Source organism: Talpa europaea, assembly GCF_964194135.1.
Source record: "Talpa europaea genome assembly, chromosome: 3".
NCBI lineage: Eukaryota > Metazoa > Chordata > Mammalia > Eulipotyphla > Talpidae > Talpa > Talpa europaea.
In genome coordinates this window covers 748,371-799,793 of record NC_140069.1, presented here as the reverse complement: position 1 = coordinate 799,793, position 51,423 = coordinate 748,371, and the positions used below count along the sequence as shown (strand labels likewise).

Here is a 51,423-nt window from a genome sequence, read left to right as displayed (position 1 = left end):
GCCGCGACTGGCCCCGCGGTGCCCCTGAGGCCCGTTGCCACCCGCCCCCGGCGCGCCCCGGGGGATCCCGGGCGCGGGGATCCCGGGACGGGACTTTGTGTCTCAAAAGCCGAGGCCAGGACAGCGCTGGCCGCCGGCGGGGGCCTGGGCCTGGGCCGGAGGCGGCGCCCGGAGGGGTGCGCGTGGGGCGGGGGAGGGCGGGGTCCCGGGGCGGCGTGGGCGGGGCTCTGGGGAAGGCGCGGCCTGTCGGGGGGGCAGAGCCGGGAGCCTCTGAGGCCCGCGCCGGACGCCTGGGGGTGCGCGGCCCGCGGCCCCACCAAGCGGCGAAGGTCCAGGCCGCCGGCCGCGCCCGCCCCGGCCCCAGGCTCAGGCTTCTGGAAGCTTCCAGGCCCCGGGCAGAACAGGGGCCCCTGGCCCGGCGCCCCTCGCGCGAGCGCGTCCCTCGACCGGCGGTTTCCCAGCGGGCTGCGCGCGCTTCTGGAAGGTTCGGCCCTCCCTGTGCCCGCAGGCTGCCCGCGAGCGAGGCGCCACCCCGGAAGGTCCGAGAAGGTCGGTCCTCCAGGGCGCTGAGGCGGGCGGGCGGCGCCCCCGGCCCTGCGGGGCAGGTGCCCGTGGGGGCAGGTGCGAGGCCGGCGGGGCGTCTCGGTGGAGGCGCGGCCCTGCCTGCTGGGGCGGGGGGGCGGGGCGTCCTGGCGGGGCGGGGCGCGGGGGGAGCCTGCAGGGCACACGCCCGGCCCCCCTGGCCCTGCTGGAAAGCACCGCAGAGGGGCCGCTCGCCCGCGCGCGCTCTTGTCCAGGCGCGTGGACGCCCACGCGGAGCGCAGCCGGCGAGTCCCCCCATCTCGTGTGGCCCCGAGACCGTGCGCGCGGCCGTGGGTGGTCGCCGGGCGCGGGCCGGGAGCCGGCGTCGGCAAGCTGGGTGTCGGGGTCGGGAAGGGTGGACGGCGTGGGTGCGCGGAGCAAGGAGGCGGACCCGCGGGGCCTGGTGTCAGCCTCTCCTGCCCAGGGCCTCGGCGGGGCTTTGTTCCCGCACCAAGGCAAGCGCTGCGGTGACATCGTCGTGCGCGTGGAAGCAGAGAAGCAATCAGTGTGTTTTTTTTCCCAGAGACTTTTGGCTGCTACGTGCTCTCAGCAAGAGGGCGACCTTCCAGGTTAATAGATAAAAAACTACGCCTGGGCCTCCCCGGTGGCGCAGCGGTTGAGCGCTGGGCTGCGAAGCTGCCCGCAGCCTCTGCGGCGCCGGTTCGATCCCCGGCTGCTCCCCGGCCACCGGAGGAGGGTCCCACACGGCGCGCAGACCCCTCCTGCCGCCCGCTGCTCCCCGCAGCAGTGTCCTTCGGTCCTTCTGCCTGCTCTGCTCCCCGCTCTGGCTCTGGTGAATCCTCTCACCCTCCCGCGCTTCTGACTGCACCCAGTGCTTGTGTAAACAAAACAAACAAATAAATAAATAAAACATGCCTCTATTACAAAAAAAAAAAAAAGATTTTAAAAAACTGCGCCTCACACTAAACCTCATTATTGCAGCCAGGCAGTTACCCAGGACAGCCGGTGGCCGTGGGGACACTCCTGTCAGCCAAAGCCTAAGCATCAAATGATTCTTCTTGTCCGCGTGGCCTTCAGCCGGAGACCCGCTGCTTTCTGGTTGTGAGCTAACAGGGTTTCTACCTAGAAACTTCTTAACACCATTAACTTCATGTAAAAACTTTCCTAAGAAACTTCTAAAGAAAGCAAAAGAAGGCCCTGCTATGATCGTCCTGGGTGGCTTGTCACGAAGCTCGTGTGTAACAAATTCTTTCCCATTGTCGGGCAGCCACATTTAGTGTTAAATTTTTCAGCAGCTATTTCTGTGTGCCAGTTACTTGCAGTATTCTCACACGAATAATTTATTGCCCAATGTACTTTCTGAGAAGATTTTTGTTATATGCCGCAGAACAAAAAACAAGGGGATGTTTGTAGGTTGCAGGTTAATCTTCAGTCCTGCGGTGTGGGGTGCAGGGAATCTTCAGCCCCACCGTGGGAGGCTCTTTGGAAGTCTTAGGCCTCATGGTCTTAGGCCCTTTCTTTCGTTTACCAGTCTTAGCTGTTGCTGTTTGTTTACCAGTCTTAGCTGGCCGGGGCAGCAAGGCCCCCAGCAGCTGGGTCAGGGTGGCCGGCGGGCCGCGGGGAGGGGTGGCCTCTAGGGGCGATTCGCCGAGGACGCGCGGCCCCTGTGGCGCAGTCCTGTCTGATCCTGTCCTGCACCAGAGAAAGCGTCTCTGTGTCGCGTGCGCGTGGAGCCATGGAACGGGTTTGGGGGCCTGGTTGGGTTGCCAGCTTAGGGGGCTTGGGTGAGGGTGCCGTGGCAATGTGGGGGGCCGGGGTCACAGACGGAGGGGTGGGCCGAGGCCGCACACACCACGGGAAGAGTGAGCAGCGCAGATGGCCCTGAGGTGAGGTGGAGCTCCCGGCTCTGGAAGGCTCCCTGGACGCGCAGGAGCCCCGTCGGGGGTCCTACACGGAGCCTGGAGGGCCCGTCTACCCAGCCAGCCTTTGCAAATTTCTGTGACCCTTTGCTGGCTTAGGCTCGGCTGGAAGCGGGGCGGGGAGGACCCTCTGCCGGGGGCCGGTACGGGGAAGGCCCTGGACTGAGAGCCGCCTTCCGCCGGGCCGTGGCCCCATGCAGCACACGCCCGCGGGCAGCACACTGGCCCTGACAGCCCTGCTTGGGAAAACGATGCCTTGTGGCCATGGCCCACCATTCTCTTGGCGCCGTGACCTGCGCCGGGACAGTCTTCGGGGATAAGGGCCTGATGGAGAGGTCAGCTCTAGACTGGGGCACGCCCCTGCCCCCTGCCCCCTGCCCAGGCCCCCTGTGGAGTGACCACAAGTGGCAAGGCCTGTTTTCGCTGCTGGACCCGGCACACTGGAGCGCTGGAAGCCACCCACTGCCGCCAGGCCATCTGTGGCCCCGCACCGGCCAAGGGAGGCGTGCACGCAGCCACCTGTGCCCCTGCCCTGCCCCGAGGCCTTTGCAAACACCCAAGGCCATCCCCATCCTTGTCCCCACACCCGGGGAGCCCTGCAGCACAGCCCAGCACTGCCTGGATGGGAATGACGAGGAGGGAACCCTCGCTGCTTAGTTGGGGGTCACGGTCTCCCTGGACACAGGCTGGTCCCGACCACGGAGCTGTGCAGGGGAAGGACGCCCTGGCTCGTCCCCACTCTGCAGAACGCTGGCCTGCGAACAGGGGTGGCACCGCCCGGGCGCCTGGGTGTCCCGACAGGCGCCCCACGTGGCGGTGCAGCAAGGGTGTGTGGGGGGGGCAGGGGCGCGAGGCAGGAGGGGAGGGCCGGGGGTGGGTGCGGGCCCTGGGCTGGACACGCGGGGACCTCTAGCAGGTGCGGGCCACACGCTCCAGGGCCCCCTCGGTGCCCCTTACTGGGGACGGTGCTGGGGGCCTGGCGGGAAGGGCCGGGCCGGCCGCGGGGGGCAGGTGGCGCGGCTGGCGACGCTGCTGTGGCGAGACTAGCGGACGGCCCTGAAGGTCAGGAGGGGGAAGGCGGCCGGCATCAGCACGAAGCAGTAGCGCATCCTGGGGTCCTCTCGCGTCAGCGTCTCCACCAGGAAGCCTTTCAGCACCTGGGACAGAGCCGCAGGTCGGGAGGGGGGCGCCGGGCCGGGGTGCCCAGCCGCACGGAGCCCCAGGCGGACCCTGGGCCCCCCCCGCCCCCCCGCCCCCCGCCCGCGCCCGCGCTCACGTGGTGCAGCAGCAGCACCATCTCCACCTCGGCCAGCCGCCGCCCCAGGCACTGGCGCACCCCGAAGCCGAAGGCCAGGTGCTGGAACGAGGTGCTGGGGTCCCGCTTGTCCAGCCAGCGCTGCGGGTGGTAGCGCTCGGGCCTGGCGAACACGGAGGGGTTTCGCCCCAGGGAGTAGAGCGACACCCTCACCGGGGTCTGCGGGCGGGCGGGCGGGCGGGGCGGTGAGCGCGCGGGGGCGGCCCGGGCGGGGGCGCGCGGGGGCGGGCTGGGGGCGGGCAGGGGCGGGCAGGGGCGGGGGCGGGCTGGGGGCGGGCAGGGGCGGGGGCGCGCGGGGGCGGGCTGGGGGCGGGCAGGGGCGGGCAGGGGCGGGGGCGGGCTGGGGGCGGGCAGGGGCGGGGGCGCGCGGGGACGGGCTGGGGGCGGGCAGGGGCGGGGGCGGGCTGGGGGCGGGCTGGGGGCGGGCAGGGGCGGGGGCGGGCAGGGGGCGGGCTGGGGGCGGGCAGGGGCGGGGGCGGGCAGGGGGCGGGCTGGGGGCGGGCAGGGGCGGGGGCGGGGCGGGCTGGGGGCGGGCAGGGGGCGGGCTGGGGGCGGGCAGGGGCGGGGCGCAGCAGGGGCAGCCGTGGCCCGGGCGCCGCTCACCCCCGCAGGGATGTGGTAGTCCCTCAGCACCAGGTCAGAGGTCACTTCGCGCTCCAGAAAGACACCCACGGGGTACAGCCTGCGGACGGGGCAGCCACGGGGTGCTGGTGGTGACGGGCCTCCCCCTGGAGGCCCTGAACCTGCTGCCGGGAGCCCCGACAGCGAGCCTGAGCCTGCCCCATGCTCAAGGGGGAGGCTGCCGCGACAAGCGGGCCCCCAGGGAGGGTCGTGCGGGGTGCGGCCTCCCTGCAGGAGCTGGCCCTCCAGTGCAGCCCCCCGAGGGCGGGCCAGGGCGGCTCCTTTACCTCAAGGTCTCTTTGATGGCGGCCCGCAGCAGGGGCAGCTCCGCCATGGCCCTCTGGGGGTGCTCTGACACCCGGGCCTCCACCCCCAGGCTCTCCTCGCGCAGGGCCTGCTGCACTTGGGGGTTCCGAGCCAGCTCGAAGAGCGTCATCAGCAAGGGGTAGGATGTCTGCCGGGGGCATGGAGGGGGCTCAGCGCCTGCACCCTCCCACGACAGAGAGCTTCCCAGCCCTCTCCCACCCCCAGAGCTCTTCGTGTCCAGAGAAGGCAGGCCTGAGACCTCAGACCCCAAACCCACCACCTCTGCTTCCCCGAATCCCTCAGGGAAGGGGCCCCCAGCCTTCCTGGGATCCTGGGACCAGGGCGCCTCCAGCCACTTCAGGGCCTGGTTCTCGCCTTCCTCTTGGGAGTGCCCCCCCCCCCCTGCTGCCTGCTGGGTGGGGAGGCCGGAGCCCCAGCTCCCTCTGTTCCAGGGCAGCTCATCAGGGGCCCCCATAGGAACCAGCCGCCCCGATCCAAGCAGTCCTGCTGGGTCGTTTCCATGTACAGCCGGAGGGGTCCCTGGTCAACCTGGGGTCTCGGGGCCCTGAGCCCCAGCCCAGCTGGCCCCGCTGGCTTCTGCCCTCACAGGCCTGTGCCCAGGCCCTTCCCAACTAGGGCGTGGCCCCTCTGTCCTCACCTGCCCACCCGCCCTGTGCCTCCCACAGTGCCTCCCTGCCCTCCCCCTGCCCTCCCCTCCCCTGCTCCTGGCCTCCCCCCCCCCACCTCCCTGTCCAAGCTGTGTGGTTCTTCCATCCGCTGACAGTCCCTCCGGGCGACCTTCCGGAGCGTCCCCTTCCCAGCGCATGCCCCGGCCCCGGCTCTGCCACTCAGCGCTGCTTCTAACACTTCTCCGCTCTGCTCAGGGGGGCTCCCCACCAAGGGGGTGTCTCCACAGAGCCCTAAGGCTGTCCGGGACACTGGGCCAGAGGCAGGAGGTGTCAGCCACACTCCTCGCCTGCCCGCCCTGCCCGCATCTGCCCCTCCTCATGGCTGGAGCCCTGAGCTGCCCAGCCTGCCCCCAGCCTGCCCCATCTGCCATGCTGGGAAGGGCCCCCCCCATGTCCCAGACCCAGACAGGCCGTAGCATCGGAACCGGGGCAGCCCCCCAGGCCACATCCGCTCGGTGCTGGGCCTGGAGCCCGTCGGCCCTGCGATGCCTTCTCATTTCAGGGCCAGCCCCTGCTCCCTCCCAGCACAGGCCAAGGCTGGACTCTCTGACCAAGATGGGCCGGGAGGGTGTGGAGCCGGGGCTCTGCTCTGAGGGCCGGGCTGGCTGCTGGCCTGACCGTGTCCACGCTCCCGGCCGTGAGGTCAATGGAGTTGGCCCTGATGGTGTCCAGGGACAGCTCTGCTTGAGTCATCAGCTCAGCCATGATGCCGCTGTAGTGCTGCGGGCGGCCGAGGGCCAGCTCCTGGTAGATCTTCTGCATGCACCTGTCGACTGGCAGAGACAGAAGCTGCGTCCAGTGCCGGGGGGCCTCCTCGAGTCCCCCGCCTGCCGGCCGCTACTCCCAACCTCCCTGCTCAGCCTGGGGGTGCTACCCGCCCCACCCTCCCCGCCAGTTCTGGGGACCAGCCTCCCCCCCTGGGGACCAGCCTCCCCTCCTGAGGCCCCGCCCCCTACGCTGTGGGGCCGGTCGCCGGGCCTCTGCCTCCAGGCCGCCCAACGCCCTCACCATACGCGTAGATATCATCCCAGGCCTCGAAGTGTGCCTTCCACATCGCCGGGCTGGCCCAGCGGGACAGCCTCGGGGGCAGGGACATGAGGGGCACAGTGGACGAGAACATGTTCTTCAGAGCCAGCGCGAAGTCCAGGCTGCCCACGCCCGGCCTCTGCGCGAGGAGGCCCAGCCGCTCTCCAAAAATAACCAAGTTGCTGGCTGCGGGAGAGGGCGCTGCTGAGCCCGGGTGCCCGCCCGGTCCCCCCTCGGCCTCCCTGAGCCCCGTGGGTGCCCGCCCAGTCCCCAGCCCCCCCAGCGGGCCCCGCCCACACCTTCCATGGTGTAGTGGAAGATGCTGGGCTGCACGTCCAGGGTCAGGCTGCCCCGGGCATTCTGCAGCGCCTTGGCCCGCAGGGCCTGGCAGAAGTCCCGCGCCACCGTGTCCACCAGCGGGGCGAACTTGTGCGTGGCCTGCGGGGACAGCACTTCGGGGTTCAGCCCCATCCTCTGGGAGCGCCACTCGGGCCCGTTCCTGTGGGCGGAGGCAGCGCTTCGGGCAGCCGGTCACCTCCTCGCCGGAGGCCGGGCGGCTGCCCTCCCCGGGCCAGCGCGGGCTGCGGGGCCGGCGTGCTCGGGTGGACTTTGCGTCTGGGGGAGCCGCTGCCTGGATGCGCCCACGGTGTCTGCACACTGTCCCCACAGTCGTGCCGGGGCGTGGAGGCCTCTCCTGCAAGGGCGGAGGCCGCGCGCCAGCCCCCTGCTCACAGCCCACGCGCCAGGGCCTCGGCCTCTCCGGCTCACCCGCCCAGCCCGGGGCCAGGCCGCCAATGCCCTCTGGGCACGAGGGGCAGGCGGCGCCTCTGCCAGGTCCCCGGGAAAGGCTGCTCTCCCGCAGCCGCCTGCACCTGCCGGGCGCCCGCGGGCAGACGCGGCACCAGGACAGCAGCGCACGCGGACACCGGCCGGGCGCCCCGCACGACCACAGCACACAGGGCACTCCCGCCGGCCACACCCCGCCCCAGCCGGGCGGCTGCCGGAGGCACTGCCCGCGGCGACCCTCCCCCCGCAGGCCGCCCCCCCCAGACGTCTGCCCCCATCTCTGCCGCGGCACCCGGATCCGCGGCCTGCCCTGAGGCTGACCCGGATGGCTGGGCGGGGGCGTGCTGACCTCGGGCGGGCAGTGCCCCTGCGGGCGAAGCCCCGGCCGTGCAGAGGGCTGGTGCCAGCGGTCCCCCTCCTCCTGACACCTCCCACCCCCCCCAGCGTGGGCACCCCATGGGACGGGTGCTCATCCCCGCCCACCAGAGGGGTCCCGGGCCGTGGGTCGGGGTCCCCCACTTAAGTCTGCACCAGGCTGCCACCGCCACCCCAACCCCCACCCCTCCACCCCACCCCCGCCCCTGACGGGCCTCACATCAAGAACACCCCACACTTGCGCCCACGGTGCTGCCGGTACATCAGCCAGGGCAGGATGAGCATGCGCTGGGGGTACTGGCCGTCGTTCAGGTGCAGCCTCTCCACGTCCTCCGGCAGCATCAGAAGCACCATCTGCTTCCCCCCTGTGCTGAACCTGCGGGGTGGATCCGAGCCTGGTGGCCGCCCTCCCGGTCCGCTCTGCCCCGTGGCTGGCCGAAGTCCCCCCCAGCGCCGGAGGCCCGTCCCCGTGGCCATGAGCCCTGGGCATCCACCTCCGAGGGCCCCTGCGCAGACAGAGCCCGGGCACCCTGCACCCCCGTGGCCGGGAGGGTGCTACCTGAAAATGGGCCCCAGCTCCTGGAAGGCGCGGTGGATCTCCAGGTGGAGGTCCTCCGAGCCCCGCTCTCTCCACACCTGCAGCATCCTCGTCCACTTGCTGCCCGGGTGCCGAGGGATGGCTTGGAAGGGCAGCACCGCCCTGGGAGCGGCCTGGCTGCCAAGCACGCGTGTAACGCCCAGGGGCCACCGGGGCCGCGCCAGCCCCGCCAGCCCCGCCAGCCGCACCGGCGCCTTTGCCCTGAGCGCCATCCCGCTGCCCCCGCCCTGCTCGCCGCCCTTTTATCACCCCCGGCGGCTCCGTCACGTCAGGAGAAACTAGGCCAGGAAGCCCGCCGGGTCAGGGCCAGAGCCCCCGGCGGAGGGGACAGCGGAGACGCGTGGCCCAAGTTCCGCCCGCTCGCCCGCCTGCCGGTGGGTGCCAAGGCCAGCGGGAGGGTCCGGCCAGGACCCCGGGGCGGGCCGGGAGGCCTCTCCCTCTTGCCAGTGGGCAAAAAGAGCAGGACAGATGTGTCCTGTGTCTTATCAGAGATCAGAGGGGCCTTGGAGCTTAAGAAATCGATGTTAAGATTAAGAAATAGATGTTATTTATTGAGTATGACGCAGGAAGTGTCCCGGGACGGGACGGGACGGGACTCAAGGACAAAAGTTCTGTAAGAATTTTGCTGTCCCCACGGGCTGGTGAGCAGAGGTCAGAGCCCTGGGGGCAGGCCTGGCTGCGCTGCTGTCAGCCGCCTCCGCGGGTTGTCTCGGGCCCCTTCGGCGCTGCCCGCGGCCTTCCAAGCTGGCTGCTGCGGGAAGGGGAGTCGAAAGACCCAGGGAGAGAGGGAGACCGGGCCGGGCCCCTGGGTCTGCGGGCGCACAGCCCCTGAGCCGCTCCCTGCCAGGCCCCGGCCCGCCCGGCCTCTGGGCGCCGCCCCGGGCAGCACGAAGGGCCCCTCTCGCGGGGTGAGGCTGTCCCTCTCCTTCCCGACCCCACTGCTGGCCTCAGCTCTCCCCCGCCCCTCCCGCCCTCCCGGGCCTGAGCCGCCTCGCAATCCCGAACACCGGCCTGGAGCGCCTGGGCCGGCCCCGGCTCCTGGAGACCCCGACCGACCGGCAGGGCTGCCGGCACCTCTGCCTGTTTTGTGGGGGAGGCCGGGGTCGGCCCTGGGGCCCCGCCCCGCCCGGCTCTGGGCCCCGCGCCTGTTCACGGCAGAATCGAGCCAAGGTTCAGCGTCCCGGTGTCCCGCGGCCGCAGCTCCGCCCCACGGTCAGCACCGCAGACGCGTGGGCTCGCCCGGCACCTCGTCTGGGCGCCCCGGCGTCTCCCCTGGCCTCGGCTCTGCCCCCGGAGCGTGACCTACTCAGAGGCCTCCCCGGGAGGGGCGCCTGGACCGGCGGCCCCAGGGCCGCCCCCTCGGCCAGGGGCGCCGCGCACACCCGTCCGCACGCGAGGCCCCCCTGGCGCTCCCCCGCCCACGGAAGGACATCTTGGTTGCCCCGCAATTAGGGGCGCAGCGCTGGGAGCACACGGGGTTCCAGCTCCTTGGGGGACAGCGAGGGTGGGGTGGCAGAGCCTGCCAAGTGGTGTCAGGGACGACCAGGCTGGCCCCCACGCGCCTGTGGCCGGTCCCGCAGCGCCGCGCCCCCCTGCCTGGTGGGCGACACCCCACCTGGCCCATCTTTGATGGCCTCAGAACTTGGCCCGTTTTAAAACGGATTTTCACATTTTCTTAATGGTCGGGTTTTTTTTTATTATTTAATTTTATATATATTTTACATAGTTCTTCCTTTCTGTACAGAGCGTGCTGTCTCCTCTCAGGGTAGTGCACCCCCAATTCCCCGGCACCGGCACCCTAGTTCCCTGTGTAAGAACACACCCCTCCCCTGTTTGGTTCCCTCTCCCCGCCACCCCTGCAGAGTGTCTCTGATTAATAGTTGCCTGTTAATTTTGTTTTTTAATTTATTGTAATTCTTTTTTTCCTGGCCCCTTATCTGCTTCTCCTGCATTCCTCCTGTGAGTGAGACCATCCAGGATTTCCCTTTTTCCTTGGGGCTTATGTCACTGAGCATGATCCCTTCCAGCTGCATCCACGCTTCTGAACGGCATGAGTTTGTCTTTCTGGCGGCTGAGTCGCATGCCCTTGGGCATGGAAGCCACTTCGTCTCTGCCCACTCATCTCTTTTGTGCACTTGGGCCGTCTCCACCTCTTCCCTGTTGTGGACAGTGCTGCTGCAGCAAACGCAGGGCACAGGTGTCTTTTGAATCTGTTTTTGTGTCTCTGGGTAGACCCCTAGGAGCGGAATTGCTGGATCGTAGGGAAGCTCTATTTTTAGCAGTCTGAGGAGCCCCACACAGCCCTCCTCAGAGGCTGGGCCAGCTTGCACCCCCAGCAGTGGAGGCCCCTTGTCTCTACATCCTTGCCAGCTTCTCCAGTGCAGGGCCCAGCCTGCCTCCTCACCCAGCATGAGTGGCCATCTTTGCTGCCTCAGGGCCCCACGCTCTGGGAAACCCAGCTGCTGGCCTTCCCGCCAGGACTATTGAGCACCTGCCCTGCTGCTCAACAGGAGCGGCGGAAGCCCAGCCAGGTCCCTCACAGTGTGTAAGGGTCTCCACGAGCAGCCTCAGGCCCCAGGGGCCTCTGCCCTGCACCTGCCCACCTGCCCTCAGGGTGTCCTCACCTGTGCAGGAGCGTCATCTGACACCTGTGCACGCCCCAGGAATTCTTTTTTTTTTTTTTTGAAGATTTGATAGGGTTTTTAAAATTTTTTATTTATTTGTGCATACAAGAGCTGAGGTACAGGCCAGAAATGCGGGGGTGCAGGGAGAGGACTCACCAGAGACAGAGTGGGGAGCAGAACAGGCAGACTGACTGAAACCCACTGCTGAGGGGAGCAGCAGGCACGACAGGAGAGGTCTGCCTCACCATGTGGGTTTCTCCCTGGCCAGCTGGGGATCGAACTTGTGCTGCAGAGGCTGCGGATGGGTTCATAGTGTGGTGCTTAACCCCTTGCGCTGCCAGGGAGGACCCCCAGGAATTCTTCAGAGGGTAGAAGCAGCTGGGGGTCCCCGCACCCCAGGCCCAGCCCCCTCCCCACGGGGCACCTAGACCATCCAGCCAGGCTGGGCCAGGCTGGTCAGCAGGGGCTCTGCCTCCCTGGCTTGGACCTTTGACCGCACCCAGGGCTGCTGGGAGGAAGGCCCCACGGGGAGGAGAGGGGGAAAGGGTGGCTGGCCTGCCTGTGACCGGGCTCTGCCTGGACCCTGCTCTGTTGCTCCCAGACTTCCTGGCTGGCGGCCTCCCGTGCCGGCTCTAGGACACCCCAGACCGTGGCTAGTGGGCACCCCCGCCTCAGCCCCGCCAGCCTGGCCAGGCGTCTGCCCGGAGGAGACGTGGACTTGGGGTTGGCCCTGGGGCCCCCACGGGCCCTGACTGCAGCGAGGCCCACCCCAGGCAGAAGGCATGGAATGGCTCCTTCCTCTCACTGGGGGGCAGGGGCGGGGTGGAGCGGGCTCTGTGGTCCAGGGGCACCGGGTCTCGCCTGCAGCAGCCGGGTGAGGCACCCCCAGGCTCTGACGGGCCTTGTGGGAGGCAGTAGGTGCTCCTCCAGCGGGGCTGCCGCGGCTTCACCCCAGGGCACCTGCCCTGCTCAGGTCAAGGCTGTGACTTTGTGGGGCTGCGGTGCTCGGCGCCCCAGCTCGTCCCGTGTCAGCGGTTTGCTGTCCTTGAGGTCACGTGGCCAAGGCAAAGGGCGCAGCCGGGTGACCCCCGCACCAGCATCCCAGTTTGACTTTTCTCCTTTGTCCCCCGGCTGGGGTGGGGCTTCTCGCCCTCGGCAGTGACTGCCCCGTTTGCTGGGCCCCGAGCCCCCAACGCTCAGCCGCCCACGGGTGCAAGGGGTGGCGGCTCGGCCTCCTGACCCGGGGCCCTGCGGCCAGCACAGCCGCGGCCTCCGGCAGAGCAGGCTCGGGAGACTCAGGGGCGGGGACCGGGTGCCGGGGGGCCTTTGCGGAGGGGGGAACCCACGGACCCAGGCTGCCCTGGAGCCCCTCCCTGCCTGCCTCCCTGGGCTCCCTAGGGCGCCCTTGGGCCTGGCTGAGACAGGCCGTGGGGTCTGCGGCGTCCTGGCCAGGAGGGGGCCGAGGGGACCATTGCGGGGGCAGGAGCGGGGGCGCGGGCAGGTGGGGTGGGGCCGGGAAACGGGGGGGGGGGGCGGGGGGGCCGGGGGGGGCCAGACAGCCGGCCTCTGCCTCCGTCCACCGGCAGGGGGCGCTGGCGGTCAAGGTCCCCGAAGGAAACCCGCGGGCTGCGGGCAGGTGAGGTGGGGTCCGCGCTGGGCGTCGCGCAGCTTCCCTGGACCTTCCCTGTAAGGGCCTCTTCCCGCTTCCTCGTGCGCAGGCAGGGCGGTGGGGGGCATCTGCCCAGTGCCCAGCACCCCGCCCCGGCCCAGCAGGGGGCACAGGAGGGAGCCCCAGGCCCAGCCCTGCCACCAAAAGCTGCTGGACCCCGCAAGTCAGGGAGCTGCCAGGAGCCCCACTGCAGTCAGGGCCCAGCGGGGGGGGACAGCCCCTGAGCAAGCGGTGCCCCAGGCGGGCTGGCACCCCCAGGCGGCACTCTGGCCGCCCCGCTTCCCGTTCCATCCCGGAGCCGCGGTCTGGAGCTGGGAACAAGGAAGGGACTGAGGCTGCAGATTCTTCTAGAAGGTGGTGGGCGGGGGTGCACAAGGCTGTCGACCCTGCCCAACCCGCCCGGGGTCCCAGGCCACAGCGCGCCAGCCGTGCGGTCCACCCAGGAGAAGTGGGGGCACCAGTGGCCACAGGCGGGGGTCGAGGACCCTGCAGGGAAGGGTACGCCGGACGAGGCCACTATACCAGGCCCACCTGACATGTGTTCCCCAGTCACATTCACACAGGACACCACGCAGGGGGACCAGTGACACTTTAATAACGGGGTCCCCCGGGGTGGACCCTGCCCCCAACCCATGCTGCATCCCCCTAACAATTTGAGGTGTGGCGAGCGGAGCACCTGGCCATGCTTCACGCCAGCAACCAGCAGCGCTGGCCCTGTCAGCCACAAAGCCCTGCCCTGCCTGTGGGTGTGCACGGGCCGGGTCAGGAACCCTCTGTCCTGGCACAGCTCCCCTTCTGGTGTCCTCTGGGGCTGGTCTCGATGGCCGGGGCGGCCAGGTCCTGCAGGCGGCCCCCAGGAGACCTTTGTCTGCCAGGACCAGCCTGTGCCCTGCAGGGGCGCCTGGGCTGCTGCTTCGGGCCCCGGGGCAGTGCGGACCACAGGCTCTGACAGGGCCGGCGGTCCAGTGTCGCTTTAATAGGATGGTGTGCAGGACAGGGGCAGCGGCCTCTGGGGAGACAGACCAGCAGCCACCAGGGGCTCAGCCTGCGAGGCCCCCTGGGGCAGTCAGGGCCATCACCCTGGACAGAGGCGAGGGCTGAGCCGCCGTGTCCTGGAATCCATCCCCTGGAGGTGGGGCAGAGGCGGTGTCCACAGGCGGCCCGGGCCTACCCTACCGGTTGAGGTAGGCGGCGCCTAGGCTGAGCAGCAGCGGCAGCGCGTGGCCGGGCCCCCGGGTCCCCGCGCGGTTGCAGAGGTCGGCATTGCAGCAGGAGGCCCAGGAGAAGGGCAGGCTCTCCTGGATTCCTGGGCATCTGTAAGCACAGGACTTGATGACCTTCGTTCCCTGACCGGGGGGGGCTGGAAAACACAAGGTGGGAGCTGAGAGCCGCCCCGCCCGGTGAGCAGCATGTCCAGCCGTCCCGCGGCACCCGCCCAGCAACGGGGCGCACAGCGGGAGGTAAGTGGGGCCGGGTCTCAGGGCACCCGGGGTCAGCACCTGTGGCCAGGTCCAGCCTCACGGCCCTGCCCTGAGCTTCTCCTCCCCCTCCCCCTCAGCCGTGTCCAGTAACCACAACGCAGCAGGCGCAATGTGTGCCTGGGGAGGCCCATCCGCTCGGCCACCTGCTCGCCACTCCACGGGCCTTCGGTGGAGGCCACAGCCTCATTCTCGCTTGGAGGGAGGACACTGCCCAGTCCCTTAGAGCTGCTAGGCCCAGTCTCGCCCCCGCCCCCCAGCCCGCACTCACTGTCCCATGTGGTCAGGCAGCAGCCCACGGCCCCCCAGACCCCCCAGACCTCCCCCCCCAGGCCCCTCCGGCTCCCAAGGCCCCCCCACCCCCCAGCCCACACTCACTGTTCCACGTGGTCAGGCAATAGCGGGCACCGGTGTCACAAGATGTGGGCCGGAGGCAGGTCCCCCGGGCAGAGGTGCACTGGTGGCAACTCAGTGCCTGGGCTGGGGGCACAGTGGGGGTCAGAGGCCAAGCCGGGGTGCTGTCTCCCGAACCGTGGGTGCATGGTGTGGCGGGGCTGCTGGGGGCCTCCCTGTCAGCTCTTTAAGAAGCAGGAGCTGCCCCGACCTCCACCCCGGAGCCCTGAGACCTCCCTGCTCCTACCTGCCCGCACCAGCCCAGACCAGCCCTGGTGACAGCTCAGCCACAGCAGCCCAGCCCCGAGGGTGCTCCGCCAGGGCTGCCCAGAGCAGCTCAGGGCCGGGGCAGACGTGTGTGGGACCCTCTGTGACCCAGCCCCCAGGCAGCGGGACCTGGGCCGCCCTCGGGGAGGCAGGCAGGGTGTGGGCGGGGGACGCCAGGCTCACCCGGCCGAGGCGGCAGCAGCAGCAGCAGCAGCAGCAGCAGCAGCAGTCGGGTCCCCATGGGTGGCGGGCCGAGGAGGGTACCTGCTGGCCAGAGGGCCGCGGGCCTTATAGCACGGCGGGCGGGGCCAGACAGCCGCTTACTCACCTCAGCGGGCGCGGTGAGTCGGCGGCGAGCACCTGTGGGTCCGCTAGCTGTGGCAGCGGCCAGCAGGGAGTCTGCGTCACGGGTGTGGAGGGCTGTCCCCGCAGGCAGCCCCAGAAAGGAAGGCCCAGAGCCCCAAGTCGCGGCCTTCCTTTTATGGAAGCGGTGCCGCCTCCTAAGATCAGGGGGCCTGGGGCCAGCATCAGCCGCACCCGAGCCGCTCTGCGGTGCGTCTTACCTGTGCGCCGCGTCTCCCCTCGGTCGCCCCCGAGGACAGCCTCGGCCTCGGAGACAGCCCCGGGCGTGGGGCGGCCCAGGTCCCCGGACCCACTCGCCGGCACCAGGCAGTAACCCCAGGCAGGAGTAAGCAGACGGGAGCCCCGGTCCCCAGAGAGCAGGCGGGGGGGCAGTGGCTGGGAGAGGGAGTAGCCCAGCCCAGCCCAGAGGGCTGGAGGGGGCCTGGACACCAGAGACGGGGTCCACCTCCCACCGCTGGCCAGGATGAAGGCCGCCCAGGGCTGCCCCTGGACCTGCCTTGAGCCCCACCACCCGGGCTGGGGCCCAGAGCCCAGGGCCCCTCCTGAGTGCCACGGCCTGGCCCAAAGCAGAGGCCGGAGGTCGCGTCCCTGCCCAGGTCACAAGCAGGGGACACACGACTTCTCCAGAGCCCGCCTGGCCCTCTGCTCCTCCAACAGGGCTGAGGAGCCCAGCACGGCTCTCCCTGAGGCCGTGGACGTGGCAGAGCTGGGGCCCTGGCTCGTGCCTCCACCCCCAGAGGCCCGAGAGCGCAATGCGGGGTCACGGGCCCGGCGGGAGGGGCTGGGGGGCTGTGCTGGCTGCCTCCGGGTGTGAGCCTGACCTGACCCGTGGGCAGGGGAGCCAAAGCCAGGGGAGGCCATGGGCAGGTCACGGAGTCCCAGCTGCCCCCAGAGTCCCACTGTCCCTGAGGGGCTTTGCCTCCCAACTTGAGGCCCCAGGTCGGGACAGGCCCAGCCCCCCACTGGCAGCGCCCCCAGCAGGCTCCTCCAAGCCCATTCTCGACCCCCAGGCAGGTCCAGTGGACAGGAAAGCAGGCCGGCTGTGCTGGACTCCCCACAGCCACGGCCGCCCGCCCCGTGAGTCACAGCCACCGTCCGCCCCGCGACGGGCAGAGCGCGGTCAGTGACCTGGAGCCGCACGCCCGCGGCAGAGTGAGGAAGCTGCCCGCGGCGGCCGGCAAGCGAGTTCTCACCAGACTCTTGTCTGGGGGACAAGCCGAGGGGCGGGCAGCGACAGGCGTGGGCAGCAGCATGAGGGCCGGCCGGCGAGCAGCGGCAGGAGCCAGGCGCAGCCTGGTCAGAGGAGGGAGGAGGGCCGGGGCGGGGGGACGCTGTGTGACGTCACACCCCACAGAAGCCTCTGGAAGGCAAAGGGTCAGGAAGCAAGCTCTCCTGGGCCCCGGCCCTATGGACACTGGGCAGCAGCCAGAGACCGCGCGGGCTCGGGACGAGGGCAGCGCCTGTGCTGGGGCCCCGTGGCAGCAGCCGGGACCAGACGTGGCCCCTTATCTGCCAAGCGCGCCCAGCGGGACACAGGCGGCCCCGGGTTCCGCGCAGGGGACCCTAAGTGCAGTGGCTACAGGCTGGGGCTGGGACAGGAGGGCAATGGGGAGCCCCATGGAGTGGGCAGCGCCTGCCCTGCCGCCCGGCTGGCTCAGTGCAGACCCTGGCCACCCGCAAGCCCCTCGCAGCAGGCCTTGGGGAGGGCGGACCCCATCCGCCGTCATGGAGTGGTGAGTGGCGGTGGCCCTGCGGCTGCTGACCCCAAGTGCCCACCGTACTCACTGCCCAGGCTGGCGCTGCCCCTCAGCAGTGCCTGCGGGGCTGGACCCGTCGGGCCTGGGGTTCTGGGCCTCGAGCACTGGGGAGCCTCATGGAGGAACAGGGTTTTAAGCCTGAAAGGACCGTGGAATTTAGGGTGTGGGGAGGAGTAGGGGAGGACGATGAACCCCACGTAAGGGAAATCTGTTCGTCCTGGAGGCACGCTGGCCAGGGCTCCTGTTCCTGGGGCGGCAGCGCTAGGGGCATGACGGTGGGGGTGACATTGTGGCGATGGGGGGGGAGGGACGCGGTGCAGACGTGTGGAGTGATGGTGGCCCTGCCTTCAGGCCCCGGCACCTGGCCTGGGAGGTCAGCGGGCCTTACGCGCCACCTCAGCCACATTAGTCACTCCGGGGCCCGCACTCTGCATGGAGAGTCACAGCCCCGGCGACATCACGTGGGTGGGATGAGCCAGCAGCCAGGGTAGACACCCTCGGGAATCGCCCTGCGGGCCCGGCTCTGCCCTCCCAGGCCCCACGCGGGCCCCGCCAGGAGGGCGTCTGCGAGCGCGGCCTCCCTAAGCTGCCCGTCCGCTCTGCCCTGGGAGGGCCTTGGGCTCCACACCCTGGGCCAGGCTCGCAGCAGGTGGGGTGGAGACTGTGATAAGGTGGTGACAGGGGCCAGGCCCCTGAGTAAGCCTCTCCTCAAGTCCCCGCCCTCCACTCCCAGGTGAGCCTGCACCCCGAGGACTCTGGACCCCGGAAGGACACTGGCCAGACTGCCGGGATGGGGCTAGAGCGCCCGGGGCCACATGACAGGCCTCTGGACACAGGCAGGAGCCCAGCGGGTGAGAGCAGTGGGCCGGGGGCAGGGCAACAGGCCTGAGCAGGAGCCCCCTGTCCACCCCCCACCCTCACTCTGGCCCCTCTGGCCCGGCCACGGCTGCTCCTCCCAGCCCTGGCTGCCCGCCCGCCCACAGCCCTGCACGCCCAGGGGCCGGCTCCCGGGGTAGAGGACACCAGAGCCCAGAGGCCGGCTCTGGGGCCTATAGTGCCGAATCCTGGGGCAGGGCTGCATTCCCAGGCGCCCGCGTGCAGGCCGGGCCACTCCAGTCCCCTTGCCTGTCCCCTGCCTGCTCTGCAGGACAGGTCCCCTGTCACCTGACCCTCATCCTGGGCTGTGGCCCATCTGAGCACCCTCGGCTCCAACCTGCCCTGGAGGCCCCTCTGGAGCATCCCTGGGGTTCTCCCAGCCCACGCCTGCTGTCCTGACACTGCCCGGCGCTGGCTGTGGCTGCTGGTCTCCCTTTCTCCCCACGGACTCAAGGTTGCACCGGCAGCCACGAGGTGCAAGACACGCTGCCTCTGCAGGCTCGTCCCTCAGTGGGCGGGTGCGTGGGGCCACCCTGGGCCACCCCTGCCCTCGCTGCCCTGTGCCCTCACGAGAGCCCGGGCTCTCCAGCACTGTGGCCTGGGCACCCTCAGAAGCTCTGGGTCCACATGTTCCCCCGCCCTGCGTGGGGCCGGGGATCTGGACACAGGGAGGCTGCTGAGCACTGGGGGTTCAGCCAACCACCACACGCACGCATAGAAGGGGAACAGAATGTGAACCCCAAATAGGCCTTTGGCCTAAGGATTATCTTAAGCTGGTTATTTTTGAGACTGCAGACGCAGGGAGCTTGAGTGCCTGTCAGAAGTGGCCCTTGGGCAGGAGACAGCGTCTGAGGCTGCTGGGCTGGCAGGCGGCTGGGGAGTGAGACCCGGCGGGCAGCCCACCCAGGAGAGGCTGCGGCTCCCTCCGGGTCTGGTCCCGGTGGGGGTGGGACTGGCCTTAGGACAGGAGCCCCTGGAGGCGTCAGGAGGAGTCATGCAGGTGACTAGGGTCTCTGGCAGCCGCCCGGCCTGTAAGCCCAGGGCTCGGGCAGAAAGGGTTTGTCATAAGGCACCTTCATGGGCGCGGGCAGTGGCAGGCCTGGGGGCCCTTACAGTGGCCTGGCTGCTGCCCGCTTCCTGCCCCCACGTCCTTTGCATTTTCTTTCCTCTCAGAGGGAATCTCAGCTCCTCAGGGTGTCCCCCACCACCACCGGGGAGCCAAGGAAGCGCAACCTCTAGAAACTGGTCAGCAGGGGCAGCGCTTCGCGTAACCCACGGTCCCCCCAAGAGCTGCCTCCCCCCTTCCTCTGTCGGGGCTGAGGATGAGGGTCCCCCTCCTCTCCCCGCCCCTCTGCCATCCCTCGTGCCTGCCCCCTGCCTCCTCCTGGGCCTGCACTCCATCCCCCGGTCGCATTTCTCTGCCATGGTGAGAAGTGACTTAAGAAGCGCCTGTGCCCGGCTTAGTGGCCGACGCAGGGGCCGGCTTTGGAGCCAGAGTCCGGGTCACAGTGAGGAGGAAGCTGCGGTTTCAAGTGTCATTTGTTAACTTAAAATTAGATTTTAAAATGAAAGCTTTTCTTTGGAGAAGGGGGCGTTTGAGCACAGGCACGAGCCAGGGTGGGAGAGCAGAGGGCGGCCCTGAGCCCCCGGGAGGGAGCTGCGCTCCGACTGGCACTGGCCGCGAGAGCAGAGCAGGCAGGATGTCCCGTCGACAGAAAACTCGCCAACTCCAGAGGAGGCGCGTCTGCCGCCACTGGTCACCGGTCTCCGGGGAGGCTCTTCCACCGACGCCCTGGCTTTCGTGTCCTTTTGTGACTGGCTCTTCCTCCCCGGGGCCGACCCCTCCGGCAGATGCACCCCAGCTCCCCTGGCCGAGGGCTCCCAAGATCCACTGTCCCCATTAGCCTCACATTCCAGCCTCAAAACTTACTGCCTCGCAGAGCCCCCCAGCCCTCACCTGGGGGCCTGCCCGGCTCCCCGAGACCCCTGCTGCGCTGCCCTGCGGCTGCCCCTCAGCCCTGACTGCCCTGGACGCGCCCCAGCCTGTTCTGCTTCTGCACCCCTCACGTAGCTTTCCTCTGCGGTCCTTGGGGCTCCACAGCCCCTCCCTGGAGAGCGAGCGGCTAGGTGGGGTGACCGAGTGACCGTCAGGAAAAAGAGGGGACAGAGCAGGACAGCCTGTGGAGCCGGTGTCTGCCCAAGGCCCACATGGAGGGAGTGCCTCGGGGAGGACCCGGCCAGGACAGAGGGGCCAGGAGGGGGCCTGCGCTGTGACAGGGCCTCAAGGGAGGACGGCCAGGACTGGGGGGTTGGGGTGTGCTGTGTCCTAGAGCCTGCCAGGCTTCCGGGCCCAGCGGGGTGCCCCCCCCCCAGCACTTGCTGTGTCACTGTGTATCTGGCCACGCCTTGGGGTGCAGGCCTCCAGCTGCTTGTGGTTTGCTGCGACCTAGCAGCCCAGCCGAAAGCTTTTGACAACTTTTGCTTAACAAAACTTATGGTTGGGGCGTGAGATTGGGCAGATTTGCGTAACAAAGCCACCAGGCCCTAATCTCCCTTAGCCAGATAAGGCAGGGAGGCTCGTGGTAAATGAGGTCAGAATCAAGCCAGGGCACCTCAGAGTGCGGGCAGGGCGTGGGCAAGCTGCAGCCCCAGAAGGCCCCTCAGCACCCCCCTCCACCATGGCCACACAGGGCTTCGCACGGGGACCCAGGGCAGCTGGAGGCCCAGGGGCTGCGAGGGGACGTCCCCTTGGAGGTGTCAGGTCCAGAGAGAGAGAGCGGGTCCTTGGATTCCTCCGGGAAGTGTCCCCAGAGCCCCCTCAGCGCCACCCACCAGGTCCAGGCGAGTTTCTTCAGGACACAGTGAAAGGTCGACGGGGGAGAGAAGGAGGGGCCGCCTGGGGGCGAGAACGGGCCTGCTGCCACCTCAGAGAACAGCTCTGGTCCTCACAGCAGCTCCCCCACCGGTTTCCTCTCCCCACCCTGTAAAAAGCTGCCTTCCCCTGACAGCCAGCGGCTTCACCAACCCCCACCCTGGGTCTGTGAATCCCGGGGGGGGGGGGGCGGGGGGCGGGAGGGGGGGCGATAAATTCCCCCCCCCTTTGAGAATTTAGCCGGGCTCGCCTCTCCTTTACCACGCAGACCCTTTCACCGACCGGCCGTGGCCGAAGGGGCAGGTTTGTCCTGCCGGGGAGGGAAGAACAAGGGACGCTGGTGGACACCTGCGAGGCCACAGGGGGCAGCCCGGGGGAGCTCCCCGGAGGGGGTCGGTGAGAAGCCCTGTGTGGCCGCAGGCCGCAGGGATTGCAACTGCGGGGAGATGGATCCTCTCCAGGGCTGGCCCGAGCGCCTCTCTGCTGGGGAGGACGGAGATGCTTCTCCACCCGCCCTCAGGCTCCGTGCCCCACCCCCCCCCCGCCTGCGCCTGGCCTTCCTTGGTCAGTCCTGGGTCGCTCATTGAACGGCTGCGTTGGTTCCTCTGGCCCAGTCTCCAGCTCTGGCCGGTGACCCCTCCTTCCCGGCCTCTCACCCCAGTCCTGCCCAGTTCCTCCCCCATCAGAGACACCCCTGGCGGCCGCACACGCACACGGCTGCTCCCCGCAGCTGCTAGAGAGACCGGGACCAAGGGCAGCCCTCCCGGGCAGCAGCGGGGTGGGCTCGGAGGCCCATCCCGGGACGGCAGAGCGGGGCTGCTCTCCAGCGGGCGGCGCTGTCGGCCAGCCGGCCCCTGCGCGGCGCCCTGGCGGGAGCGCTTCCTCCACCTGCCCGAGTCCGGGGGCTGGTGTTGCGGCCTGCGTGGTCCTCCTCGGCCTAGAACCTGAGGCTGGAACCCCGGGGCCGGGGCAGAGCCGTGCTTGTGTGGAGGGAAGAGCTGGTTTGGCTCCACGGAGAGCGGGTCCTCCTGGAAAGGGCACTGGGCAGGCAGAGACCTGGCGGGGGGAGGCTCGCGGCCGGCCGGGGAGCAGAGCATCCCTCAGACTGGGCGAGACTGGGGCCGGCTCGAGGCCGGCCAGGCAGCGTGTGCACCTGGCGCCGGAGCGCAGGGGCCGGCCCTGCTGAGTGGACGATGCCTCCGCCAGCGCTCGTCTTCCTTCGTGACCAGCGGCCAGTTGCCTAGTGACCCTCCCGGAGGACAGACCCTCCTGCCCTGGCGGCTGCCTCCGCCGGCCTCTGGCGGGACCCCGGCCTCGCCGGTACCGAGAGCCAAGTCTGCTTGGAACGCGGGAAGTTCCCACGGCGCATCCGAAGCCCCTGCCCGGGTCAGGTGGGTGACGAGGTCGCCTCCTGACACTGACCCTGTTCTGCAAGTGCCTTCCCGCGCCTCCACGCCCTGGACGGAACTTCCCCGAAGCAAATGCCGAGGCCCTTGGCTCAGGCACCACGCGGCAGCGGCGGCTCCTGCTCTGGGGGCGACCAGAGGACATGTGGCCGCCGCACCAGCGCCCTCAGCCCACGGCGCCGGCCCGGGGCAGGAGAGCTGGCCCAGCCTCAACCCCGGCGGCAGAGGCCTTTCTGGAGCAGCCCCCCAGGGGGGCTAAGCAAGGGGGCTCTGTCTGGGGCGGGGGCTCTGTCTGGGGTGGGGGCTCTGGGCTCGAGGAGGGGCTCCTGGCGAAGGATCCCGGCAGCTGCGAGCTGTGGGCTTGCACTGGGGACACTGGGCAGAGCGGCGGGGAGACTGGGGAGGCCGAGACCCCAGGAGGTGCTGGGACTCGCCCTCCGGTGCTGCTTCGCCCCCGCTTGGCCCCTTCTCCCTTCCCATGGCTCACCCCAGAAGGCGCCTGGGGGGTAGACTTCCAGGCACGCCCCCTCACGTCCCCCAGGGGTGGGTGCCTGAGGGTGGCCATGGGGAAACGGTCATGCTTCTGCCTCCGGCGCGCTGACCCGTCACAGCCCCTCCACACTCGGCGTGCGAGGCCCAACCCTTTAGAGTGTGCGAGTTTGGGGGTCCCGGGGTGCCCCTCACTAGCAATTCTGGTTATTATCTTTAAAATACCATATGACTGGGCCTCCCTGGGAGCCCGGGGTTAGTCTCAGGCGGTCACCTTTGCGGCCTGAGCCCATCCCCGGCCAGGGAGCTTGCCCACAGGGCACAGCAGGCCTCTCCTGTCTCGCCCGCTGCTCCCCTCAGCAGTGGATTTCAGTCAGTCTGCCTGTTTTGTTCCCCGCTCTGTCTCTGGGGAGTTCTCTCACCGCCTGCACCCCAGGTCTTGTATGCATAAACGAATGCATCTTTAAAAAATAATAATAATAAAATTAACAATGAATAAAACAACACCCAGGAGCACAGTAGGGGGTGACTTAGAAACCAATGCCGCGGGGGTGCCTGCACAATGCACCCCAGGAAGGGAGCCCAGTGGCCCCTGCCCCCCTTTAAGCCAGGAGTCCCTGCCTCTCCTCGCAGGTGTTCTCCGGACTCTGCCCGGGCTCCTCCCGGATGCACCATCTCTAGACGCTCTGCTTTGCCAGGGTGTGGTTTACAGTCTCATGGCCACCGTCAGGAGCTGAGGAACCCCGAAACCAGAGGTTAAGAGTCACGCAGAAATGAGACCGTGATGGGTGGAGGCAGGAAACACCAAAGCATCCAGTACACAAATGCATCAGAGCTGATAAATGAGTTCAGCTGGAAAAAATGCAGCAGCCCATGTTGTGGGGAGCAATCTCGGGGTGCGGTGGCGTGTGGGGACAGAGAATTCACCAGACTCAGAGCTGAAAAGAAAAAGGCGGGTGTGCTGAGACCCTTCACAGAGCCGGCCTCGCGGGGGTCTGTGCTGAGGCAGACTTGGGCTTGTCTGCACTCTGCCTGGGGTCTTCTGACGGGGCGCCATGGGCCCTGGCTGGCTGTGGGGAGGTCCGCACTGAGGGGCCACGCCCCGGTCACGTGGCCTGGCCGGGACCCTGGGCCTTGACCTTCCTTGTCCACTCAAGGCCCCCAAACTGCCTGGGGCCAGGAGCGGGGCTCTGCTCCACCCCCGCCAGCCAGCACCTGGCAGCCGTGGTTTACCAGCCAGCACCTGGCAGCCGTGGTTTACCAGCCAGCACCTGGCAGCCGTGGTTTACCAGCCAGCACCTGGCAGCCGTGGTTTACCAGCCAGCACCTGGCAGCCGTGGTTTACCAGCGACACCTCTCACAAAGGACTGCGGTCAAAGGAGGGAGGAGAATCCCGACCCAAGAGGAAACCAGAGAAGCTGAATGGAAGGTCTCACTTGCCGCGCCGGGGCATAGACTCTGGGCCTCGACAGCCCCGAGGCCTGTTTGTGGAAGTGACTGAGGAGCAGAGAACTGAAACCTAGCCCCGGCGCGGCCACAGCCAGCAGCCCACGTCCAGGCCCCCCTTTTCCAGGCCTGTACGGGCTTCTGCAGGGCATGACCCTGGGGTTTCTGGGCAGGCACTGGCCTCGAGCTCCAGCCCCACCCCACCCGGAACACAGCCAGCACCCTGGGCCTTCTCCACACTGGACCTTGGGTAACACCGACCATCACGGATAACCACACCGGAGGGGCCTCCCCAGTGGCCTCGGGGGACGGTCTCAGGCTGTCCCAGCCACTGCAGCCTGAGCTCAATCCCCGGCCAGGGACCTCTTCTGTTTCGCCCGCGGTTCCCCTCAGCAGTGGGTTTCAGTGGATCCGCCTGTTCTGCTCCCCGCTCTGTCTCTGGGGAGGCCTCTCACCTCCCGCACCTCTGGCCAGCATCCCGGTTCGTCTATACAAAGTTTAAAAAAAAGAAAAAGAACACCACCACCTGACCCAGCCCAGCTCCGCGGCCTGCAGCTTTCTCTGCGCAGGCCCGAGGCAGAGGTTGCCCCGGCCGACCAGGAGACACAGGGCCTCGGGCGCCGCGAGCGGGAACTGCGATGACGGCAGATAACGGAGACGTGCCCCGGTCCCGAGGGCCCAGGGCCCACAGCTGCGCACAGACGGCGCTGAGGCCGCGCAGAAGGGGCACCCCGAGAACAGGACAGCATCGCTGGAGGAAGCTGGGGAGACTCGGAGAGGGGGGCACGCCCCACCCCCACAGGTCTGCTCTCAGAGCCGGGCAGCCTGCAGGGTGCAGTAGCAGCCGCACACAGGCCTGTCTGTCCTGAGCGAATGTTCCAGCAGCGCGGAAGGGGGGGCGGGGAGGGGTCCCCTGCAGACCAGCTTCAGCGCCTGGCCATGAGGGCAGAGGAGGGCGACAGGGGTGGGGGACTGGACCTCCCCGCCCCGGCAGGGGGACGGCCGGCTGACCACTGAGCTGGCCCTTCCCTCCTCCCTGTGGAGAGCCAGCTGGACGCGAAGTGGGTAGGCGGTGGCATCAGGGTGTTGGCCGCCGCCTCCGGACTGCGCCCTCTGACGGCAGCGCACGTCAGAGGCCTCCATTCCTGCCTCCTTTGTCGGCGCTCTTGGGATCCGGAGGGGGGGTGGGGGGGTGGCGGCCGGCGCCCGCCTTCATCCCACTGTCCGCTGCCGCCCACCTCCTCTCAGGGACGCCGCCCACCGGATCCTTGCTCAGAGGTGACCTTGAACTCCATCTTTCCTTTGATCCTAGAGAACAGGAGGGAGGCAGGAGACAGGGGACCCCGGCCCCCCCTCATTGGGGCCCACAGAACGGCCCACACTTGTGGCTCCCACCTGCTCCCTGCTTCTTGCCTTGGGGGTGCGTCCAGGGCAGTCAGGGCTGAGGGGCAGCTGCAGGGCAGCGCAGCAGGGGCCTCGGGGAGCCGGGCAGGCCCCCAGGTGAGAGCTGGGGAGCTCGGGAGGGCCGGCGAGGCAGTAAGTTTGAGGCTGGCATGTGAGGCTAACGGCGACAGTGCATCTCGGCCAGGGGAGGTGAAGAGAGAAACTCTGAGCTAAGAGCGGGGCACGGGCCGTGTGCGAGGACTGTGGGCGCGGGAGGAAGAGCAGCCGCGCGAGGGCTGATGAGGCGTCGGAGTGGAGGAAAAGGGCTCAGCTCCCCGGACCCAGGCGGGACGGGGCGCGGCGTCCCTGGGGTCCCTGCTTCCTGCCTTCCCGTAACTGGTTCTTCACTTTCTTCTTTTTCTAAAAGATTCGTTTATTTATGCACACAAGACCTGGGGTGCAGCAGAGGTGTGGGGCGCGGTGAGAGGATTCACTTTCTCACAGTCTGCTTCCCCTGCTCACTCAGCTACACCCCGCGAATTCCTTGCCCGGCTTGGGCTTCGGGGGACAGGAGGCTGCGGGGGCCTGAGACCCGGGGCTGCCCATTGAGCCCTGAGCCTCCCGGGATGTGCCCCCCGGGGCCCGGAAGGGGAATTGGCAGACTTTGCAGGTGGGCGAGCAGAGAGGGGCAGACTTTATTCAAGAACGTGAGCAAAGGGTCACTCAGGGGAAAAAGAACCAAAGCAAAGACTCCAGCGCTGCCAGGAGGGCCGAGGGGCGCCGGCGCGGGCCGCGTCCAGGGGTCCTTGAGCACGTCCTTCTCTCCTCCGCGCCTCCCGCCCCGGCCTGACCGGCTCTTCCGCCCGTGGCCTCGGGCCTCCTGCCCACGGGCCGTCCCCAGCTCTTCTCCCAGAGTTTCCCTTTGTCGCTCCCCCGGCCCAGGGCTCCTGAGACCCACTGTCCTCGGCAGGGAGAGGCTGTCCTGAGCTAATCCCACGCAGGCTTGGTGGACGCCACCCCCACGCCAGACCAAAGCCGTCAGGACGTGGGGAGAGACCCACCCGTCACCGCCAGAGGGGAGGTGGCTGGGACCTGAGGGGGGCTCAGCAGCCAGGCGGGGCTGAACACAGACACGTGGGCCTTGGGGGCCCCTCCTCTCTCCTCGCCTCCCGGCTGCCCGGCTCCGGCTCGCGGCCCCTCCCAGAGCGCCACTGGGGACTCCAGATCGCCGGGTCGGGTCGGACGCACTGAAAACCTTGTCTCGGCTCTTCCCCCTGAGCCGGGCCTTCCCTCCTTTCCCCGCCGCTGAATAAACCTCTCAGGAAGCTTCCGCGCGCGCCTGCAGAGGAGCGTGGATAAGTCCTTTCAAGCGCGCGGGTGAGGACCCACGGTCAGGCACCCCGTTTGGTACCGGGGCTGCCCTGTAACATCCTCAGCGGCCCCCCGAAGGCCTCTGCCCTCGCCCGGCCTCCCTGCCCCTCCCCAGCCGCTGCCCGCGCGGTCCCCGGAGCTGCCTGCTCACCCCGGGCTCGCCCCAGACTCGGGGGAAGGACCCGCAGGGCGGGGCGGACGCTGGGGTCCACCCCCTAGCACGGGCCGTCACGCTCACCCGGGGCGCAGACTCGGCTCCCCAAAAAGCCGCGAGCGCCCGCGCAGACCCTGGCCTCCTTCGGGGCGCTTCTCCTTGTGCTCCTGCCCCGAGGGACCGACTCTGTGAAATCATTCGGTCAACACACAGGCCAGGTTTTGCCTTCTCGCCAGCATCCCGCCCGAACAGCCTGCCCTCGGCCCGTCTCTGAAGTGGCTGCTGCCCGGCGCAACAGGCCTTGTTGTAGAGCAGCCCCGATACCAAACGGGGGGCCTGACCGTGGGTCCTCACCCGCGCGCTTGAAAGGACTTATCAGTGCTCCACTGCAGGCGCAGGTGAAAGGTTCATAAAAGGTTTATTTACAAGATAAGGGGAATGAGGACATGCACAGCTCTGGGAGAAAAGTGGGGACAAAGTTTTCAATGAGTCCTACCCGATCCGCCGATCAGGAATCCCAAAACGGCTCTCTGAGAGCTGCCGCAGCCAGGAGCGGTGAAGCCGGGAGGCGAGCGATCGCCAGCCAGAGCGAGCCCAAGGCCCACGTGTTTGGTGTTTTACATCCAACCTGGCTGCCCAACGCCACCCTCAGGTCCCGGCCACCCTCCCTTGGTGGTGATGGGATTTGTCTTTCCCAGAGTCTTGATGGCTTTAGTCTGGAGTGGGGTGGGGTCCACAAAGCCTGTATGGGATTAACTCAGGACATCATTTCCCCCTAACAATTCCCCCCTTTCACTTTTTGCCACCATTTCCATGGTGATGAAGATCAAACATATGGATGCTGGGATACAGTCTCAGATGAAAGTTTTCCAGGGTTCCAGTCTGAAAGAAAACGAATCCCTCCAGGTAGTGTCCATTGTGGAAAGCGAAAGTCCTCCCTTCCTGGGAAAACAGTTCATCAGTCCCAGCCGAAAGAAAACATCTGGAGGCATTAGCCAGAACAGGACAGCAGATATGTCAAAAATCACAGGAAAAAAAATCTTAAAATGGTTCAACTTATGTAAAAACAAATTCTCTCAACCTTGATCCCAAATTTTTTTAAACAGCATAGCAAAAGTTTGCAAACCAAATCTACTTTTAAACCATATTGCCTATTTTTGCATAAAATCACAGGGCAGAATAACTAAGCAGCAATTTTTAGCTGGCTTCGTTGGAATACTCCATATAGGATTCAGAGCGAACTGTTGACATCCGGTCCATGTGGGCTTCTGGAACAAGTTGGTCTCCTCAGACTCCACCTGGGCTTCCTCTTCTCGAGGGTACCAGGGACTTTTCGTTGGCCGGGTTGTCCAGTCCTGCCATGGAGGCAGCTTCCTCACCTTCTTTGGAGGTCTCTGGAACCCTACAAACAAGGCAAACAGGTTCTCCTCTTCTTGGTTCAGCTCTGTTTCAACTTTCTGGAGGAGCTCCACACAAAGCCACACAATGAAACTTATGTCCAATTTTTTTCAGTTTAAACAAAATTCCTATGGAAGTTATGCAAAAACAGACTCTGAGATAAGTAGTAAAAGATTACTACCACTATTTTTATGCTGTGTTGGTATCAAGGGGAGAGAAAATGCAAACACAAGTTAGCTTTGTTGGAAAAAAAATTACAACCTTGCTGCAGATCCTGGTCACCAAAACAAGAAAACTTTGTGGATTTAGAGCAAAATGCAAAAAAATCATCAGTATTATGTCAAGGAAAACTTAGTAAATATGAGGTGTATTTCCAAGTCTATTCAGTCCTTAGTAGAAAAGTTTTACTCTCAACAGTTCCATCAATAGGAATCTGTTGAGACCTTTTCTCCCTATATTTTCAGAAACAATTCCTGTAGATATTAAACAATTGAATTATGCAATATTACAAGGTGACAATCATCATTGACAATTTACATCCATATCAGGTCAAGGTGTTATTACCCGATTTCCCAAGTGACAATGCTTCCCTTCTAGTTTTACTCTACTAGGTGAGCCAAATAGAACAAATTCATCTAATGCCTTTCCCAGGAGGAAAGGGAGAAACTTTGTGGAGTGTCTCAGGAGCTCTACTGAGGTTCCACAAAATTTCCTTGCATCAGTCAAATGACAGGCCACCAAATTTGTACTTGAATTTAGATTTCTGGGAAGCTTTGCCATAAATATCAGAAAAATAACAGAAACAACAATGTTCAATCTCTATGAAGGCACCGGCTTAGTTCAGTAGCACAATGTTGACAATGAAACCATAACCTTTAGTTTTTCTCATAACTGGAGACTCTTTTTTTTTTTCACGTCTATGGGCACCATGTATACCCATTTGTCAATCACTGGAGGTCAAGACAAGGACACAAGGAAAAGACATACAGACATACAACATATAGACACAAAGAGCTCTTTAGTTACCATTTATCACGCGTGGGATATCCCATACAACTGCAGTTTCACTCATTGGCCAAAGTAACAAAAAGAAAGCAGAGAAAAAAATCTCAAAGGTAAAAAAAGCAAAAAGTTAAAAAAAAATAACAAAATCAAAATCAAGATTGAAAACCTTTCTGTGTAAAAAAAAATACTGGCAGCATATGCATGATCCTAGATGTTATTTCACGTCTCCTAAACTTTGAAAGGAAGAAGATTGGTTAGAGCATGTTAGTTTTCTCAGGGTTTCTTCAGGAAAAAAAATGAGTCCTTGGGTATCCTGTAACAATAACTGGAAAAGAAGTCAGTAATATTCAAGTTTTTGTCTGTTTCTTAAACAAATACCTCAAGTCCTCAATGGGTTCACAAGACCAGTGGGACTTCGTCTCTGGGTCAGTTCCTCCTGGGGCTTCTCTAGATCTAGTGGAGCCCCCGGGCACCCCTATTCTGCATCTGAACTTTCTCCATGAACTATCATCTGTCTCCTCTCCTCTGCACTTGGTTCTAGATTCCTTCTACTCTGTCTGTATTCCCTCCTTTCTTCACCTGAGGCTCTACCCTGTGCTGTCATTTGTCCCCTGTCCTCTGTGCTGGGCTCTCGATTCCTTCTCTGTCTGTATTCCCTGTCATCATCTGAGCCTCCACTCTGTGCTAACATCTGTCTTCTTTCCTCTCTCCTTGGTTCCTGGTTCTGTGTGCTCCTCCTGTATCCCCTCCTGTAACCCCTGCGTGAATCATCATGTCTTGGGGTTCTCTGTCTTCTATCCTGCCTTCTATAATTATTGCGTCTGCCGCTTCCCTGTAACCTGGGACAACTGTACTTCCCATGTCCCTCTTCCCTACAGAACGCACACTGGTCTCTTCCTAGGGGTTCACGTCTCTGTCCATTATTGTTTCCCTGAAACCCTGTCCTGTGCTCTCTTTGTAAAAAAACGGTCGCAGGTTTCGGTCTCCTGTGCTCTCTATTATTATAAACCCTGAATGCCAGGTCCGCTACCTGGGACGGACTCATCTCAGTGACGCCGTCCACCTTAGCTAACTTTTTCTTTATGTCTGGGGCACTGTGGGTAATGAACGCCATAGTGATCAGACGAGCATTTTCTGGGGCATCTGGGTTTATGTCCGTGTGGTTAGTGTAAGTTTGAATAATCCTCTCAAGGAACTCTGACGGATCCTCATTAGCTCCTTGCTCGAGTTGCAGTATTTTGTTAAAGTTTTTTTGTTTGGGGATCCCCTGCTGCAGTCCTACCAATAAACATTTTTTATACAGCTCCCACATCGCCGTTCCTCCGTTGTTAGGGTCCCATCCAGGATCTCCCTCTGGGACAACCACCTCCGGCTCTGGGGACTGCCTATCCTGTTGGTGGAGACGGTCAGCCTCCTCCCTGGCTTTCCTGAACACCATCCTCTGCTCACCCAGAGTTAATAAAGTATGCAGCATGGACTGTATATCTGCCCAGCTAGGGCGGTGGGAGACGAAGATAGAGGCAAACAAGTTCGCCATCCTCTTGGGAGCCTGCCGGTACGAGGGAACAGAGCTCCTCCAATTTAGGAGGTCCGCAGCACTGAACGGATGGTGCGACCGAAAGTACCCAGCAGGTCTCCCATGTTCATTCAAGGCACCCATCGGCATCTGGCGAAGAGGAAACTGCCCTGCCTCAGGGTGATCCTTCCTGCCAAAATGGGTGCCGAGTCTAGTGTGGGGAGGAGACGCCATTTTAGTGTCCTCCCCAGAGGGCAGTGGAGGCTGTGCAGCCTCAGGGGTCTGCACGGGAGGGGCCTTGTCACGTGGAAGAGGATTTTGTCCTGGTGTATTTAAAGAATTTAAAATATGATGCTCCTCCTCTTCTAACTCTGCCCGCTGGCTGTCCTCATGGAAAGGGGAAGGTCTATCCTTTCTCTGCACCATTAGCCTAGCCTTCGCCTCCGCCATATCTAATTTATGGAGGGCGGCCTGCATCTGGTCCTGCATACCTTTAAAAGCTGACTCAAAAGTCCGATTTTGTTGTTGCACTTGAGACAGCATGCTTTGATAAGCTGACTCAAAAACGTTACGATTTTCATCCCTTATACTCTTAATCGTTAAATCAAAAGCCTGATTTTGTTGTTGTATGGCCACGTTAAAAGCCTGAATTTGTTGTTGCATGGCTATGTTAAGAGCCTGAATGTGTTGTTGCACATTCTCAGTATGTGAAGTAGAACTTCTACCTCTCACAGAAACAAGAATGTAGCAAATTGCGCTTACACATATTACCAAAAAACCACCCAGAAGCACAGTCTGTAAAGGGATGGCTTGTAACCCCCCCATGTATGTACACAATAGTAAAATCACGTGCCATCCACCAGGCTTCATCAAATTATTTATATTAATGAAACTGGTGGTGATATTTAATGGAAGAAGGCTGCTCAAATTCAAGGCCGGAAGGAAACTGAAAGAACTCAGGCTAGGGATGAAACTGTATAGGCTCATGGTTGCGGCCATATTTGAGTCAAAACGCACCCACAAGGGCTGTACGCACAGGGAAAAAACAGACTTTTCAGGACTAGAGACAAATATTATGCTGCTAGTCCTGCAGAGCTAGTGCGCTTATGGTGACCAACGCAAGGAATGTTACTTTGGGCTGGTCCACCGCGGGTGTAACTTGGAAACCACGCTGGGCGCCAAAATGTTGTAGAGCAACCCCGATACAAAACGGGGGGCCTGACTGTGGGTCCTCACCCGCGCGCTTAAAAGGACTTATCAATGCTCTACTGCAGGCGCACGCGGAAGGTTCATAAAAGGTTTATTGACAAGGGAAGGGGAAATGAGGAAATGTACAGCTCTGGGAGAAAAGTGGGAGACAAAGTTTTAAATGCGTCCTCCCCGATCCGCCGATCAGGAATCCCAAAATGGCGCTCTGAGAGCTGCCGCCAGCCAGGAGCCGTGAAGCCAGGATGCGAGCCAACTCCACCCTCAGGTCCCAGCCACCCTCCCTTGGTGGTGATGGGATTTGTCTTTCCCAGAGTCTTGATGGCTTTAGTCTGGAGTGGGGTGGGGTCCACAAAGCCTGTATGGGATTAACTCAGGACATCACTTCCCCCTAACAGCCTCTGTCAGAAAGGCCCGGTCTGGGGCCTCCCGGGTGGCCTAGGGGTCGAGTTTCGGGCGGTCACCGTGTTATAGGACAGGAAGAGGGGCAGCCCAAGCCCCGCAAACCTGCCTATTCTACATGGGTTCTGCCATCCGCCGCATCCACACAAAACACATGAGACTTTAATGGGAAGGAACTTTAATAAAACTAGGAAACAATACAGGTTAGGCAAAGAGTCTAGTTTCTAACTGAAGCACCCAAAGTGACCCGTCCCCTCGTGGGTAAAAGTCCATCCAAATGGGATTGGCCCAGAGCAAGGCCCCAAAGCCTGCCCCGAGTCTAAAGCATCTTCCAGTGGGGACCCACAGAAAAGGGCCAGAAACAACCAGACAAGCCCCGAAGGAAAAGAGCAAAATTAGCATCAAGATAAAAGCTGCCATGGTCACCTCCCCACGGGTCTCACCCACATCTGTGTCACCCCGTCCACGACCAAAAGACAAGTGCAGTTTCTTCACGTGTCTCTAGGATCCACGCGCCTCCTCCAGGTCTCCTTCTGGCTCCATCCAGCTTCCTTCCTCAGTCTTTTCTCCAGCTTCCCCTCTTCCTGCTCAGCTCCACCCTCCCTTGGGTGGGGCAGGGAACCTCCCCCTTTCCTGGGGACCACCCTGTTGCAACCGCGGTGGCCTGAGTGGGATCCCCGGCCAGGGAGCCGACCCCCCGGGCGCAGCAGGCCTCTCCCGTCTCCCTGTGGCCCCTCAGCAGTGTGTTTCAGTGGATCCGCTGTCTCTGGTGAATCCTCTCACCCTGCCCCCTGCACCCCTGGCCTGTACCCCAATTCCATGCACAAATAAATTTTAAAATCTTAGAAAGAAAAAGGCCTGGTCTAGCCCCTCATAGCGTGTCCCCACCTCTAGGCGTGCTCAGTCCCCTCTTCCTGTCCCTCCCTCGCCCCCAAGCCAGAGTGAAACTGAGCGCGGCCCCCAGAGCTCAAAAGGCTTGTTCTCAGGCGCAGGCCACCCACGGGCCACCTCTGGGCAGAGGCAAAGCCTTGAGCCGAGCTCCACGGCTGGCTGGGGACTGAGAACCTAGAGGAAGCAGCTTCCCAGAGGGAGGGACGTTGCTTGAAGGTGTGCTGGGGCTGGGACACCCTCCCAAAGGCGGGGGCGGGGTGGGGGGGCAGGGTGCGGGTGAGAGGAGGGAGACGGCAGGCCAGGGTTCCAGGGTGCCCTCCCGCCCGCGTGTGGCCTCCCCCAGCAGCCCCGCCCTGTGCTGCCCGGGAGCTTTCTCCCCTGGGCTTGGGTCGGCACCTTGGGCCTGGGACACTTTGCTCTGGCTGCCTCCCACAGTGTCTTGGGTCTGGACACCAGCATGGCTGTGGTCAGGCAGGTCAGGCCACCCACGGGGTGAGCAGCCCACCTGCTGCCAGCGGCAGTCCAAGGCTGTGGGGGGAGGGGAGTTCCAAGGCTGCAGAGAGGGTCACCTCATGGTGTCAGACGGGCTTCCTGCCTGTGGGTGGCCGCCCGGGAGCTGCCCTCCCTGCTCACCTGTGGGTTCCCATGTAGGCCCAGCCAGGGCCGTGTCACCCACCTCCACCCCCCAGTACTGTGTCGCGGCTGCCGAGGCCCTCAAGACGGCGGGTAGAGTGGACGCCTGCAGGCCGGGCCGCCCTCCTTCTGTTAGGGGGAAAGGATGTCCTGAGATAACATCAAGACATGGCAAGCCCTGACTTCCCGACGGCAGTGACCGTGCTGTCCACACCTGTGCCGCGGCCGCGTCCTGCTGAGGCCTCCCTTCAGCCAGCAGGATCCAGGGAGACGTAGAAGGCCAGGAGGAGGCTGAGAGCGGGACGGCACCGGGGCCACAAGACCCAAACCGGAGTGGGGAAAGGCTGACTCGGACACCAGACAGGCGGAAGCCAAGCACCCGAGGGCAGCGTAGGGGGTGGGGGGGATTGTAAGGAACCTCCTCTACCTTCCAAACCGACCTCCCTCAGACTGGAGTAAGCCCTGGGCACCACCCTAGGCACCACTGGCTGAACAACAGTAAGAGCCCCACAGAGGCCAGGCCTCCCCCCAGGCCTCAGGCCACATCCCTCCCAGCTGCCCTTGCTGTCCGGTTGCTTAATAAGGTCACGGGGTCCTTTAGTAAGATCAGGATGCAGTCCCAGCCTCGCCCAGGGGAAGTCCGGGCCTGGATAGATAAAGGGACTGATAAGGTCAGATGGCAGCCCGGCCCTAAGGCTGAACACTTGGACCCACCGTGCAGAAGCAGCCCAGGCCCTGCAGCCCGAACCCACCCAGACCCACGCGCAGGCAGGAGCCCGAGAACCCGGTCCCCGGAGGGAACCCCAATTCATCCTCCCGCACAGACCCCGCCCCTGCCCGCTGAGCCCCCTCCTGTTCCCCGCTCAGCCCCTGGGGACCTTCCGCCCCAGCCTCCCGGCGCCTGCAGAGCGGAGCCCGCTCCAGGGCCGCCCTTTTCCTAACAAACCTGCCCTTCCACTGCAACTGCGCCTGCCCCTGTCCCTGCAGACACGGGAGATGCCGCTTGCCCTGAAAGGGGGGTTCTGCCAAAACTCTCCTTGGGGGGACCCCCAGACCCCGCTCCCTGAACCCCACACTTCTCCAAACCCACATCAAGAAGAAACAGGAAAATCTCATCTGTCAGCAGAAAGAGAGTGAGGACCCAGGAAGGGCCCAGGCCCCCAAGCCAATTAAAAATGGGGTGTTCCTGTTAGGGGGAAGTGATGTCCTGAGTTAATCCCATGAGGCTTTGTGGACCCCACCCCCACTCCAGACCAAAGCCATCAAGACTCTGGTATCGGGGTTGCTCTACAACATTCCGAGCGCCAGCAGGGAGGTAGCGCGGAGCAGCGGGCCAGGGCTGGCTCCGGGAAACAGGGCCCGGCCCCCCCCTGCGGGAGACCAGCCAAGCCTCCTGGAGCCGACGCCCCTCCTTGCCCAGACGCCCGCATGCCCTGCTTCTCCCCCAGCGGTACCCGGGGGCCCCTGCCCGGAGAGCCCCCATCCTCCTCACCTGCAGCACGTCTCTTGCTTCTCTGTGACTCGGACTCCACGGAATTCCTTGCAGAGGACAAGGACCGAGAGCCCGGGGGCTTTTTTGAAAAAGGCTTTATTTCGCGTAGAAGAGCTGAGGTGCAGGCCAGAGATGGGGGGTGAGAGTGTTGTAGAGCAGCCCCGATACAAAACGGGGTGCCTGACTGTGGGTCCTCACCCGCGCGCTTGAAAGGACTTATCAATGCTCCACTGCAGGCGCACGCGGAAGGTTCCTAAAAGGTTTATTTACCAGGGAAGGGGAAAGGAGGACATGCACAGCTCAGGGAGAAAAGTGGGAGACAAGGTTTTAAATGCGTCCTACCCGATCCGCCGATCAGGAATCCCAAAATGGCGCCCTGAGAGCTGCCGCCAGCCAGGAGCGGTGAGGCCAGGAGGCGAGCGATCGCGAGCCAGAGAGACCCCAAGGCCCACGTGTTTGGTTTTTTATACCCAACCTGGCTGCCCAACTCCACCCCCAGGTCCCAGCCACCCTCCCTTGGTGGTGATGGGATTTGTCTTCCCCAATGTCCTGATGGCTTTGGTCTGGAGTGGGGGTGGGGTCCACAAAGCCTGCATGGGATTAACTCAGGACATCACTTCCCCCTAACAAGAGGACTCCCCAGAGACAGAGTGGGGAGCAGAATAGTCAGATCCACTGAAACACACTGCTGAGGGGCCGCAGGGAGACGGGAGAGGCCTGCTGCGCCCGGGGGGTCGGCTCCCTGGCCGGGGATCCCACTCAGGCCACCGCGGTGACGGCGACCCCTAGGCCACCCGGGAGGCCCCTGACTGGGCCTTTCTGACAGAGGCCTGTTGCGCCGGGCAGCAGCCACTTCAGAGACGGGGGCCGAGGGCAGGCTGTTCGGGCGGGATGCTGGCGAGAAGGCAAAACCTGGCCTGTGTGTTGACCGAATGATTTCACAGAGTCGGTCCCTCGGGGTGTTAGGGGGAAGTGAGCAGAGAGGGGCCCCCAAGGCCCACGTGTCTGGTGTTCATCCCCGCCTGGCTGCTGAGCCCCCCTCAGGTCCCAGCCACCTCCCCTCTGGCGGTGACGGGTGGGTCTCTCCCCACGTCCTGACGGCTTTGGTCTGGCGTGGGGGTGGCGTCCACCAAGCCTGCGTGGGATTAGCTCAGGACAGCCTCTCCCTGCCGAGGACAGTGGGTCTCAGGAGCCCTGGGCCGGGGGAGCGACAAAGGGAAACTCTGGGAGAAGAGCTGGGGACGGCCCGTGGGCAGGAGGCCCGAGGCCACGGGCGGAAGAGCCGGTCAGGCCGGGGCGGGAGGCGCGGAGGAGAGAAGGACGTGCTCAAGGACCCCTGGACGCGGCCCGCGCCGGCGCCCCTCGGCCCTCCTGGCAGCGCTGGAGTCTTTGCTTTGGTTCTTTTTCCCCTGAGTGACCCTTTGCTCACGTTCTTGAATAAAGTCTGCCCCTCTCTGCTCGCCCACCTGCAAAGTCTGCCAATTCCCCTTCCGGGCCCCGGGGGGCACATCCCGGGAGGCTCAGGGCTCAATGGGCAGCCCACGCCGGCCTCATTATTAGCAAGGCGTCCGCTGACCAGTCTCTGGGACACAGGGTTACGTCAGCTGACGATCTTGGGCGCATCCTGGTCACGCCTCATGGTCATCCTTGATCCAGGGCCCAGCGCCTGCCCTCGTTAACCTGAGAGGGGACATCTGCACGGTCGGAGGTTTGATTCTTTAAGTTGAGGTCACTGGTTGGCTGGGCCAGATGGACATTGTACTGAAAAGGCCTAACGGGGTGACTGGATGGCAGCTGAAGCGCCCCCTAAGCCTAGGAGACCCACAGAGGCCAAAGGAAGAAAATCCAGGGCGGAGGCACCCCGAGACCAGAGAGGGGGGTGGGTAGAGAAAACAGGGTAAAGAAACCGACCGCAGCAATGAAACCCCACGGGCACCCGCGGGCGAGCTGCAGCTGCTGAGGGCATGTGGGCGCAGGCGCAGGCCGGGGGGGGGGGTGTGCACTAGGGCCACGGCAGAGAACCCCGTCCTCGCAAATCTGCCCGGTCACCCCAGAAGTGATTCACCAAGCAGCAGGGAAAAATCCAGGGCAAGCCGTCAGGGCTCCGCCAGCCCCGCCTCCGCCCTGGGCCTCACAGGCCTCTCTCAGCTCCTCCTTTTCCTCGTAAACCTGCCCTTTTAAAATGCAAAACGCAGCCATGACCGTGGTTTGTACTTCGATTCGGAGTTGCCTGCCCCTCCTGCCCCTCCTGCCCCGCCATGGGCCTGGGCACTGCCTTAGTGAGGGGGCAGGCTCTCTGGGCCTGGGGGTGGGTGCAGGCTCCAAGCCTGGGGGTTGGGGGGGCGCCGGGTCCCCTGGGGCTGTCTGGGCGCTGCCTTGGGAAACGGTCTCTTCGCTCTTCTCCCTCCTGCACGCGTCCATCAGAGTCTTTCACGCTGAGCATTAATGCATGCTTTACAGTGGCTGGCAGAATCCCTTGCGTGTGCAAGTTTGGGGCTCCTGGGTGCCCCTCGGCCTGCCCACAGACTCAAGTCCTCCTGGGTACAAGGGGTGCTTCCAGGGAGGCATAGCCGGAGTGGGCCTGGACGGAGAAGAAAAGACGGAGACCGGGGGTTGGGGGGCCAGGAACACAGACCCAAACCTGACCGCAGGGGCGGCCGGCTACGGGGTGTCTGAGGGGTGACCCTGTTAGGGGGAAAGGATGTCCTGAGCTAATTCCATGCAGGCCTTGTGGACTCCACCCCCACCCCAGACCAAGCCCTCAAGACACTGGAAATGACGGATCCCATCCCCACCGAAGGGTTCCTGGGACCTGAGGGTGGAGTTAAGCAGCCAGGTTTGGTGTAAACCAGACACGTGGGTCTTGGGGGCCTCTCCGCTTCACGGCTCTTGGCTCTCCTCTTGGCTCCCCGCCGGCTCTCAGCGTGCCTTTGGGTTTCCAGGCCAGCGCGGATCGGGTAGGACGCATTTAAGACTTTATCTCCCTCTTTTCTCCCAGAGCTGTCCATTTCCTCATTTCCCCTTCCCTGTGAATAAACCTTTTATGAACCTTCTGTGTGCGCCCGCAGCAGAGTATTAATAGGTCCCTTTGAAGCCCTCGGGTGAGGACCCACAGCCGGGCAACCAGTTTTATATTGGGGCTGCCCTGTAACAACCCAGTGCCCATGCCCTGTGCTCATCGCCGGCTGGGTCCCAGCTCTGAGCCAGCCTCCCCCAGAATTACCACCCCCCCATCACCTGTCGGAAAGAGGCAGCCCACGCCCCTGGGGTGCCCACCTCAGGGCAGCCTCAGCTTGGGCCTGACCACACCCCGGGCCCTACCAGGGCTCGCTGGACAGCCCGGCACCCGGAGCTCCGGTCAGCGGCAGGCACCTCTGGGGGCAGACACCCCAGGGAGCGAGGTTCAGGGACCGGGAGTCAGGCAGTTTTATGCCCCTAGGGTTTGGCACAAACTGGGACAGAAGAGGTCAGGCTGCTCAAGGTCATGTGTTCCCATCTGTGAGGAAGAAAGCCACAGAGAGACCCCCGCCCCAGGGCCCCTGGGCAGCCTGGGGGCAGGAGTGCAGAGGCCCTGCTGGGGGCCAGAGGCAGTCTGGGTGCTGGAACACAAGGCCCATCTTTCCAGAGCTGACTTTGGGGAGCCGGGGAGGGGACAACAGAAATGTCTGGAAGAAGCACCAGGATGAATGTGCGTCCCCTGGGGACAGGGCACGTGAGACACCTTCCAGGGCGGGTGGACAGCGGCCTCACGACCATGCAGAGGACCTTCCCGCATGCCCTGTGCAGGGGAAGGTTCTGGAAAGACGCCCAGGGGAGGCTGAGACTGCCTTTCCCAGACCCTCCCACACCTCAGAGCTGAGATCCAGAGAAGGTAGCCATGGCCCCGGCTCCTGTGTTCCTGGGGACAGCGGGGCCATCGCCCCAGAGCTGTGGACCCCTCGAGCCCACCACATCCGCTGGGGGCGGCTCTCACACACACAGGTGCCTGCCCTCAGCCGGTAAGGAGCAAGCCCAGACTCCCAGGGTGACCCGACCCACACAGTGTCACCCCGATGTCAGGGGAGACCCCAGCCCCAGAGCTCTGAAGACACCCACACCCACACTCAGGCCAGCACAGCCAGGCATCCCAGCCACACACACTGGGCGCGCCCTGGAGCGTCCACACGGCTGGCCCCAGCGGGGTCCCTCTGCCTGCCACCCAGGGCCCAGGCCCTCGGGCCCAGTGAGGAAGCTGCTCCTGAGGCCGCCCCCGCCCACCGCCGGGAAGCCAGCGCCGCCCTAGGAAATGCGTCTCTAAGATGAGTGAGAACCTGAGTAGCAGGGGCCAGAAGCAGGCGGCCAGGACAGGCCCACAGGAGGAGGGGCAGCTGGTCCAGCGCAGGGGGCCTGGCCGCTGCTGGGGCACAGCCTGACTCCACCCCACGCCCCCACGGGTGGTCCAGGCCAGGGTGGCACAGTGGGTGCTGGAGGAAAAGGCAGTCGTGCTCACGCACTTGGGGACAGATGCCACGAGGGTCAGCTGGGGACAGTCGCCACTCCCCTGCCCCGCAGGCCCCAGGCCCCGCCAGCGCCCCCCCCACGGGCCCACCCCTCCCTGCGGCCTTCCCCGCTGCCCAGTCCCGCCTCGCGCAGCCGCGCTCCCAACGCGTCCGGCCACCTGCAGGCCCGCGCGCCGCCCCCGGCCCTGCCCCTGCCCCTGGCCCTGCCTGCGCCAAGCCCGGCCCTGGCCACCTGCCCAGCTCGCCCCGGCCCCGCCCCGCGCCCCGGCCCCGCCCAGGCCCCGCCCCGCGCGCCCAGGCCCCGCCCCGCGCGCCCAGGCCCCGCCCCCAGCATCTGGCCGCGCTCGCGCTCGGCCTGCCGGGGAGTCACGGGGGCGCCGCGGACTCGGGTGCTCCAGGCTTGGGGAGCTGGTGAGGCCGCTGGACCTCGTCCGCCCGGCGGTGAGTCGGCGGCCCGTGTGGGGGCGGCGGGAGGACGGCGCCCTGCGGGGGGGCGGGGGCGCGGGGGGGGGCCGGGGCGAGCCCGCGCCCCCCTCCCCCAGGCCTCCGGGTGTTCGCGGGGGCGCGCGCGGCCGGGGAGGGGCGCCCTGCGTGGGCGGCCGGGCTGCGCGGTGCCCGCACCCGCCGCCGGGTCCCCGCGGCCCGCGCCCCGCACGCGGCGGCAGGAGGGGGCAGCGCGGGCCCTGGGGAGGCCGCCGGGCCGGGTGGACGCGGCCCCCCGCGCTCGGCCCCGCACGCCCAGGTCTGCTCGGCCGGGCCCGCGGCCGCCTCCGGGGGCGGCCCCTGCAGCCCGCCCGCCCGGGCGCCCTTTGTCCTTCGGGAGGCGACCTGCCGCCCCCACCCGCCCATGCTGGCCGCGCCGGGCGGGCTCCAGCCAGCCGGGCCAGCGCGCCCCCCGCGCCCCCAGCCGGCCCCCTGTGGAGGGGGACACGGAGGCTCCTTTCCTCCATTCCCGGCCGCGCGGGGCTGGAGAGGGGCCCCTCGGGGCCAGGGCCGGCTGCCCTCTGGGGCAGCGTCTCCCGAGCGGCCTCTCCAGACGTCTGCCCTCCCGGGCCCGGCCCCCAGCTGCCCGCCCGGAGTGCCCTGCCCCCCTCCCCTGCCCCCAGCGGAAACCGGCGCCTCCAGCCTCTTCCTCCCACGCGGCCTGCACACCCCGCGAAGCAGAAGCCCAGCTGGCACCAGCAAAGTGCTCTCCCCGCCCACCCCGCGCCGCTGGCCTCTGTCCAAGGGAGGGCCCTGCTGCAGTGTCCGGAGCACCCCCGGCTCCCCCGACCCACCCTGCCGGGCCCAGCACCCACCACGTCCCCAGACCTGCTTCCCAGTCGCAGGAGACCAAGAGCAGGTCCCAGCCTTCAGTGGAAGGTTCTGGATGCTGCCACTGCTCTCCTTCCAGGCCGCCAGCCCCTGCCCCAGCTTTGGGGCCACTGCCCCGGGTCCCTCGTGGTTCTGAGAACCTTAGTGAGATGTTACTGAGCTTCCCCTCTCCCTCCACCACCGAGCCCCCTCTGAGGTGGGAAGGGAGCGGACTCTGCCCTGGCCCGAGGCGGTCCTGCCCCCCACAGCGTGGGAGCCGGTGGGACCGGGACCGCAAGCCAGTGCCCAGCCCAGACAGCGCGTGCCCCCCGCGGCTGTGTCTCTAGGCAGGACCGCACTCTTCGGCTCTGAGGGCCCGGTCGGGAGCCCTGACCCCTTCGGAATGAAGCTCTTCCTGCCTGTGCTGCTGGCTGCCCTTCTGGGCGTGGAGCAGGGTGAGGTGTCGCCCGGCCCCCTCGTCCCCCAGCCCAGCCCCCTTCCTCCCAGGCAGGTCCCTCTTGTCCCGGGGGCCTGCTGACACCCGGGGAGGCAGCTCGGGGCCCTGCCACTCCTGGGCCCAGCGTCCTCACCTCCGGCTTGCCTGGGGCCTGCACACCACGGAGGCCCGCGGGGCGGGGCTGGGTGTCTGGGCGGGCGGGCTGGGGCCAGGGGCAGGGTCACAGCCGCGTCCCTCCACAGCCCGCTCCCTGGTCTGCTTCTCCTGCACGGACCAGCAGAGCAACCTCTACTGCCTGAAGCCCACGGTGTGCGCAGACTCGGACAACTACTGCGTGACCGTGTCCGCGGCCGCCCACCTCGGTGAGTGTCGCGGGCCCCGCCGCCCGCCCGCCCACCCACCCCGCCTCGGCGGCCTGTCCACTCACGGCCCCTCTCCCCGCGCAGGGAACGTGGTGGACTTCGGCCACACGCTGAACAAGGGCTGCTCCCCCATCTGCCCTGGGCCGAGCGTGGACCTGGGCGTGGCGTCCGTGGGCACCCACTGCTGCCAGAGCTTCCTGTGCAACTTCAGCGCTGCTGACGGCGGGCTCCGGGCCAGCGCCGCCGTGCTGGGCCTCGGGCTCCTGCTCAGCCTGCTGTCCATGCTGCTGCGGCTGGGCCCCTAACCCGGCCGGGACAGCCTGCGCCCGCCCTGCAGCCTGCACCCCACCGGACCCTGCGTGCTCCCTCTGGCCACCCCCGCCCCAGAGGGCCCAGCTGCCCGCTCTCCCGCCCGATGATGTCACCTTCCTCGGGGAACCCAGGAAGGTTTGAGGGTCCCGGAGTCAAGACTGAGTCCCAGCGACACGGAGGAGGGGCATCGGGCCCCAGCCTGCTCAGCCACGTGCGGCCGCGAGCGTGGTGGGGGCCACATCAGGGCCCGTGTGGGGCGGCGGGCACGGGCACTGAGACACCAGAGCCCCTTCCCCTGGCACTTCCAGACCCCACCTCTCTCACTGCGGGGCGTTTCCAGGACAGGCCTTCTGCCCCTTCCCAGATCCAGCTGCACCCCTTCCCCACTCGAACCCTCCTGCTTTGGTGCCTCAAATAAACACCCACGTTCCTCCTTCCTACTCTGAGGGTGATCACCTGTGGCCCCGCCTGGGGGCCTCCGACCCTGGCTGAAGGGCAGGGGTGCTGCTCCCCTGTCCAGCCCCCGCTGCCACCTCCCGCCAGGCTGGGTGGGTTGCTGCGGGGGAGCCCTTGGGCGCAGGACAGGTAACAAGCAGCAGGGAGCAAAGCCCAGGGTCCTGGCACTGCGAGATGACCGCAGCCAAGTCACGCGCTCCTGGGCCGGGCAAGCCTGGGGAGCAAAGGGCTGGCCCGGGTAGACATGGCCAGCGTCCACCAGAGCCCCAGCAGAGGCCCCAATGCCGCCATCCCGCCGGGGAGGACACCACAAAGCGGGGAAGGGGCGCAGACCAGGGCCGTGGCAAGGGAAGGAAACCCAGACCCGGCGGGGGGGGGATGCCCAGGACGAGCAGGCTGGTGCAGGGGCCGGCAGCCGATCACAGGGCAGGTCCATCCTGCGTGCAGAACACAAGAGTCCGAGCACCCACGGCCACCGGCAGGAGCGAGGTCACGAGAGCGAGGTCACGGCCAGGACCCGGGGCGGACTCGGCCTGCAGGGCTTCCGCAAGCAAAGGCCAGCCCTGACACTGGCCGAGCCCCGCGTGCCAAGCCCCGCCTGACGCTGGCGCGTGTGGAGCTGCAGCCAGAGTTCCCACGCGGAGATGGGGGGCAGGCCCCGGCCGGCAGCGGCGGATCCCCGGCTCTGAGTCAGCTCCCTTTCTGGGGAGGTCGCTGGGAGGAGGAGCCCTGGGCCCAGAGTTTCGATTTCCCGGGCAGGGAGGGAGGGCAGGGTGTGGGCTGGGGAGGGCCTGGCAGAGGGGAAGCTGGCTGGTGGGGTCGCTACCGCCAGGCTGCTTGGGCGGGTCCCCAGGCTGCAGGAGCCCCCGGCCTCCACTTCAGCTGACGCACCCACTTCTCGCCCAAATCCCCTGCAGGTCCTGCCCTCACCTGGTGGCCAGGGGAGGCCCTGACCTGAACACCCTGTGGGGGAGGGCTGGGGACCCCTCACAACCTCCGCCAGGAGTCCGGTCCCTTTGTCGTCTCCTGTGCAGGCCAGACCCCTGGCCTGGGCTCCCGAGGGCGGGTACCCGAGGCCCTTTCCTCCCCCACAGAGAGCGGCAGGCAGACCCGGCTGGCGGCCCTGTGGCTTCTCCCCACCCCAGAACCCTGGGACCGTTGAGGGGCCGCTCCCCAGATGGGGGACTGAGGGCAGGGATGACCCACGCGCACGCCTCTGCCCCTCCCCTCAGAGAGCCCTGGACAGCCACTGAGGTGGGGAGGGCTGCGGCCCCCAGGAGCTGCCCTTCCTGGCTGCGCCCCTTCCCGAGCCGACTCTTGGCTGCTCCCCGCCACTCGGACGAGAACTGAGAGGGCCCCCACCCTCCAGGCACCTCCACGCTTTCTTTTTTCAATTAGAAATCTCCAGGCCTCCAACCGGGAAGAGCCGGCCCTGCGGGCTGGGAGAGGCGGCGCCTTCCGGCTCCGCACAGGCTTGTCGAGGCTTGTCCGCGAGGGGCTGAGCCTGGCAGTCCAGGGCCCCTGGGGGTGAAGGAGGGCCTGGCCTCAGGGGAGGGCCATCCTGCAGGGGGCGCTGGGAATTGGGCCCTTGGGGGCTTCGGGTCTGGGTAGGAGAAGGTCCGGAGCAGGGCTCCGGGGCAAGCGGAACGGCTGGGCTGAGGGGCAGCGTCTCCCCTCGTGGGGCGGCTCCTGTGTAGGGCAACGGACGAGGACACCCAATCATGGGGGCAGTTCTGGTCAGCGCAGGAGCACGGGGCAGCTGGGGCGGCCAGGCTTGTGTCCCCAGGGAAGAACCTGCGTGGGGGGCGGCTGGTGAGGTCAGCAGCTGGGCGGTGGCAGCACCCACACAGTCACGGCTGGCAGGAGGGCCCCGTGTGACCCCATGGCAACTTGGGGACAGTGAGATGGTCGCTGTCCTGCCCTTCCAGACCCCTGGCGTGGGTTTCTTTGAGTCTTCAGCTTTTGGGGGTGTTGGCACACAGGTCCTGCACACACGTGGTCACACCTATGCGTCAGCACCCCGTTCCCCCAGCTGGGACTGTAAACGGTCCTGAATTTAAAATACTACATTTCTGCTTCACCTGATCTTCCTTAGCACAGAGAAAGGGAACTGACTTGGGCCTTCCTGGGGGCGCAGGGGTCAGTCTAAGCTCCATGAAGCTGTCGGCAGCCACTGTGGCCCGAGTTCGATCCCCGCACGGGGATACCTGGAGCCGACCCGCGAGGCGCGGCAGGCCTCTCCCGTCTCCCCGCCGCTCCCCTCAGCCGTGTGTGTCAGTGGATCCGCCTGTTCTGCTCCCCACTCGGTCTCTGGGGCGTCCTCTCACCCCCGCACCTCTGGCCTGCACCCCAGCTCTTGTACGTATAAATAAATCTTTTAAAAATAGACATATGATTATTTTTGCGTAGAAGAACTGGGGTGCATACACTGCTGGGGGGAGCAGCGGGGAGACCGGAGAGCCCCGCTGCACCCCGGGGGTCGCCCCCGGGCCGGCGCCTTGGCCCCCAGAGGCCTGAGAAGTAAGGACGCGGTGCAGCTCGGAGTCGGCATTAAGGTGCATCAGGGGCTGGTTCGTACGGGGGCGCCCTTGCTCCCGGGGTGCGCTCCAGCACTAGCGTCGCCGCCCAGGGGCCGCGCAAACGTCGCCCCAGGATCTCCGCGGCGCGGGGGCGGGGCGCCCGCGCGGATGGCGACGGGGCGGGGCTAGCCCCGCTTATGCAAATGAGGCTGCAATCAGTGAGTCCTGATTGGTGGGAAGTTTTTCTTGTGGTGATTGGTCAGATTCAGTCCGGTCGGGCTTACCCGTGTGCTGAGCGCGGCTGCTCCTGGGGGCGGCGCCCCCACCCCGGCCTCCCCCACGCCGGGAGCCCCCACGCCGGCCTCCCCTACGCCGGCCTCCCCCACCCCGGGCGCCCCCACGCCGGCCTCCCCCACGCCGGCCTCCCCCACGCCGGGGGCCCCCACCCCGGCCTCCCCCACGCCGGGAGCCCCCACGCCGGCCTCCCCTACGCCGGCCTCCCCCACCCCGGGCGCCCCCACGCCGGCCTCCCCCACGCCGGCCTCCCCCACGCCGGGGGCCCCCACCCCGGCCTCCCCCACGCCGGGAGCCCCCACCCCGGGCGCCCCCACGCCGGCCTCCCCCACGCCGGCCTCCCCCACGCCGGGCGCCCCCACCCCGGGCGCCCCCATGCCGGCCTCCCCCACGCCGGCCTCCCCCACGCCGGCCTCCCCCACGCCGGGCGCCCCCACCCCGGGCGCCCCCACGCCGGCCTCCCCCACGCCGGCCTCCCCCACGCCGGGCGCCCCCACGCCGGCCTCCCCCACCCCGGGCGCCCCCACGCCGGCCTCCCCCACCCCGGGCGCCCCCACGCCGGGAGCCCCCACCCCGGGCGCCCCCACGCCGGCCTCCCCCACGCCGGGCGCCCCCACCCCGGGCGCCCCCACGCCGGCCTCCCCCACCCCAGGCGCCCCCACCCCGGCATCCCCCACGCCGGCCTCCCCCACCCCGGGCGCCCCCACGCCGGCCTCCCCCACGCCGGGCGCCCCCACGCCGGCCTCCCCCACCCCGGGCGCCCCCACCCCGGCATCCCCACGCTGGCCTCCCCCACCCCGGGCGCCCCCACGCCGGGCTCCGCACACGGGGGCTCCCCCATGCCAGGCGCCCCCACGCCGGGCTCCGCACCTGCCGGCTCTGCACATGCCAGGCGCGCCAGGCGCCCAGACTGCCTGGGGCCTGATCCCCACCCCTCAGCGGGAGTGACCGGGCCCAGGAGGTGCTTGCTGGTCTTTCATCTTACCCTGAGCCGGGGCGCTCAGTCACCCCCGCATCTGCAGTGTGGCGGCCTCCCCGGAATGCTGGTGCGCCCAGGTCGGCCAGGCCAGCGGGTGGGGCCGCCGTGGGCAGAGCAGCAGGATCTGCGGCGGGGCCTGGAGGTGCGGGTGGGGAGACTGGTCAGGCGCCCCCGCAGCCCCGCCGCTCAGGACAGGTCCAGCCGGCTGTGGAGCAGGGTCCTCCTTGGGGGGCTGTTCACAGAGTGAGCCAGAGACAATGAGCAACGTGACCCCCCCCCATGCAAAGGTTTCGCTCAGAGGCCAGCAGGAAGGCCACCAGCCCGGGAAGCACTGGAGGGGGGGCAATCTGGGAGACCCGCTGGCGGGCCCAGGGCACAGAGACCCCCAGACCCACAGAAAGCTGACACCTCAAGCTCTAAAGGATGGGCAAAGCCCGGACAGCCATTCTCTGCCCACAGCCCCCAGAACCCGTGTGAGACAGAGGGTGGGGCGCAGGCTCCCGGCCCCCCCAGGAGCGGGCAGCTGGGCAGGGGGCAGCCAGAGAAGAGGAGGAAGGATGCTGTGGAGGGCACCGGGGCCATGGAGCAGAGACTGGCAAGGCCACACCGGCCTGCCGGCCCGGGACTGTGCCAGGAACTCGGGGACATGAAGGGGACCCCGGAAGAGACAGCCGCAGCGAGGCGCGGGGGTGGCCGGGGTGGCCTTGTCTGGACTAGGGTTGTTTATTTTAAAGATTTATTTATTCATGCACACAAGAACTGGGGTGCAGGCCGGAGGTGCGGGGGCGAGAGGATTGCCCAGAGACAGAGCGGGGAGCGGAACAGGCAGACTGAAATCCACCGCTGAGGGGAGCAGCAGGAGACAGGAGGGGTCTGCTGCGCCCTGTGGGTAGCTCCCTGGCCGGCTGGGGATTGAACTCGTGCTGCAGAGGCTGCGGACAGCTTCACAGGCTGCGTCTTCACCCTTTGCGCCAGCAGGGAGGGCCTGGACTTGGGCTTTGATGTTGCTCTTCCCTCCCAGACTGGCCTGGCCCCTGCCCTTCCCTGTGGCTCCCCGCCAGGAGGTGCCTGGGGAGGGGGGGCAGGTTTTGGGGGCTCCGTGGCCCCACTTAGGGCCCACCCTGTGTGGCCGTGTGTACGCTGAGGGGTGGACGACTCTGGGTGTTTTGTGGAGAAGCTCTTGCTGGGAAGGCCCGCCCTCCCTCCCGGCTCCGCTCTGCTGAGGACCTTCGCCGCTGAGTGTGCCCTGGGCAGGCGCCGGCCCGCCTGAGGGGGCCCATGGGCCGGGGTTCTCCTGGAGGGGTCTGGTGCGCCCTACCATTGCTTCTTGTGTCAGCATTTTTGTTTCCCCAGTGTGTGCACAGCGGGGGGCGGGCACAGCTGGTGGCTTCTCAGCCTGCTCCGGCTCTTGCCGCTCCGGCTCTTCCCGCTCCGGCACTTGCGGCACGGGTTGCCGTGGCTCGCGTGGGGGGGGGGTCTAGGCCGGGTGATTTGCATTTCCTGGCTGTGGGCACGGCCACCCCTCTGCCTCGGCTTGAGGGGGGTTGTCTTCCCGGGAAGGGACCTCCGGCCCCTCTGCCCCGGGCGTCTTCGGGGCACACGGTGCGCCTGGAGGCGTGAGTGTGGCGGTAGAGTGACGCGTGTAAGTGCTTGTCTCAAGTCTGGGCGCTGCCTGTCGGTTGCGATGGTTTCTTTTGAGGTGGGGGGGTCAGGTTTGCATTGACTCTGCGGGGGTTTCCCTCTGTTTCCATCGCTGCAGGCGCGGGTCCCTCCCATCCGCTGTGCCAGGACCTGGCGAGGAAAGTGGGCGGCTGTGGGCGCACCGAGGACGGCAGCCCCTGGTGTCTGCACACCCCGTCCTGCTCTTGGGCCGAGGCCCAGGGCTGTAGACAACGGAGCAAAAAAAGGGGGAGCTGGGCTGAAAGGTTTTGGCGCAGTAAAGAGAGTCGGGCCTGGTTTCGGAGAGGCCGAGATTTTCTGAGTTCAGCCGTTCTCTGACGCGCTGGCGAAGTGTGTGCTCCTCGCTTTCCTCTCAGGGGCCTCGGAAGGGGGTCCGCCTCCTCCTGGAAGGTCGGGAGGAGTGGAGCGCCGAGAGCATGGGAACCTGGAGTTTTCCTCGGGGAAATCACCTTCCTGGGGCTCCCACCCTAGGCCGACCCCGGCCCAGAGAGTGGCCCCCGCTGCCCGCCCGCCCGCGCTCCCTCCCGGCAGGACCCACCCGCCGTGGAGGCCTGTGGGTCAGTCTCCCTGGGGGGCGGCTGGGGGCAAAGAGAAGGAAGTGGACAAGGGCTGGGTGCGGCGTTGGGGGGGTAGGGTAAATGGTTTTCAGGCTTCTCTGCCCTCCCACCATTAGGGTTGCCCTGGCCGCCGGGGCACCTGCGGTTGTCACGCTGCTGTCAGCTGTGTTGTTCGCTGCCCGCGCTCGGCAGTGAGACGTTGCAGAGAGAAGCAGAGGCCGGCGAGAAGGGGAGAGAGAGTCGCCAGAGAAGCCCAGAGCGAGGAGCTGCCTGGGCCTTGGAGGCCTGCCGGCCCCCGGCCCCGGCCCCCAGCCCTGCCTGCCGCGCCGCATGTGAAAGCTCAGTAACAGCCTGAGAGAGCCAGCGAGGCTCCAGGACTCCCCCCTACCCCCTCCGTGGCCCATCCTGCCATTGCAGGGGGTCTTCGATTTCCCACCCGCTCCTTCTCAGGCAGAAGCCAAAGGCAGCTGGGTGGGTGTGCAGCCGCGCACGAGCAGAGCGGCTTGGGGGGGGGCCACGCCTGGCTCCCCTGGGGCTGCGGTGCCCTGGCTGTGCCCCAAGGCTGGTGTGGGTGAAGCAGGAAGCTTCCCAGGTCTGCTGCTCGGGGCAGTCTGCTCCTCCGTCTGCTGCTCGCTGGAGCGGAGAAGGTGCCGGGCGTACCGCACAGCTTGGGCACAGCCGTGCCTTGACCCGCTACCTTGACCCGCTTCCCGAACAACAAAAAATGCTTATGGGGCCTCCCTGGTGGCGCAGGGGTTGAGCACAGCACCGTGAAGCTGCCCGCGGCCATGGCAGCACAAGTTCTCTTAGGAGTTGGCGCCTCAGTTCCGTCCGGGGTTCCCACAGACCACACGGAGCCAGAGATGCAAAAGCAAAAAGGCTTCATTGCTGGCTGAAGCGAGGGCCGCGCGCTGCCTGGGTGCTGACACCGCAGTCTCACCAGGCGGAGAGAGGGACCCCCTCCCAGGGCAACCAGCTGTTTGTGTACTTTGTTGAGAGGATGCGGGGACCTTCACACCTGGGGCAGGGCCCACCCTGACTGGATAGCTCTCAGGGTGCCAGCTAGGCTTCGTCGCTCCTCGTGTTGTGGTTTCTGCCCAGAAACGAACCCTAGCTGGGCCCTTTTGAGAGGGCAGTTATTTCTCAAAATGGCTGCAGTCTTGCTCATCTTACAGTTCGATTCCCGGCCAGGGAGCACCCCACAGGGCGCAGCAGACCTCCTGTCTCCCCGCTGCTCCCCTCAGCAGCGTGTTTAGTCTGCCTGTTCTGCTCCCAGCTCTGGCTCTGGTGGGCTCCCTCACCCCCACACCTCTGCCCTGTACCCCAGTTCTTGTATGCATAAACAGATCTTAAAAAAAAACAAACAACTTTAAAAAAAAAGTGCTTCTGCTCCGGCGGATGGGATAGCAAGTTTCCTCACACAAACTGTGAAACGCTGCCATTTTCACTCTTGGGCGCTCAGCCTCTTGGTAGCAATCCCACGGAGCCCGCCGGCGTGACCCGTAAATCTCTCTTTCCACCTCTCAGTGCCGTCTGGTTTCTCAGGGAAATTGCCCTCACATGGGGGCACCGTCCCCCTCACCTCCCCGGGCCTGCAGAGGTGTCTAACCAGGCGGGGACTCCCTGGGGAGGGCCAAGGGCAGGCCTGAATGGGCGGGGCTTGAGGGGCAGGCCCAGGGCAGGTGAGTGGTCAGGGGCCGCCATCCAGGAGGACCAGGGGCCAGCAGAGGGCAGGATGCAACTGAGTCCGTGCCTGCAAGCGGCAGGGGCCTCAGCCCAGGGCGTCTCCCCAGGGAGCAGGAAGCTCCCTCCCGGATTGTCTTCACCAGGCAGGAGGCAGCGACTCAAGCTCCCCAGGCCCACCCCCACACTCCCGGGGGGACAAGAGCCACTGGACACATGGCTGACAGGGCCAGCGCCCCAACCAGACGCGCACCAGGCAGGCTCCTGGTGTCCAGCCCCGTCCGGGCAGTCATCCGGGCGCGCTGTAAGCTGCTGTCCAGGCGGCCGTGCTCTCGGCAGCTGCGTCGGTGCTGGGCGCGGCGGGCCTGTCTGTGTCTGCTCTATGACTTCTGTCCCCCGCTCACACTCGGCTGCCCTGCGGCGACACAGGGGACGGAGCAACACCAGGACAAGGCCCCCCCCCCCACCCTGTCAGGGTCACACCCGTGCAGGCAGAGGCTGCATGGGGAAAGGAGACTAGGGGTGCAGGACCGAGGCTCTGTCCCCCCACCACCACTACTACACAGAGGCCCAGCAGGGGAGCCCAGGAGCAGGCCCAGCCAATACACCTGGGCACAGTCCAGCTAGCTGCCCCCTCGCGCACAGGACCCCGGGCTCTCCTTTCTGGCCAGCAGTTTGGGGGTGGGGCTTGGGCCCCAGGGTTGGGGTTCCCGTCAGTGGGTCTCGGCCCCACCCAGCCCAACAGGTAACCCCTTCTCTCCACCCGCCTCCTGCTGCCAGGCCCCCCACAGACCCCGCTGCTCCCCAACCCCCCAGCAGGGTGTGATGCGCCTCCTCCGGGCTCAGCAAGAGCCCCGGCCTCCCCGCCTGGCCGGCTCCTCCCCGGCCCCAGGTGAGTCTGCGCACCTGCGCCTTCAGCTAGAATCCCCGATGGCTTGTCCAGAACCCCTCACCCCCCGCCATTCCCTCCCCGGGGCTCTCCGTCCCCGCCGCAGGGGAGCCCCGACCTCATGGCAGCGGTTCCCACACGGACCAACACAGCCCCCCTTTTTCCGGGAGGCGT

At 66.2% G+C, this 51,423-nt stretch overlaps 3 protein-coding genes across 3 annotated transcripts; 1 reads left to right on the top strand and 2 right to left on the bottom strand.

The window, feature by feature from the left end:
* Positions 1-3,505: 3,505 nt before the first annotated feature.
* CYP11B2 (cytochrome P450 family 11 subfamily B member 2) lies at positions 3,506-8,390 on the bottom strand (the record flags this gene model as incomplete). The annotated part of the gene is made up of 9 exons (XM_084229675.1): positions 3,506-3,619; positions 3,739-3,936; positions 4,381-4,459; positions 4,686-4,852; positions 6,012-6,166; positions 6,402-6,605; positions 6,719-6,918; positions 7,801-7,956; positions 8,140-8,390. 9 exons carry the CDS (start codon positions 8,388-8,390, stop codon positions 3,506-3,508), a joined length of 1,524 nt encoding a protein of 507 aa, XP_084085801.1.
* Positions 8,391-13,643: 5,253 nt separating this feature from the next.
* On the bottom strand, positions 13,644-14,850 carry LOC311168300 (ly-6/neurotoxin-like protein 1; the record flags this gene model as incomplete). Its single annotated transcript, XM_084229674.1, has 3 exons — positions 13,644-13,831; positions 14,328-14,429; positions 14,793-14,850. 3 exons carry the CDS (start codon positions 14,848-14,850, stop codon positions 13,644-13,646), a joined length of 348 nt encoding a protein of 115 aa, XP_084085800.1.
* Positions 14,851-40,115: 25,265 nt separating this feature from the next.
* Positions 40,116-42,629, top strand: LY6E (lymphocyte antigen 6 family member E). The gene is made up of 4 exons (XM_084229354.1): positions 40,116-40,209; positions 41,409-41,516; positions 41,761-41,880; positions 41,965-42,629. The coding sequence occupies exons 2-4, from the start codon at positions 41,465-41,467 to the stop codon at positions 42,183-42,185; spliced, it is 393 nt and encodes a 130-aa protein (XP_084085480.1). The 5' UTR covers positions 40,116-40,209; positions 41,409-41,464; the 3' UTR covers positions 42,186-42,629.
* Positions 42,630-51,423: the final 8,794 nt, after the last annotated feature.

Bases quoted from the DNA above. Each gene is read 5' to 3' on its own strand.
- LY6E (XM_084229354.1), top strand. From the start codon at position 41,465: ATGAAGCTCTTCCTGCCTGTGCTGCTGGCTGCCCTTCTGGGCGTGGAG. The intron at 41,517-41,760 runs GTGAGGTGTCGC...GTCCCTCCACAG, and splicing joins CCTTCTGGGCGTGGAGCAGG to CCCGCTCCCTGGTCTGCTTC. The intron at 41,881-41,964 runs GTGAGTGTCGCG...CTCCCCGCGCAG, and splicing joins GTCCGCGGCCGCCCACCTCG to GGAACGTGGTGGACTTCGGC.